Source organism: Apus apus, chromosome 1, assembly GCF_020740795.1.
Source record: "Apus apus isolate bApuApu2 chromosome 1, bApuApu2.pri.cur, whole genome shotgun sequence".
Taxonomy (NCBI): domain Eukaryota; kingdom Metazoa; phylum Chordata; class Aves; order Apodiformes; family Apodidae; genus Apus; species Apus apus.
This window is the reverse complement of record NC_067282.1, coordinates 80,450,575-80,511,522: the sequence shown is the minus strand read 5'-3', so window position 1 is coordinate 80,511,522 and position 60,948 is coordinate 80,450,575. Positions and strand designations below refer to the sequence as shown.

General features: G+C 41.7%; 3 protein-coding genes and 1 non-coding gene across 7 annotated transcripts in view; 3 read left to right on the top strand and 1 right to left on the bottom strand.

Moving 5' to 3' along the window:
• Positions 1-258: 258 nt before the first annotated feature.
• GABRR3 (gamma-aminobutyric acid type A receptor subunit rho3) lies at positions 259-33,991 on the top strand. The gene is made up of 9 exons (XM_051628597.1): positions 259-386; positions 8,041-8,153; positions 19,050-19,117; positions 20,549-20,772; positions 23,763-23,845; positions 24,658-24,798; positions 28,451-28,603; positions 32,547-32,743; positions 33,622-33,991. Exons 1-9 carry the CDS (start codon positions 259-261, stop codon positions 33,922-33,924), a joined length of 1,410 nt encoding a protein of 469 aa, XP_051484557.1. The 3' UTR covers positions 33,925-33,991.
• A 4,705-nt stretch (positions 33,992-38,696) lies between these two features.
• Positions 38,697-55,711, top strand: RIOX2 (ribosomal oxygenase 2). Of its 4 annotated transcripts, none has more exons than XM_051608931.1 (10): positions 38,697-38,817; positions 42,727-43,156; positions 44,555-44,674; positions 45,897-46,025; positions 47,936-48,039; positions 51,304-51,406; positions 52,049-52,214; positions 52,725-52,813; positions 54,069-54,176; positions 55,460-55,711. In XM_051608931.1, the coding sequence occupies exons 2-10, from the start codon at positions 42,731-42,733 to the stop codon at positions 55,619-55,621; spliced, it is 1,407 nt and encodes a 468-aa protein (XP_051464891.1). In that variant the 5' UTR covers positions 38,697-38,817; positions 42,727-42,730; the 3' UTR covers positions 55,622-55,711. The 4 variants fall into 4 exon arrangements, with proteins under 4 accessions (XP_051464891.1, XP_051464890.1, XP_051464888.1 ...); XM_051608930.1 differs by lacking the exon at positions 38,697-38,817 and adding an exon at positions 39,167-40,822; XM_051608928.1 differs by lacking the exon at positions 38,697-38,817 and adding an exon at positions 41,041-41,669.
• Positions 40,961-41,032, top strand: TRNAP-AGG (transfer RNA proline (anticodon AGG)). Its single transcript has one exon. It is a non-coding gene; the product is annotated as a tRNA-Pro (tRNA).
• A 716-nt stretch (positions 55,712-56,427) lies between the features above and the next one.
• CRYBG3 (crystallin beta-gamma domain containing 3) overlaps positions 56,428-60,948 on the bottom strand; it is a 99,402-nt gene continuing 94,881 nt past the window's right edge. Inside the window, exons 20-22 of the mRNA XM_051608926.1 lie at positions 60,521-60,679; positions 59,780-59,939; positions 56,428-58,404 (exon numbers count right to left, since the gene is read on the bottom strand). Of these exons, the coding sequence (XP_051464886.1) occupies positions 58,316-58,404; positions 59,780-59,939; positions 60,521-60,679 (408 nt within the window). The 3' untranslated portion in view covers positions 56,428-58,315. The remainder of the gene's footprint in view (positions 58,405-59,779; positions 59,940-60,520; positions 60,680-60,948) is intronic.

The following is a 60,948-nucleotide window of genomic DNA, read 5'->3' as shown; positions in this document are numbered from 1 at the left end:
TACTGCATTTCTAAAAGCAAAGTGCTTCTGGTTTGAGAGCAGATGCTGCAGGGATGTAGAGCTGAAGGACTTTTTATGATTTGCCAAAATATGAAGTGAACTTGACAAGGACATCAGAACTGGGATGCCCCTGTCTTCTCTCTTCAGTGATTCCTTGTTTTGTGTGCATCTTTTGTATATTATGCTGTTTCTAAACACTAAAAATAAAAAGTCAGCAAGGTGGATTGGCTGATCAGTTACATTTCTCTTTTGGAAGAGATGGTCCTGGTCATGAAGCTTCTGTTCCTCACCTGCCTGTGGCCAACAGCAGTGCTACACAGTTCTCAAAGTCAGCATCAGCATTTTCATCATCGACGACAATTCTCTTTCTTAAGAAACAGTAACAGGTAAGCAATATGCTCTCTGTGTTCAGTTGATAAACTTTATGCTGTCAGCAACCTTTCAATGCTCCCTTTTTGTTCACAATCCTGTTTTGCCGGTTTCTGAATTTATGGTATGCATAAGATATTCCAAAAATAGAAATGGTGAACTATTAACTAGTTTTTCATAACAAGATATTTCATATTGTGATTTCATGAATGCTTCATATCTTTGAAAGTATGTACACACACCCACACATAGCTCTTTTAACCTGTGGGATGCCAGACTACTATTGTGGTACTGGACAGCTATTGTCATGTAGCAAATATTCTTGTCCTCTCATTCCCATTACAAGTAGCAGAAATGCCTTCCACAGTTCTCTGCTAATGTTATAAAGTAACTTCCACTACCTAAACAGGACAGTAGTTGCCCTATCAAGATACAGAAGACAATTTATGGCACTAAATAAAGTGAATTGTAGTGATGACACAGTGTGTTCCCTTTCTGAAATATACTTATGCTTTCAGACACTGAAGATTGTATCCATTCCTAGTCCTTCCAATCAAGTAGCTGGTTTAAAATGAATAATGATACAAAGGTTTTTACATATAAGTTTATGTGCAAACTGCTGATTTTTCTTCCTCACACATGCAATTTCACATCTGCCATGTGAGGTCTCTGAATGTGTTTCCAGATGAATTTAATAATATTGAAACAGACCAATGACTGCCAGTGGTAATACAAGCAAAATCTCCTTTTTTTGGGGAGGTAGAAGAAACTGTAATAAGTAGCTAAATTGAAGGAAGGAGAAGGGACTAAACTTACTCTTTTTTTGGTGTAGTTGGCCCCCTATTGAAATGGGCAAGGGGGCTCATAGTTTACTCATATGATATCACATATTGAGGAAAAGTAACATATTGAGACTTCTCTTAAGCTGTTTTCAAAGTTAAATGCTTTGTAGCAGGTATAGAGCTGTTTATCTTCTATATTCCTCCTTATGTGATAATCCAGCAGTGACATATCTCTGAATCCCCACCTGTCTTGATAAAATAACATTTAAGCAATGCAATGCAAGGCAACGGAACATATTTCGGTGACACAATGGCGGTGCCCAGAGCTGCTGTATCACTCGGTACTTCTGGATTTTGATTCAAGATCATAGACTTAAGTTTGGTATAAGCCAAAAGCTCATTAAAAGAATGTCTATTCAACAGACTGTTTCAGAATAATAGACAGTTTTGGAGTGAGTGCTAGTGCACAATTATTTCTAATAATAAAATAAACAGAACTAGCCCTAATATCAAAATAAGGTCTAATCTGATGCTTTGCTAGTCTCAGGAAGGAGCGAAGACTGAAACTGAAAAAGAACAAAATATCTTCTTATTGTGGTAGTGGTAAGAAAGGCCTATATTGAAATTTAACTGATACACTTCTGTCAGTGGCAAAAAGGAAACATACACTACTGTTGTTTGCATTTATCCCAGTCCAAAAGAGCTGAGAGAAGTCTCTCCATCTCTGGTTTAAAAATTCACAAAGTAGAAGAGAAGCCTGGTGGCAGGAGACAGCATATTTTATGGCATCCTGCTGGACATCCTTTGCTGAACTCTTGCCACAGAACAGCAGAAACAATACTGGCACAGTGTCCTCTCCATCTTCACAGATCTTAACTAATACCAACAAATGGACCCATACGACAGTCCTGTGTGACAGTCAGGACCACATTCTTAGCTGACACTGACTGGTGTAGCAGTTTCTCTACACAAGTCAGTGCCTTCCATGTCTTCCTAGGCCCTAGTGATTTAGAAATAGAAAGAAGGCTGCAGAATCTGAGCCGCAGAAGATCCAAAAACTTCACAACTGCAAATCAGCTTTTCTATGGAAGGGATCCAAATACACTTAATTTCTCTTTGATTCTCTGGTTTTGTTTCTAAAGGCAGCATTATCGTCCAGGACATTGTAACAGGGCCTGACTTTCTACCAGCCTCTTTTTCTTTCTGGGACAAAACCTTTCAGCCAGCACTAGGGTTACTAGGGACACAGCTGACAGATGGCCTTGGTTAAATGGGTGGCCTTTTAAAAAGAATCCCATGTGAAAATGTTACTTAACCTACAAGTTCCACTATTTTAATGGAGTAACCCAATTCTCCCTCCAAAGCTATTTGTCTGCATTCTCTTGTAAAGCAGATTTTAAAGCATTAACCAAAAGTACATGAGAAAGAGATTATTCTCATGGTGCATTTCCTACAGCAAAGAACAAAACATTTGACTGTCAAAATATTAGGCCTTTTGACAATACATGTTGCTGATGCTACTGAACATTTGGAAATGCATTTTTATGAGTGAGAAAACTTCAAATTTAAAGCTTGCATTTATTTGAGTTTCAAAATGTGACATATATGTTAAAAGTTTCAGGGATCACGCAGCTGTATAACTCCACAGACTCTCCTGGGAATAAGATTTCTGTAACTTCTTCTTTTTGTGTACTTTTCATTTAGTAGTAGCTAGAGTATCTCAGTACATAGCACTGGAAAGTATTTTATGGCCATTAAAGCTAGGGTCCTCCAAAGTATTCTTTTAATGAATTCACCTAGTTTCATTTGGAATGTGATGAGATTTTTTTTCCTCACTACCCCCATACTGCAGCAATAAAGGAAGTTTGGTACCTTGGGTACTAAATTAGTGTAACAGAAAACAAAACCTTTCCTAACTATCCTTCCTGAGACATGAGTTCCAGGTTTTTCAAAATCTATTGTGATGTGCTGGAAATGTGTTTATATCTCCCTGAATACCCAGAGGTGCTCCTATCAAGGACTCACTTTGTTACTTAGGCAGGTCATTGAAACAGAAAACCAGCCATGTAGGATTTTACCCAAGGTTCATGTACTATAGTGACCTATTTCCAACAGAGACTGTAAGCAAATTTGTAAGTTTGGAAGTATAAGGACAGGGCAAACTTTCAGGATATTTCCTCCTAATACTCCCCCCTATATCCATCCAGTCACCAGATTTCCTTCAGAGACTTCCTGATTTGGATGTAATTTATGCAGATTTAGTGATCTTCATTGGATTTCGTTTCCATTAACTTGTCCAATTTCTCCTTGAGCCAGTGTAAACTTCTGATAACCTGCAAAGATAAAGACAACCAGATGGGATGCTAACCACATCAATCCCATGAATGCCGCTGGTTATGGAACTACACTGATAGCATTATGTGGTTAAATGCTTTAATGAAAAGTGATTCAACTACCCTTGAGCATTCCTTTGATATTTCTCTCAATATTAGGTATTGAAGGTTAGGTAGGAGCAGCCTAATTTGTCCTTAAAAGAGTGCAACATATTTGTCCATCATTAAAGAATTCTGAACTAGTTGCTTTGGTTTTGTAGTCTGTGACTCTGAGCTCTGTCGGATACCAAGACATTGAGCCACAAGTCCATGAAGCAGTATTGGGTAGTGAAGTGTCCAGAGTATGTCTCACTTTTTTCATCCAAAGAGCTAGTGCTTCCATTAACTTCCTGTAGAAGTACCAGTAGGGGTCTCTTCCCTATGTGATCTGAAATACTTCAAGGGCTTTTTATGACCTCTGTTGGAATTTAATTATAGATTACGATTCCATTTGCATAATGTAAAATGTTGCCTGGAACACAGCTGTGTAAAGCAGAGCTGTTCTAACTGGAAGTAGTAGTTTCTTGAGCATCTGCTTCACTGAGACTAACTCACATTTACCATTAACCCAGTTCTGCAGCAATACCAAGCCATGTGTTACATTTCCCTTTATTACTACTACCCCAGGAAGGCAAAGAGGTATTTCCTTTCCTTAGATGCGTGTGGGCTTTTCCCCTCAAAACCATAGCCTGACATGCCATACAATTAATATGCAGGATCAATTATTGTATTTAGACTCCTAGAATATGGTGCGCTTGCTAAAGCTACATGACAAAGAGACCAGGGTGCCAGGACACTGAAATACAAGCTCTGTCTTTGCTGTGAAATGAAAAGTATATCTTGACTGACCTCAGGAAGCTTTTTGGAAACCTAAGCTAGTTAGATTTGTCTCTTCAGCTCTTTTTATTGAATTGGTGCCACGTGAAGGAGCACTGAAGAAAACATCTGCTGATGATTTCTCAGTGCTGTGGTGCTGATCAATAGTTAGATATGGGTCTAGAATTTTTGGGGAGTAAACAAACATACATGTGATTCCCTTTGAGTCATCAGTTAAACTACTTTAATGTTGCAGTGAGGACAATTTATGCTGCAGCTCTGAGCCAAGGAGCAACATCTGGAGTCCAGATGCTGATGTTAAAGGAATGCCTACTGGAGAACACTAGTCTTGGGTGGGGGAAACAGTCAAGGAGTAGAAAAAAATGCAAAGTAGAAGTGTATTACTTCTTAATTATTTTAGAAAATTTTATGGAATTTTTCTAAGTTTTGGTACCTTTACACATGCAATGTTATCAGTCTCCATTGAATCAATTCCAAGTACCATGAGTATAAATGTATGTACCTCTCCATGTAAACCTATTTTTGTTTACAATAAAAAAAATATATTTTGCCAAAGGAAGGTACTGAAGAAAAGATGCAGCATGTTTGTAATGGAAGTGATATTCTGACCCCTGCGAGATCTCCACTTTTGATAGCAGCTAGAAATAATTATAGATACTCCACCATTTGTTTATATAACATGAACTTGAAGAGGCCGTTCAAGTCAGTGACCATAAAAGATACTTTTCATATAGGCAGCATTTCTGTTTGTTTTGTCCTCATCCAGTAAAAACAGAAGGAATATAAAAATCCCCTACCTTTTCTTAGTGGATCATTAAGAAAAATAAATCCTGCTTTGGTAGCTTGTGTTTTGCCTCTTGTGAATAAGGCAAGTATTTCTCAGTCACATACTCACTTCTAGTAAGAAGCTGTAATAGCCGTATCATGGTTTTATCCTTCTTCCTGTGAAATCATCAGAGCAACACACAGGTATTTTCCCTGGCACATCCAATGACAAATAACCTAATATTTCTAAACTGTATTAGCTGGGCCATGGCATTCTGAACATAATTAATCATTTTCTCTCATATTGGTTCCCAAGCAGCAGAATTTCCTCGTATACCTATTGCAGAGCATTGCACGTGTTCAGCTCTACTGCCTCTGATTCAGGCTTGCTCTGTAGTGATTTTAATTCTCTGAAGCATGGGATTTCATTTTAGCATCCCCATAATTTTCAAACTTAGAAAATTAGAATTTGTATTTGAAATGCCTAATGGGTGTTTTGATTGCCCTGATAGTTTGGTTAAGACAACACTGCCAGAGACATTAAAGAATATTCAGGTAAATTAATTTGTTCAAGCTCAGTGGCTCTGATTAGCCAAATGCCACCTCAGCATTTCTGTAACATTTTAAAAAGTAATTTATTTGGCTTCTTTATTAAAAAAAAAAAAAAGCAGGGATTGAATAAATAAATAAATAAATAAATACAGGTGCGTATCTTATCCTAAGGTGTTCCACACCTAGTCTTAAGTAGTGTTTGACTACAGGGTAAAACTTCTGATGAGTTTTATGTCATTCAATTTAAAGTAATCATTAGAGTTGCTGACTGTGAAGTCCTACAGAATCACAGAAGGCATGAAAGAAATTCTATTTAGGGAGACTCCCTTGCCTGTGGCAAAGCTCCTGTATTTAAGTAATTCCTACAGATATATGTTTAACCTATACTTAAACAGCCCAAGTTAAAGGAGTCTCAAAACCTGCCCAGGCAATCTGTTCCCATGTTTCACTATTCTCACCATGAGAAAGGGTTTCCTCATGTGTACCACAGATCTGCCTCGTTGCAGCTGCTTATCCTACTGAGGAGAGGACATGGAGCAAAGGATCCTATGAAGGGTCTGGGACAACTGCCTGCTACCAAATCCTCCTCTCAGGATGGAAGGCAGGTGGGGAGAATTACAGGGAGGTTTTGCTTGGGAAGCTGGGGAGCAGAGGGCTGCCCTGCTGCCCGGAGGACTAGCAGCATGGTACTGCACAGCAGGGAAGACTGGAGTGGTGCACGGGAGAATCAGCATGTCACTGGGCAGCAGGGAGAACCAGCATGGTGCCAGGCATCTGTGAGCACTGGTACAGTGATGTTTGCCTTCTGCCAATCTGCATAGGGTTGTCCCAAAAGAACATCAGCAGTGTAGGAGCATCTGGAGGGAAGTTGGTGGGGGTAAGAGTTCGCAGCTGAGAGTTGTTTGTGGCAGACAGTTGTTGGCTGACAGTTGTCCCCTTCTGGCCTGTAAAAGCTCATTATGTGTTATGAAGACTGTGATGTATTCCCTCTGTCTTCTTCCTCTAAATTAAACTTCACTGGTTCTTACAGCCTTCCCATGCCTTTCTTGAAATGGGGGCCCAAAGCCAGGCATAGTTCTTCAGCTAAGGTATAGCAAGTGCCTGGGGCCAGCCGCTTAAAGCAGGACATGCAACAAGGGTTGGAAACTGAAAGAGACACCATAGTATTATCCTTATAGCAGAACCAAATATTGTGATGGATTCTTTTGAAAGCCTGTGACCCCAAACTGCCATATATGCTGTAGGTCTTGTTTGTGTTTTAATCCAATGCCTTTGTGATATGGGCTTGTACCAAATCCCTCCGCTATCTGTGCCATGGTTTCTGTTTATGGGCATCTGCAGTTCATTTTAAATGCAGGCTCAGCACATGAGATTTCCATGTGGAGAGCTCAGTTCCAGTCCTAGCATGTGAATTTCCCAGTGTAGTTTGGTATGTTGTGCAGTGCATTCTGTGAAGAGACAAAAGTTAGCAACGGTCACCAGAGAAGTAGAGTTCATGGTGTCCTGCTTACGGCACTGGTTCATCTGTGCTGTCTTGGTGTTACTCAGAGGCTCAGATGTGTGTGTGTGAGCAAGGAACTGAAAGGGCCACCCATTGTCTCACTGGAGCTATCTGCTGCGAAGGGACTCTTGGTCCTAACAGATACAGTCTCAAGTGATGTGTGTGTGACTCCTTGAATGGTGTGTGAATGCTGGGATGGTGGCTTCTCCTTTACCAGGGGCATGGGGAAAAATGTAGAGATAGGGCTCTCAATGCAATAAAATTATGCATGTCTGAGGAGCAAGTAAGAGGGTGAGCTAATCAGTAAAGTGGCCAAATCTGACTTATGCTTAAGAGCATTTAAAAAAACAAGTCCCTGGATATAGGACCATCAGTTTCCCAGTCCTTCTGAAAAATTACTGACTCATTTGAGCTCCTAGGGAAAAAAAAATACAATAAAAAGTATAAATGTCTGTGTAACACGTATAATGTATGAAGCGGTTTAAGACCGTGGATATATGATGTTATTTCCAAGTCTGAGTTGTAAGTAGTTATGTGAATAATAACATTTTTTTCAAGCAGCTATAATCTCTTCTATAATGATAGATACAATCTCTGAGGAGAGAAGAAGAATAGATAGATGTTCTTCCAGGAACTTTTTATGTCTAATTTGTGTTCCTCATGGGCCTGGACACCCTCATACCTGATTTCCCTACCTTTTCCAATACATCTTTCTGCAGCTTTGTTAGCACAGTTTCCTTTATTGTACCAGATTCAGGGTTCTTGGGTCCCTGCTTCATTTAACTAGGACTGTGGATGTCAGGCAGCAAAAGAAAAAAAAAGGGAAAAAAAAAGTTTCTTACGTATTTCTTTTCATATATAGCAAACGAGAAATTAAAATGAGGAAACTTGACAGCACCAAAGTACGGCCACTTAAATCTGATCAGCTTCTTCACATAGAGGACCATGACTTTGCATTGAGACCTGGATTTGGAGGTAAGCAACATGTGCTTGTGCTGTGCTGGTTAATAGTTTATCCTCTCTCTGGAAGTTTACTTAAACTTTGTCCAGCAGCATCACTTAAAGTCAAATGACAGACTTAATTGCACCTTACCTTTAGCATTGTGCTCCAGAAAAAAAAAAGAAAGAAGAAATACAGAAATGCTTGAAGAAAAGGGACTTTTTTTTTTTTTTTAACATAGCAATAGGAGGAATTGTTCAAATGGTCTCCTTTTAAGAACTAATTTAAAAAATATTATTTGAATAGGATTATTTGATAACAGTGATTATGGTTTCCCTGTAAATTGCATAGTCTTTTGCAATTAGCAAATTACTTGCTGAATTTGTGTTGAGAGATTGAAATTAACCATCAATTCCTAAATCTGTTTGCTCTGTACAAAATTAAAAAAATACCCACAGACCTTCAGTTTATTGCCATGTCATTCCTATGTTGTTGAGCACTAGGATGATTATTTCTTCATTTAACTAAATTGCATGTGGATAAAGGGAATATTCAATGGGATGTTCACAGTTTGGATTCAATTTTGACTCTCCTTCATGAAAGGTAAAATGAGAATGCTGCCCCAGTAATAACCTTTGTCTGAGCTTTTGCGTCACCAGTTCCGTGTTCATGATTCATGAAAATAGACTGAACTGCTCTGGATTATGAAGCCAGAATAGAATATATGAGGACCAATAATCAGCTGTGTAAACAAACACAAATCTCAGAGGCCAGCTGAAGTCTGTGGAGCTATTCTTGTTGCCACCAGCTGCTGCGATCTGAGGCCTGGCAAGCATGCCAGGAGGGAGGCCTGGGGTAAGAGACGCCTCTCTGTATGCACTGGGAGAATGTGAATGGACCAAGAAAAGAAACAAGAAAATTTCTTGTTACCCAAGAAATTCTGCCTTGTCAGAGAGAAAAAAATCTCTCCTGATTTTGAACAATAGTTGAGATACATCTGTTTCTTGGCAGCAAAAGTTGTTATACCTCTTTCCTAATACCCGTCTAATTTAGTATTTGTTAGTCTGGATATTTTCTTGTTGCTACTTGCTTGAGAGTGTAATCTCAGAAAGGAAGCAGCACTTCCATGAAAGCAAACAACCCTTTTGGGATGTTCTCTATCACTGGATCATCCCAGAAAGCAATACTTATGATGTCCATAAAAGCAGCTTTCAGAATATACCCTGTGATCTGGCAGTTGTAATTCTCCATAGGCAGTGAGGATTTTTTACCCCCAGCAAATCTTGTCCTTTTTTTTTTTTTAGATGACTAGTTAGAGCCCATTCAATTCCTATTCAGGCCAGCTGTAGTTTTTCCACTGACTTCATTGCGTAGGCCTCTCGATAGTCACATTGCCATGAGTATGATTTCAGCTGTACTTATGTCTTCCAGAAATAGCTTTCAGCAGAAGAGTGCATCAGCTTTGCTTCTCTTCTATCATCCACATGCCTTAGCGGCGTGGGAGGCACTTTCTTCAGTCACAACCAATAGTTCACACACTTCCAAAGTCTCTCTCTTACTATGTGGAATACTTATGTGTGAATCTCTCTGAGACTAAAACATTGATCCATTAACATTTTTACAGCACACTGTGAAAAAAGTCTCAGTGAAGCAAATTGCAATCCTAAACTTACACTCCATGGTTTATATGACCATTGATTATAGTAATGTTACAGTAGTAAAGAGTGGTTTCTTTTACACAAAAAGTAGTTTGAGAAGGCAGCAGCAGAGAGTTAGTACACAAGCATGACCTCATCAGAGCACAAAACTCACCAACTGAAACATGAATCTGAATAACAGATCCAGAATGATTGCATGACAGCAGAGACAGAGTATGCGTTTCTCTGAAGAATGCTGATTAAGTGTCCAGCAGAAGAAAACTTAACTAGAAGAGAAGATTAAATTAGAGACACCATTCCTACAGTCCTTACCACAGCAGTCATAACACAGCCCTGAATTGCATAAAGATTTGCAACACTGGCTTTATGTATTTAAAGCAGGTGAAATTTTGGTTTTGTTTTTATAAAATCTAATGAAGCATTTTAGTACTGTGACTCATGAAGGGCTTGTATCTGTCACATGTCATAGCGTATGATTTATTCATCTCAGCACAATGCATCAATTCAGAATACTGATGTGAGTAAAAAGGAACCAGGTCAAATCATCTGGGTGAAAACCAAGTATTTTAAAATTGTTCTTTACCTTTAGAAGAGGGACAATGAGGAAAGGGAGTTGCAGTGATGGATTTTGTTAATCTAGCTCCATTCTGCAGCTTTCTTTGAGAACATCAATCATCCTTTGCACCAATTTTGGAGAAAAAGCTGCTGGATAATTCACACTGTTTTGAAACTGCTAGAAATCCCTAAATTCAGGGAACGCCTAAATCTGAATCTGGCTTGTTTGATTTCATTTAGCCCTTTACCTGCAAAGTAAATGAGGCAGACTACAGGATCCAGAGACTTTAGTATTTATAATGAAGTAACAAAGCAAAAGCAGAGACAGCACATGCTGGATTTGATCTGTAAACTGAGCAAACATGCACAGGAAAAAAAAAAATGGGGGAAATGAATGTGGAACTGTTGGCTACTGGTGCTACCAGCTGCAGTGCTACTGAAAGTAATCATGATTGCTCACATGGCTGGTTGCTTTTTCATTAAAGTATATAATCACTCTGTGGAGGTAGGAGATCTTTTTTTTTGACCAAATGGACACACTCTGCTGTCATTTATGTGAGTGTATTTTGGCAGTCTTCTGTTATTGCAATGCCATCCCAGCTGCACAATCAGTATTTGACTCTGACGTAATTTTAAAATGTAGTCCTGACATTGTCCATTTATTAACAGGTTAGAGATTGAAGCATACTGTGTTAAAATGAAGCAAAACCAGCAAGGTGCCAGCAAACCATTTCTACATTTTTTGCTGTAGAAAGACCACTTCATCTGCTGTTCGTTATACAGTGAGGTTGAATGAAGCAAACCAATAATTCAATCCACCTAAACATTCTTTTAAAAATGAAACTTACCTTGTTACACTTATTCTCTAAGCCAGGCTCTTGGGTTGTTGTTTGGGTAGGGTTTTTTTTCCTTTCCTGTATTTTTTGTTTGTTTGTTTGTTTGTTGTTGCCTTCTATGTAATGTCATGGTCCTATTTTGTTTGGAAGTCTCCAGCAGACGGACCTCTTCTGAAGCAAACAGAGGTGTTCCAGCATAGTGATTTGTGTAATTGCACTAGACATTGGACTAGGAGCATGGATGTTTCCTTTGCTCAGACAGCTTTGCCAGCTGCATCAATGAACATGATTGGGATTATGTTTAGTCCTTGCTGCTTCCAGAAGCATTAATAAAGGCTAGCAGATGGGTATGTTAGGGGTCCTGCAATGGTAAAATAATGCTTGCCAGTTCTGGTAAGGCTGTCTCTCTGCATAGGTCCTGCCAAAGGGAGCAAAAAACTGGTAGTAGACTCAGAGCCAGATCCTTTCCTGACTTACATATCTTTGTACTACTATGACCTAAAGTACTTAAACTAATTTTTCAATAGCTTGCTAAACTGGTCACCTGTGAGAAGGTAACTTAAGTTTGGACTAGAGAAAAAGCAAGAAGCTAAATTACATCACCAGCACTTCTTGGACTGATCATCCCCATGTTTTAAAATCAGTGAAAAAGGGTAAGCATGGGCCAATATCAGACAGTGAACACAGACTTTCAGTGACTCAGATCTGAGAGCCACAATGCAGGCTGCCTTAGTGTGCATTGAGAGAGGTGTTAGAGTGAATCCTTAGAAATCTTTAAAAGTTGCTTGCTTTTCTGTTATACATCTATTTATCTATAACCTATTATTTGCTGAACTATCTTATTTCAAAATACTGGCAGAAGTCATGGGTGTGAACTCTTGCTTCCTTAGTTCTATCTCCACATACTAAAAATTAACATTGCTGTTAAAAAAACCCACTTCAACTAGTGTACAGAGGAGGCTATTCTTTTATTCCTCTGTGCCTTGGTTTTCCTAACAGTAAAACCCTTCGATGCACTCTCTGAACTATTTTGCAGTCTAAAGATCACAGAGCCACATGTGCATGCAAGTCCTCACTGTGTATATATGTATAGAAGGATGACAACTTTTTTCTGTTAGATTGTGTCTTAAGGACCTGTCACTTCCTATGCTAACAGTGTGTTAGCTAAAGAAGTTTTAACTTGGTTATCTATCTCTGCTTTGTCAACCAATATAGAGGATAATGACATTAGCAAGTACTAGAAATTATGGAAAATAACTCAGTAGCATTTAGCTGGTCAAGAGGTAATAGTCTTTCTAGGCAGTTTGCATCCCAATCTGCAATTGAGCATAATCTTAAATTAGAATTAAATTTAATTAAAATTAAAATTAAATTAAACCCCAGATTTTCAAAGGATCAGAGATCCCATTAGTTCCCTTCCTCTTATGCTTCTTCCCTCCTTAAACTAAATTAGTAACATTTAAATTCATCTGAAAGTAAAAGGCAATGAAAAAGGAAAGAAAACAGGGCACAATAAATCTTCAAAAATGCTTCAATTTTAATAATTCTTTGCCAACAAGCTGTTTTCTGCATCACAACTCTCCCTGAAAGTTCAGAAATTTCCTCTTACTGTGGTGGAGAAAGCTCACTCTAATGAAAGTGGAATGGCTTTTTGTCATGTGCTACTGGAGGGAATAGCTGGGGTCCAGAACAGAAGGAAAATATTTTGGCAATTTGCAAGACCTCTAATAGGCACCTTCTCCTGGATTTTTTTGCTCCTGCATTGGTAAATCTTCCATTCTAACAGTTGGCTAGTGCTAATACCAATTCACCTTCATTTCTTACATAAGTAAAAACCAAACAAAACAGTAACAATAAAAAAAAACAACAAAACACAAACACAACATTGCCAGTAATTCTCCCATTTCACTCATGGCCAGAAGAAAGTAAATACATCAGCATAGCTTCACTTCCCTGGGGCTTGTTTACATTTCTGTCTGGTTCTCTTCCTCCACAGGCCCACAAGCTTTTTAGAATAAAAGACTCCTGTAGACCTTAATCCTCCTCTGGTTTCTGACTGGGAGCTTTTGGGAAACCTAGCTTTTTTCCAGAATACATTGTTACAAAGCTAACCGGGATACAGTGGCTGTTTTTTCTAAATTCAACATCTATCTTATGGAATTTCAGGTGCAATCTGCTATGTGTTCAAAGGTCTGACTGTTGCAAAAATACTTTGGAATTCACTAAACCAGTCATTATTACTGTAGAAACTAATCCTAAAATGTTATAAGGATGTCCTTTTTACATAATATCCCTTCTAAAAGGGGTATTGTGGAATTGGTCTGTCGTACTATCTATTAAAAAAAACCTGTGCTCATCATGGAATTATTTTGTTAAGTTTAAACTTTTAAAATTAAAGGCTGGAAATGGCTTGTGTGTAGGTAAACACATCTGAAAACAATTCTAATTTTTCTGCTCAGGAGTAATTATCTTGAAAATCTGTGGGGTTTTGACTGTGAAAATCACTGTAGCAACGCTCCAGAAACAATTGAAGCTGCTTAATTTAATAACAAAATCTTCTCTGCCATCCCCAGTTTTGTCATATTGAGAAATAAAAAACACAGCTTTGCTATGGTTAGGTTTTTTTCAAAGTGAATTTGATGTTTTTACCTGATGGTCAGCCAGAGATTGAAATTCTCAATATACTAGGGAAGCTGTGGTGCAGACATAGGGACAGACAAATCACTATTCTGGCTGGTTTAAGATCCTTTCCAATGCTCACTGGAATGCTATTTTTTACAAACATCCAATTGTGGTAAAACAAATCAAAGTGATGAAGAAATTACAGTTCTCAGCAACCTGTTCCAAATAGATAATTATTACTGCTCCTGGTGGAGTTGTTTTTTAATCATAGAAATAAATATTTCCAGAAAACTGCAAAGCCTAAAAGACTAGACCAGAGAAAGGCCAATAGGCATCTTATGAGGGTGGTGATGTTAGTGACAAAAATGTAAGAATGCATCAGATTAGAAAAGTGAACAGCAGATTGAGGTGACCAGGGTTGCATGCATGTGCAGCTTTTAGCGTGTTTTTCATCTACTCACATTTGTTGCCAAAGTAGAATCAGAAGAGGAAGAAAATATTATCTGCTGCCATGATCTGTCAATAATAGGTCAGGGCTGGGTTCAGGGGATGTAGTTTAATAATTGTCTGTGGTGAACGCTAGACTGAACAGTATTTTCTCATTAAGCAGCATGAGTATGATCTTTAGCCTTTCACCAGCTAGAGAACAGGAATCTCTTTTTAAGGAATCTGTTTCACAATTCTAGCATTTCTGTCTAAATCAGCAACAAGTTTTATTGTAACAGTTCCATTTTTATTTAATTCACTTTAGAATCAACCACTGAATTTCTCCTGGCCACAGCTCTTGATCTCTGTTATGCTATTCAGAGTCCCTGCTGACTTGGTTTTAGAACAGTTCCCAACTTCGTGCAAGCTGTCCTTTCAAAGAAACAAGTGCCTCTGTGTGATTTTATGTATGGCAGGTCCCTGGGGCCTGAAGGGAGTCTTGGGTTCAGTCTGAGGTGCACCATTGCTCTCTTTGCTTGGATGAAGGACAAAGCTTCTCTCTGCCTTTGCCAGCTCTTGCTTACCTGTTCCAAGAAAGAGCTCTCCCATTTTGTTGGAAGAGTCACAGGCAGCTCCTGAACTGGAGCCTTCTGGCAGGTGTCCATGAAGAAGTTCTTACCCTTCTCAGACATCTGCCCAGAAGATCACTGGAGGCAGACAAAGGCGGGAGGTGTGTGGGGTGTGTGGAAAGCAGCAGCTGTGGAGGCCGCATCACTGGAAGTGTTCAAGGGCAGGTTGGATGGGGCTTTGAGCAACCTGGTGTAGTGGGAGCTGTTCCTGTCCATGCACACGGGGTGGAACTAGATGATCCTGAGGGTCCCTTCCAACCCAAACTATTCTATGATTCTACAAAAAGGTGACATCACTGAACACCTAGCACAGCTTCACCAAGGATGAGTTGTGCAGGACCAACCAGAGCCTTGCTTTGAGGAGGGGACTGTGCTGGTGGGACAAGGGGAGAGCAGTGACTGCCATGTCATCTCGTGGTGTTTCTGCAGAGTTTGCATTTAAAAGATGTGTGAATGCCACTTGTGAATGTTCACATCATGTATAAATCCTACACTGACTTCTACTTAGACAAAAGCTGCATTTAGTTTACAAGATAGCTTAGATTTCAGTGGAATACCAACAGGATGACTCCACTTCAGTTACAAGCAGGCATTTTTATACCACCACTTCATACATGCAGGCATTTAGCATAAAGTAAACTACTTGTATGGTGTGGTTGAAACAAAGATAGGAAGAGGCCAAAGGTGGTTTAGGAGAGACATCAAAAATATTACTGGTTTGTGTGAAGAAGCCTGGCTAGATATATACATTAATATTCTTGTGCATCAGCCTCTAGGGCAGGTGTGTCCTGCTGCCTCTACTCTCCAAAAGAAGCAGCATTTTCCCGAGTGATGTCTAGTGTTTTATCACAGACTCAGAGAATCATAGAATGTGTAGGGTTGGAAGGCTCCTGTAAGATCCTCTAGCCCAGCCCCCCATGCAGGGCACAGGGACCTTTTTGACCAGATCAGGTTGCTCAAAGCCTGGTCAAGCCTGACCTTGAATGTTTGAAGGGATGGGGCTTCCACCATATCTCTGGGCAACCTGTTCTAGTGTTTCACCCCCCTCATTTTAAAGAACTTCTTCCTAATGTCTAATCTAAATCTACCGTGCTCTAGTTTAAGAACACTGCCCCTTGTCCTGTCACTACACACCCTTGTAAACAGTCCCTCACCAGCTACTCTGAAGGCCCCTTCATGTACTGGAAGGATTACTACTAAACTAATAATTTTAGTTTAGTTTAGTTTATTAGTTTATTTTCATTTATTTAATTATTATTTAGTTTATTTTAACTGAGTGTAGTTTAGTTCATGACTTTTACTAATAAGCTAATTGACTGACCTTTGTCTGAGATCCTGAATTCTGTTTTGAGCTCTGGCCAGCAAGACTGAGAAGTACATTCCTCTGAGAGGGAGACAGGATTTCTAAGCTGGACAGCACAGCTCATGTCAGTGCTGAAACATGCTCCTGTGTGCCCTGCTAACTCTGAACACATTTTACCTTGCTTTCCCATGCATAATACATCTTAATCTGTTCTGTGCAGGGTCAAATTCTCCATCAAAAAATACAAGTCAAATAAAGAGATTACAGAGCCAGATTTTAAAATACCTCAAAAATAGTTTAAGATCTTTACTGGTAAGATCTGGAGGCAGCTGTGTAATCCTTGAGTGCTGCTATTTTAAGGATAATTCCAAGAAGAAATACAATATTGTGTCTGGTTATCAGGAGAGTGATATTTCTGGACTATTTTGGCTTGACATTGCCTTTTGGATGAGAGGAAGGCTGTGGACATTGTCTACCTTGACTTTGGTAAGGCCTTTGACATCGTCTCCCACCACATTCTCCTGGAAAAGCTGGTGAATCATGACATAGACAAGTGTACTCCTCACTGGGTAAAAAACTGGCTGGATGGCTGTACCCAGAGAGTTGTGGTAAATGGGGTCAAATCCAGTTGGCAGCTGGTCACTAGTGGTGTCTCTCAGGGCTCAGTTTTGGGGCCAGTCTTGTTCAACATCTTTATCAATGATCTGGATGAGGGGATTGAGTGCAACCTTAGTAAGTTTGCAGATGACACCAAATTGGGTGGGAGTGTCGATCTGCTTGAGGATAGGAAGGCTCTGCAGAGGGATCTAGACAGGCTGGATTGATGGGCTGAGGCCAGTGGTATGAGGTTCAATAAGGCCAAGTGCCAGGTCCTACATTTTGGTCACAACAACCCCAGGCAACACTACAGGCTTGGGGAAGAGTGGCTGGAAAGATGACCAGCAGGAAAGGACCTGGGGGTGCTGCTCAACAGATAAATATGAGCCAGCAGTGTTCCCAAGTGGCCAAGAAGGCAATCAGCATCCTGGCCTGCATCAGGAACAGCGTGACCAGCAGGAGCAGGGAAGTGATCATGCCCTTGTACTTGGCAATGGTAGATCACACCTCAAGTACTGTGTTCAGTTCTGGGCCCCGCACTACAGGAAGTACACTGAGGTGCTGGAGCGTGTCCAGAGGAGAGCTACCAAGCTGGTGAAGGGTCTAGAGAACAAGTCATATGAGGAACAGCTGAGGGAACTAGGGATGTTTAGTTTGGAGAAGAGCGGGCTGAGGGGAGACCTCATTGTCCACTATAACTACCTGAAAGGAGGCTGTAGGGAGGTGGGAGCTGGCCTCTTCTCCCAAGTAAATAATGGCAGGACCAGAGGAAACGGCCTGAAGTTGCAGCAGGGGAGGTTTAGATTGGACATTAGGAAGAATTTCTATACCGGAAGAGTGATCAGGCACTGGAACAGGCTGCCCAGGGAGGTGATGGAGTCACCATTCTTGGATGTATTCAAGAAACATGTAGATGTGGCACTTCAGGGCATGCTCAAGTGGCCAAGATTGTAGGGGGTTTTTTTGTGGGTGTTATTTGGTAGTGTGTGTGTTGTGCTCATGTTTGTTTGGGGCTGTGTTGTGTGGGTTGTGGTTTTTTTGGGTGGTGTATTGTCTGCTGTGTGTGGTTTTTTGTTTGTTTTCTTGTGCTGGTTGAAGTAAGTGATCTCAGAGGTCCTTTCCAACCATGACTATACTGTTATTCTGAAAAGAAAAAGAGAAGAAAAAGAGAAAGACAAGTTAAAAAAGTTACTGCTGTGTCCCACTATTTAGAATTCCTGTACTCATGTTTTCTACCACATTATTTTGAATTTGTTCTTTAAAATTTTTTAACTGACTATTTTTAACAAATGTAATCGGAATCCCATGTATAGAAATTACTATAAATTTTCATGTCAAATGCAGAACATTCCTTGGTGGGGGGAGGTGGGTTGTAAACACATGTATGCACAAATCCTCTTTCTCTCCCTCCCCTGTAAGGAAGTGATTAGGCTGTTGCTTTGGTGGAATGACTTTTTTTCCTGAAAATTACACAGGCACATAACCCATCCAGAACTAGATACTTAATTCTAGATACTTTACACTGAAGAGACTGGAAATTATTTTATATTCTCCTGTAATTTTCAATTTATTTTTTATTCACTTTATTGTAAAAATGTAAATATAGTTTTAAAATTTGTTTATTCAGATCCCATTGTGTTATAAAATCCCAGCCTTTTTCAGTGGCATGAAATAGTGGGGTAGTATATAAAATAAAGTTACCTCGTGCAGTTTGGTCTATATTGGACTCGATAATAATGACATACTCAGTAAAACACAGCGCCGCATTACAGAACATATGTACAGCTTTTCCCTTGTGAGGCAGTGAGCAAACAGTCTTTTTTTTTGTCACAAATATCTATGCCAAGCTTCAAATAGTTGAGTAACTAAAGGTATTTAGGAGGCATAGCAGGTATTCGGCTTACAAATGTGGGAATAAGCACTGTAACTAGTAAGTAAGCTTTGCAATCTTTGATGTATTTATACATTCACTCAGCTTTTCCCTATGACAGTTCTAAATAGCACTCCAAGCAGGTCATTAGCTTTGGCACCACAAGGAGGCTGTCACTGCTGTCCAAGCTGCAATGCTTGTAGCAACTAGTCTGGCTGCAAAAAGATCACTGAAGATTTTGTACTTATTTTTTTGCAACTGTTTAGCATTGGGTTTTACTTTGCCACCATGGACTTTCTCATTCAGTGTGCTATGGTGGACAAACCATAGTAAATACTGGGATGGGGTGCTCTCTGTGTGTTGCTGATACACAGTCTTCCCTTTAAAAATACAGGTTTACACTCCTCATCACTCTTTCATTCTGTTACATTGAAGGGTCGCCAATACCTGTGGGCATTGATGTGCAGGTAGAAAGCATTGACAGCATATCTGAAGTTGACATGGTAAGTTGGTAAATGGAACTGGAATGTAGAATTTCAGCCAAAGTTCAGGGTCTCTGAAACATTCAGCTGGACGATACAGAGTAATACCCTTAAAGAGCATAACTTTGCCTTGAAGCACAGAAGTCATTCTCGTTTAAACCAGTAAGTGCTACATAAGAGCACATGTTGAATTTCTCCCTGGGCTAGAGGAACAGATCAGAGTGGATAGTGATCTGATCTGGAAACACCAACCACCCACTAAGCCCCAAGGGCTACCACATGAGCTCTTAGTGCCCTGCACATCAGATGATGATGCTTTGTGTCCTTTGCTTCCTTTGCTTATGCAGAGCTGAGTATTCCCATTGTTTCTGGCATGGGTGGACCTGTAGTCAAAACAAATGGAAATAGAAAAATCAGTTCCAGGAATGGTCCTAGGAAGGAGACGCCCTCACTGCAATCAAGGACCTGAAGTGCTGGAATGCAGGCTCTTCATTCCTCAGCTGAAACTGTCACTAATAATGCCACCCAGAAATTAGTGCCAAGTTGGTCTGTCCTGGAATAGCAACACGCCATAGCAGGGCATGTTAACTTTGCAAAGAGATCTCATTTACAATATCTGTTCAAGTAAGCATAGATCTAGTTGTAGGTGTTGAGTTTGCAACGGGATCTGCCAGTACAAACCCCTGCATTCCTTTGCAAGCCTACCCAAATAATAAAATCATATTACAAGGCCATAAAATCATATTACAGGAGAAGACCTAAGTATCTTTCCAGTAGTCTTATCAGAAGTTACTGCTCTACTGAGGTAAATGATGTCTGCATAATAATGCAGAAGTTATATAGGTGAGCACAGAGCAGACAAGCTGCCCTGAAGCTCAAACTGGATTTGCAGCATTCTCTCCATCTCTTTCCACATGTATATTTTCAGTCATGTTATTTCTCTAATTAGGATGATAAAATATTTGCAACAATTGTCGTTCATATTAAAAAAATAGATTGTAAAATATAATTGTTTACTCTCATGAAATTAATGGTATTGTTTCTTTATGATGCATTTCATTAATAAATGCAATAATCTAAAACCCCTGTGCAACACTTGTACAAAATGTACAGATTAATGGATTTTATAAGTTGATCTAATGCTAATGAAAAACTCAATCCCTTTGCAAAGGAACCACAGCCAATTCTTGGAAAAACTTGTGAAGATTTCCAAAGGAAACTCCTTTCCATTTACACAGCCAGTATCTCCAGAGATAGTTCCAGTTGGAACTGGAGATAGTTCCAATCTATATTTAAATTAAATGAGTGGTGTTTGATTCCTCTCATTGAGGATCCTCCAGATGATGTCCAGAGAAGAAATTGATCCTTTGCATGAGCTGATTACTTTGTACCATTTTCTACTGTATGTGAATAAAATGAGCATTATCTTCTTTTATTTTTAATTGAACAAAGGACTTCACAATGACTTTATATCTCAGACATTACTGGAAGGATGAGAGACTTTCCTTTCCTAGTAACAAAAACAAAAGTATGACTTTTGATGGAAGATTGATAAAAAAGATCTGGGTACCTGATGTATTTTTTGTACACTCCAAAAGATCTTTCATCCATGATACAACTGTGGAAAACATCATGCTTCGAGTATACCCTGATGGCAACGTACTCTTCAGTCTACGGTAAGATCAATAATACCCTTTTATAAGAAACTACACACTGCAATTGTTGGCTGTTGAGTGAGAAATTACTGGAAATGTTTGCAGCTAAGCCTGTGATACTGGACTGGCATTAATCCCCTGGCATCAGATACTGGGAACTGGTGACCTGTATAGTAGTGTGGAAATGAATTTACATTGATAAGGTATAGATAACATATTTTTCTATCATTCACATATTATTTCCCATTACATGATAATGACAGTTTTTTCATCTGTTGTAAATAACACTGAAGTTTATCAAGTGCTAATTCATTGCCAGTGGTTTTAGCAATATTGCAGTAGTTTTACTGTTGAGCACAGTAAAGCCCAAAATGATTAGCAAAGAACAAATCTGTTGGGTTTTGTTTGTTGGGGGTTTTTTTGTTTGTTTGGGTTTTGTTGTTGTTGTGTTTTTTCCCCTGAGTCTTTTTAAACTGTCTGTCTCAGCTGTTTTAACCATGGGATACCTGTAAACACACATTGATATTAATGGCGGCTCCAGACAGGCACAGAAAGCAGATTATTGGTGCTGATACGAGCCATGTTACAGGCACGTTGTATGACTACAAGGAATTGGAAAGTGAGACAGCAATTCCAGGACTGGAACGGCAAGGTCATTAAATGTGTCTGCCTTCTATCTACATGTTATTGCTTTTCTTTAGAAAGTAGATTTGGATGATGTGGCAGAAATGGTTTTAGTGGAGGAATTTTCCACCTAGGGTAAAGGCCCTGAGGCCTGTGCATTGCAGAAATGACAGTTCTCCAGTTTGTTACTAATTAGGCCTATGCACAGCAGTGATATTTCATCTAATCTGCATAGTTTGAAGATTTATGCAAGCCCTTGAGATTTTGGCTAGGTAATAATTTTTCCAACAAGTAATTAATTCATTCACCCTCTCATGAAGACATGCAGAAACCCTCACAAGAACACCTGTACACCACTTTAAAACAGTGTATGTTCCAGAATCACACTGACCAGTAAGAAACAAAGAGGTGAACTGTGCAGTTTATTGCTATATTCATTTCCATGATTCCTGAGGGAGAGAAGGATCAGAGGCACTACACTGCCACACTAAGGCTTACAGCAGTGGCTCTCTGTGTGAGAGTGCGACATACATTCAGCAGGGGGAAGGAAGAGTGGTGAAGAGACATGAGATGGGCAAACACATTCTGTCAGCTTGCCAGGGGTTAAGTGTCGTCAAGACAAACAGTAAGAAATTGTGCACAAAGAGCTACAAACCAAAGGGAGCACATGATGGGAAGGACAGAAATGGAGAGAAAAGAAAAAGCAAGATGGAAATGAAGGGAAAGGAGGAAGTAGAGCTGAGGGACTGACACAGCGTGAGTCAATTTACATCTGCTCTTTGCTCAGAATTCCCTCTGTGATTGATGGCAGCCCATGCCCTGTGCCTTGCCTCACATTTGCAAGCTGGTGCTCTACTTTTCTTCCTTGCACTCATCCTCTCTGCTTCCAGTTATCTTTCCCTAACTGTGCATTACCAGATGGTGTGTACTGGGTGAATCCTCCTTGTTCTGACAGGTGAGTTTGCAGCCAGCCTCACCTTCCTGTCTCAGTGAATAGCAAAGATCCCAAGTTCCTGCCAAACGTGGATTTCTTCTTGGACATCAGCACGAAGGGCAGGTGCCCTGTGCTCTTCCCCTCCTCCTATATCAGTTCTTATCAAACTGAGAGGTGGGGAACGGGGTGACCTAAAGGCTCCTGAACCAAGTTTTTAAAATTATTAAGGTAAAAGAAAGTGTTTCTAGCCTAAGTGATGCTAATATGTATGTTCCTAACGAATCAGATGCTCATTAAAACACCTTTTTGCATTGCCAATTTTACATGCAGGAGGTAGGTTATATTCCAAATACTTATGTGCAAGAAATGTGCATATTTCAGTTTTTCTTCAGTGCCCAGAATCTGGGATTTTATTAAAGACATGTGGAACAAAAATCCAGATTTGTGGCTAAAATAGTATTTTACATTTTTTTTCCCCAATCAACATTTTCTTGTTCTTCCCCTGATCCTTTAGTCAACAGCTAAAAGATGAAAGCAACATCCACAGCTGGAAGCCTTATGCATAATTTCAAAGGTGTACCACTCTTACAATCTCATTTCAAGCTAGTAAAATCATACACTTTAAAAAATTCAGCTGGTGTTATTATCAATCACAAGTTTTTGAAGATCACTTGTATATCCAGTATATCACTTATCACTTAAATTCCTGCAGGTTTCAGTTTGGAGAAAACTGAAAAATCAAACTAAAGCATCAAATGACATGCAAGCTAAGACAAGAAAGGGAAATCATGCAATATTTACCATATTAAAATTGCTGCCTCTAGCCTTCTTGTTGTTTATTGGTTAAAATGTCAAGGGACATTTATCTTCTAAACATCTGGGAAAAAGCAAGTGGAATAAAAAAATAATATCTTCACCTAGATTTCCTTAAGTTTTTTAGTGTATAAAGCATTTCTGTGGTGTTGAAGAGGAGGTAGGCTTCCAGAAACTGGAGCTTATCTTTTTGTGCAATTAAATATTATAACCATTCTAGTTGGGAAAATGGCACTTGGACTAATATTTGCTCTAATTCGTAATATTATCTACTTCAGTCTACAAGAAATCCAGACCAGAAATGTGAACTCCCCTTGTTGATCCTCATAAGTGTAACACTTCAAAGGAAAATGTGTGAAAGGCTAATGAAAGATCACACCAGTACAGGGTTTAAAAATTGAAGGTAGTGCACTGCACTTAACAAGAAGGACTATTTATGTTTAAAAAATAAGGTTGCCTCACTGACTTAGTTTTATCTCACTCTCTTGAAGTAATTTTAGAATCATCCAAAAAAAGTAGAAAAACTCAATCATTAGGATTCTAAATTGCCAATTGGTTGGGAATCATGAAGGTGTCTGCACAACCTTAAGAAAATATGAAATTTTTCATTTAAGTCCTGTTTTTCTTTTCCTTTCTGCAGAATAACAGTTTCTGCTATGTGTTTCATGGATTTCAGTAGGTTTCCTCTGGACACTCAGAACTGTTCTTTAGAACTGGAAAGCTGTGAGTTTAATTCATACCTACTCTTCACATGTGCATTCTTACCAGCACTACATCTTGTTCATAATACCTTTTAAACTTATTTTTATGTGTGGCCTGAACCCTTCAACCTGTACTTACTAAACTGTGGCCAGTTTGGGATCTTTCCAGAACTCAGTGAGCTTTGGGAAGATGGAAAAACCATGATGCACCTTGCTTTGTTTTGACTGGGTTGATATTCCAAGGCCTAAATATAAAAATGTTTCCTCTGACAAAAATAATGGGGTTTTTTTCTGAGAAAAAATGTTAAAAGTAAAATAAGATGCCATTATTTGACCTCATGGAAAAATGAAAATGAGACTGTGAAATGTTTGCATTCTCACCCCTGACTCAGTTGTCTGTAGTAAGTGGTAGAGCTGGACAACAAAATTTAATTCTGTTTTGATATCTCAAAATTTATTCTTATTTGGATTATGACTAAAACTAGGATGCTGCTTTGTTGTTTGGTCTTGGAAAAGAGATCAGATCCCCAACATTCAGGCAGTCTGCTCAGTGTGGCAGCTTCACAGCTTGGATCCTGTGTGTTTTGTGACCCTGAGCAAGGTCATGTCCCTCATCTGTCAGGTAAGCTGCTAGCAGGGCACAGGACTGGGCTCTACCTGGATCAGGCTGGAAGTTTTGCAAGTTTTTCCATGTCAGCTAACTGGCAAATTGATGTGAAAAAAATGTTTCTTTGGGGTTTTCCCAAATTGATTGAGTGGTGTCCTGTCCATAAAAAAAGAAAACAGAAGCATTATTCCAGCAGAAGAGGTGATTCAGTTTTGACTTTCTCATAGATGCATACAATGAAAATGATCTGATGTTATACTGGAAACATGGAAACAAGTCCCTGAGCACAGATGAGCACATCTCCCTCTCCCAGTTTTTCATTGAAGAATTCAGTGCTTCCAGCGGACTAGCTTTTTACAGCAGTACAGGTATAGTAACCCCTGTCATTAGAAGAGAGACACACAGGACGCAATCATGCAGAATGTCTTTCACATTTAAATTCATTGCTAATAAGTGACTGTCACTGCTATGAGTTCAATTAAAAGTAGGTCTGTCAATCACACTGGTTTATTGGCCTCGTTCCTTGCTTCTCTTTACATTACATTTGGCACCACTTCTTTTTAATATATTTATAAATGATCTTGATGAGGACATAGAATGCACCCTCAGTAAGTTTGCAGGTGACACCAAGTTGGGAGGGAGTGTTGATCTGCCTGAGGGTAGGGAGGCTCTGCAGAGAGACTTGGACAGACTAGATTGATGGGCCCAGGTCAATTGTGTGAAGTTCAACAAGAACAAGTGCACCTGAGCCACAACAACCCCATGCAATGATACAGGCTTGGGGAAGAGTGGCTGGAAAGCTGTCCAGCAGAACGGGACCTGAGGGTTCTGATTGATAGGCGGCTGAATATGAGCCAGCAGTGTGCCCAGAGGGCCAAGAAGGCCAATAAATGGCATCCTGGCCTATATCAGGAATAGTGTGGCAAGCAGGACCAGGGAGGTGATTGTCCCTCTGTACTCGGCATTGGTGAGGCCACACCTTGAATACTGTGTCCAGTTTTGGGCACCTCAAAAAAAGAAGTACATTGAGGTGCTGGAGCGTGTCCAAAGAAGGGCAACGAAGCTGGTGAAGGGAACTTGAGAACAAGTCTTATGAGGAGCAGCTGAGGGAAGTGCGTCTATTTAGTTTGGAGAAAAGGAGGCTGAGGGGAGACCTCATCGCCCTTTAAAAGTACCTGGAAGGATGTTGTAAAGAGGTAGGCACTGGTTTATTCTTACAAGTAACTGGTGATACAACAAGGGGAAATGGCCTCAAGCTGTGCCAGGGAAGGTTTAGACTAGACATCAGGAAGAACTTTTTCACTGAAAGGGTTGTCAGACATTGGAACATGATGCCCAGGGAGGTGGTTGAGTCACCATCCCTGGATGTGTTTAAAAGTCATCTAGATGTGGTGCTTGGAATATGGCTTAGTGCTGGACTGGGTAGTGTAGGGTTAATGGCTGGACTCAATGACCTTGAAGGTCTTTTCCAACCTAAATTATTCTGTGATTACCAGTATAACCTTTTCTTGATATCAGAAGAAGAGGCCATAATAAAACTTGCAACTTCACATCTGACAAAAAGAACCTGAAAAAAATAAACAACAAAATACGTGTTGTTGTGAGCTCTTGGTTTATAGGAATCTTGGTGTCCTGGTTATATAGAAAAGCTTGAAAATGCAAACCTTAAGGGGTTTGCAAACAAGGAACAACAGTGTGTTTTATTGTCTAAAATCTCCATATTTTTGGAGCTGTAAAATGCCTTTAAAAGTCTACTAACTATGAGATTTCTGCATAAGAGCATTTATAACCTATTGATTTCTACTTCATGGTTTGCTTAATGTTCCATGTTTATACATAAAGTTGCAGAAGAAAATCCCTTTATGTCAGTGCTACATAGTTTAAATACAGTTATCTGCCCCAGACAGGTTTTTATTTCTCCCTGTAGATCTTGAACTATATTTGTGCAGAAAACTGCACAAGGCTTTAGGAATTTACTATAGTCTTGATTTCATGCAAGGTGGGTTTTATTTTCTTTGTATTTGCACATGTGATTATAAATTTTGAAGTACTTCTCTATGTAAATAGTCTAGCCATATGTTTTTACCAGAAGAACAGTATGCTTTCTACTGTACTTTCCTGTCTGAATCAATGCATTTCCGTGTGGATATTGCCCTTTTTATTGAGACAGATTAATAGAATATAAATTATTCCATCTATTATGATGAAATGCATAACACTTTAGAACAAAGCCTTTAAGACATACAGGAAAGTGGCAAATAGATTTATTTACTGTATTTAATTTACAGGATAGCTTCTTTTATTTAAAAAAGAGCCATTCAAGTCTGCAGTAGCTGATTTTGAATGCAGAAATTCCAGTTTAAATTATCATGCAGCCTTAGCAGTGAGGAATTCATAGCTTGATCAGATTCTTCATCCTTATCTGTTGCTCGCATATGAGCTAAGTACAGAGGTCCAGCTTTCAAGAGCCACTGTCATGTGAGAAGAGAGTGAGTGATACCTTACTACCATAACTGTGCCTTGCTGAGAGCTACATCAAATTTGCTCTTGTTGCAAGAAGGAGCCTGGCATGTTTTCCACCAAACTGCTATCATGATGTGTTGAAACTGACTTCTGGGAACTCAGCTGGCATCTTTCTGCCTTGCTATTCTCATCAAAAAACACTGATGCAAGCAAATACAGCCTGGTGCACAATAGTGCAACCTCATACCACTCCTGTGCCCACGCCTTCACAGCACCTTTGACTTTGTAAAGTGCAACTGCTTCATGGTTATTTCCAGATGTTTTGATGACAGGTTTACCCAGCAGACTAAAGGTGTAAAGGAAAGACTCCTTAAGTTGCAGGAACCACCTGGAATATGCGTGTACCATATTGTCAACCAGACAACCAACTGCCCTTTGTTGACATAGACTTTTCTTTGGCTTTTAAGTTTTGTTTCAGTCAGGAGGTTCCACCTTCTCTTGTTCTTTTGTTTTGTTTCTTGTTGGAAGAAAATGATTGCACACAGACCCTGACACCCAAAGTCATAGCGGGGACCAATCAGCAAAACTCTAATGGGAGCCATCTCCCCTTGAAGAGTCTCGGGCTAAAAACTGACAAAAATCCTTCTCACAAAGCAGCCTGATGCATTTTAGGTTCTGCATATCCTTTCCTGTGAATCTCAGTGAGCCACACATGCACAGCATTTAGGCTTTTGGAGTTCCCTGGCCTCCAAAGGAGCAACAATTTCAATCCCTTTTTGAAAAAATACTTTTAAAAATCAAAAACCTTCTCCACACCTTTAAACCACATAGAGTGTGTTTAATGTTAGGTGAGGTCATTGCTTATATATTCTTTTTTATAAAGTGGTTCTTTGCGACGGCATGACTGCTCCAACACAGGCTCACTGATGGCTCTCCTTCTCCTCGGACAGGCGGACGCTGCGCAGCCAGCCCCTTCTGCCTTCTTCCCACCTCACTAGAAACTGGCGTCTCTTCCCTGGCAGGAGGTTTGAGGCACACGCTGTGCTGCACAGACAGAGCGTGCACCGAAATTCACTAGATGGCAGCCTTTCCTCTCAAGTCAAGGCTGGGCAGGCAAAGCGGTCTGGCCGTAGAAGAAGCGCGGGTTATTGCCGGGCTTTGGCAGCTTGAGAGAAGGCAGGGCACTTCTGGGGGGAGACAGGGTGTTGGCTTCACTCTTCTAGCTGGATTGAACAATTATGCCCTGTCTTTATTATTCCGGCCGATTTCACTCGGAGTTTATATACTTTTCTTCAATTCCCCAATCTCAATTACAATACACAGTGTTTTATTTATGCAGTGATGATGCTTCACTCCCAAGGCAGAAGTATTTTAATGAGGTATGATGGACAGTTTGTAAAGCACTATATAAAACCAAGGCAGGGGCAATATTTCTTACGCACTTACTATTCCTGATGTGGATACACAATTCCTACTGGAAGGAGGGGGCCAGTGAACTGACCTCACAAATAACATGGTTCTCTTCTCCCCCAACCTGTTCCTCTCTTTTTTCAATAGGTTGGTACAATCGGCTTTTTATAAACTTTGCACTCCGGAGACATATTTTCTTTTTTGTGCTACAATCCTATTTCCCAGCTATGCTGATGGTGATGCTGTCTTGGGTTTCATTTTGGATTGACAGAAGAGCTGTTCCTGCCAGGGTATCACTAGGTAAACCTGTAACATATATTCTTTTGGGAAGTACAGAATGACCAGGGGAGAGGTTTTGAAGCTACCTTGGCTTTCTAATTACACAGGATGCTAGCAAGTGTATCAGGTAATTGCATGAACATGATTACTGCCACTGTTGTGACTACCACAAACTGCTTCAGTCGACCTCTACATTTGGAAATGGGGTGTTTATTCAGACTGGCTTTGCTATATTAGAAAACAGCTCACATACCACAGAAGGAAAAAAGGGATGATTCTGCAGCTTTCCCTATGTAGAGTTTTACTTCATTCTTTGGAACCAGTTTGCTGATTTCTCCTATGTAGCAAAGTTTTTCTTTGTTCAGCACCTTGGAAATGTTTACTTTGGCACTTTAACTGCACAAGGCACACAGGCTTCTGTGGAAGCTGAAGAGTAAGTTGGAGCATCTTCTGCTTTCAGACTAAAGACAGTGGGGTTTTTATGATGTTACTATTTTTCTCAGTGATGAATCAGTTGCTACCACTTCAAGACTGCCTCCATTGGGGATTCAATACTGATGGTCTTGGAATTAGTACCTTTTTCAAAGATTAGCATCTCTGCGAAGGTGTGATGGCAATTTTTTTAAAGATATTTGCTGTAAACATAACACACATAAGCCCTGCAACTGTTGGTTTAAGAATTAGTAAAGAAGCTCCTGTTCTTTCTTCTCGCTGATGCTAGTCACAGAAACCAACAGTATGTTGCCAATATTTCTTAGACAAGTGAAAATTTTAGGATCTTTAAGAAACAAATTTGCATGTACTGAGGGAGCCCTCAATTTTTATCTGTAGCTATGTCAATCTAGAAAAAATAGGGGGGTAGTTACTGTGTATCCTTCTCTATTGGCACAGTCTAAAGCTATTACTTCATTAATCCACTTGTTAGTCTAAAAAGAAATTATGGTACCTCCTACCTAATTTTATTATTGCATCTGCCAGTTCCTTTTATTTGTAAGAAATTTAACTTGATCTTAAAAAAAAAATATATTTAATTCTCAGTAGGCTATTTGTAATGTTGTCAAGATGGTTTTGCTGATCATGTTCTTTAATTCATACCTGGATTTCTGGAGAAGGTTATGCATCAGAAATTCTATGAACAAAGTACATTTCATAAGCAAAAAGCATACACAATTTATAGGCAAGGTTAACAAAAAAGTTTAAAAAGCTTAGGTCCCTAGCTTAGAGTATACATATTTTAAAAAAAATCTATTTGCTCATATATGGGGTATTCCAAAGTCCATCCCTCAACCTAAGGAATTTGCAGAGAGGAAGAGGGAAAACTCTTGCATGTTCCAGTGGACTCGAACTAGCATAAAACTGGAGAAGGATATAACTAGACCAAGGTGAAAGGCCACACAGTCAGCCAGTGCTACACTCACAGATGCTATTGACGTGTCATCACTTCCAGCGTTACATTTATTTCTTTAAATGCAAGGCCTTGGTTGGGTGTTCTCTGTTGAGGCAGGGGGAGGTCTAGCATTTTTATGCTAGAGTGTTTTTAGAGAGCCAATGTGTTACGAGAGGGACATAGAATCTGACATAATATTTTCAAGAAGTATGATTTGAGAACAGGTTAGGAGGGAAACAGATGATTCTTCAGGACAAGAAAGTGTGTAGCAGAGGCCCTGGCTCTGGGAAGGGAGCTAGGAGACCAGCGTGGTTAAAAAAGGAACTGCTGGGCAAACTCAAATGGAAAAGGAAAATCTATAGATCATGGAAGGAGGGGCTGGTTACTTGGGAGGAATATAGGACTGTTGTCAGAGAATGTAGGGAGGCAACTAGGAAAGCTAAGGCCTCCTTGGAACTTAACCTTGCAAGTCAGGTTAAGGACAATAGAAAGGGCTTTTTCAAATACATAGCCAACAAAACTAATACCAGAGGCAATATAGGCCCACTGTTGAATGAGGTGGGAGCCCTGGTGACAGAGGATTTAAAGAAGGCAGAGGTGCTGAATGCCTTCTTTGCCTCTGTCTTTACTCCTGAAGGCTTTCCCCATGAGCCCCAGATTCATGTAGCCCCAGAAGAAGTCAAGATAAAGGAGGAGTTTGCTAAGGTAGATGAGGATTGGGTTAGGGATCAGTTGCGTAATCTGGACAAGGATAAATCGATGGGTCCGGATGAAATGCATCCAAGGGTGCTGAGGGAGCTGGTGGAGGTCATTGCTAGTCCACTCTCCATCATCTTCAGTAAGTCATGGGTAACAGGAGAGGTGTCTGAGGACTGGAGGATGGCAAATGTCACTCCAGTCTACAAGAAGGGCAAGAAGGAGGACCCAGGTAACTATAGACCGGTCAGCCTCACCTCCATCCCTGGAAAGGTGATAGAACAACTTGTCTTTGGCACTATCTCTAGACATATCAAGGAGATGGGGGTCATCAAGAGCAGTCAACATGGTTTTACCAAGGGTAAGTCATGTTTGACCAACCTCATAGCCTTCTATGAGGAAATTACTAGGTGGATAGATGATGGTAGAGCGGTAGATGTGGTCTATCTTGATTTCAGTAAAGCATTTGACACCGTCTCCTACAGCATCCTTGTAGATAAGTTGATCAAGTATGGGTTTGATGATCAGGCAGTGAGGTGGATCAAGAACTGGTTGAAAGGAAGAAGTCAGAGAGTTGTAGTCAATGGGGCAGAATCTGGTTGGAGGTGTGTGACTAGTGGAGTCCCTCAGGGGTCAGTACTGGGACCGGTGTTGTTCAACATCTTCTTCAACGACCTGGATGAGGGTACAGAATGTACCCTCAGCAAGTTTGCTGATGACACCAAGCTGGGAGGAGTGGCTGACACACCAGAAGGCTGTGCTGCCATTCAGAGAGACCTAGACAGGCTGGAGACTTGGGCGGGGAAAAACCTGATGAAGTTTAACAAGGGCAAGTGTAGAGTTTTGCATTTGGGGAAGAAAAATGTCATGCACCAGTACAGGTTGGGGGCTGACCTGCTGGAGAGCAGTGTAGGTGAAAGGGACCTGGGGGTCATGGTAGACAGGAGGATGACCATGAGCCAGCAGTGTGCCCTTGTGGCTAAGAAGGCCAATGGCATCCTGGGGTGCATTAGAAAGGGTGTGGTTAGTAGGTCAAGAGAGGTTCTCCTCCCCCTCTATTCTGCATTGGTGAGGCCGCATCGGGAGTATTGTGTCCAGTTCTGGGCTCCTCAGTTCAAGAAGGACAGGGAACTGCTTGAAAGAGTCCAGCGCAGAGCCACAAAGATGATGAAGGGAGTGGAACATCTCCCTTATGAGGAAAGGCTGAGGGAGCTGGGTCTCTTTAGTTTGGAGAAAAGGAGACTGAGGGGTGACCTCATCAATGTTTACAAATACATAAAGGGTGAGTGTCAAGAAGATGGAGTTAAGCTTTTTTCAGTGATGACCAGTGATAGGACAAGGAGTAATGGATACAAATTGGAGCACAGGAGGTTTAAGGTGAATATCAGAAAATTTTTTTTTACTGTGAGAGTGACAGAGCACTGGAACAGGCTGCCCAGAGAGGTTGTGGAGTCTCCTTCTCTGGAGACATTCAAAACCCACCTGGACACATTCCTATGTCATGTGCTCTAGGCGACCCTGCTCTGGCAGGGGGGTTGGACTAGATGATCTTTCGAGGTCCCTTCCAAGCCCTATGATTCTATGATTCTAAGGCCACAAATCTGCTTTCACTTCTCTACAGCAGTGATTAAAGCTGTCACAAAAATGTGTTCCTTGTGCTGCTGAACCGCCAGTGGAGTGTCCCCACTGTTTAAACCTGGTGTGCTGCATCTCTAAGGGCACACACTGAGCAGAGAGATGACTTACTGGTTTCAGCATTGTATGTGATAGATCCTTCATGGTTCACTCCACTTTTCAGAGCCTGTGCAAGGAAGTTATAGGTAATGTCAATCACATGCAGCTGTGCATGTATTATGATAACCTCCCCTTTTTCTTTGGCAGGTATAACTACAGTGCTGACAATGTCAACCATCATGACAGGAGTAAGTGCCTCAATGCCTCAAGTGTCTTACATAAAGGCTGTGGATGTGTATTTATGGATCAGCTTTCTTTTTGTCTTCCTGTCTGTCATCGAATATGCAGCAGTGAACTATCTCACCACAATTGAGGAGAGAAAGCAACTCAAAAAAAGGGGCAAGGTACAATCTTCTGTGTTTTGTTGCCTTCAGAAAGCACCACAGAAGCTACAGAGTAATCCTAATATCCCATTGTGATAAGAGTAGAGTAACCATCTCTGTGACTCCACACTGTATCTCACTTTTCTCCATTTGGCTGAAAGGAGGAAACATATCATCCTGAGATCCTGAAAACCTCTGTGCTTTCTCTCCCTTTCTTTTCATGGCAGAGGTTAGGGAGTACTCTCCTGATTATTTTATTTTTCCTTTTTCACCCCCAGAGGAAGGTAACTTTCATTCTGGTCTCAAATACCTATCGACCAAGGAATTTTTCCTCTCTCTGAAATTCCCCAGAATGAACTCAGGCTATATTGCCTCCTGCTTCCTGTGAAGCAGAGTCTGTTTCCCCTTCTCCTGCTTCACCATTTGCAATTAGAAAGGCAGGTTTAATGATGCCTTTTTGTTCCAAGACCAGATGAATGACAAGGTCATTTCTAGAAAAGTGTGCCTGAAGCAGAAGTGTTCACAAGTTAAACATTTGCTTTCTATGAAAAACTCACTTAAAAACTTTTCTTCAAGAATATCCCTCTGTGTAAACTCATTTGTTGAAATATAACAAGGGGAAAACCACAAAAAGGGTGCATATGTTGCTCACGTGATTTGATAATCCTACTGAAAATCTATTCATGGAAAAGTCTGAAGTTATTTCCCACAGTGCCAGCAACGCAACCCTACAGCTAACCCCACAGACAGCAATACTGTGAGGTAGCCCTGTTCTCCATATGCTCTCCACGTGGGGAATGGCACTGAGGAGAAGGCTTTCTTTATTTTCTGTCTTATTTCTTTATAATTTACTAAAACGGCTCCTGCTAGACACAGAATTAACTGTTCTTTGTTGCCAGGCTTCAGGAATGTATAGTATTGATGCAGTGCAAGCAATGGCTTTCGACGGCTGCTTTCATGACACGGATGTGGACATGAGCCCGACAGCTTTCTCAGACCCCTGCCAGGAGAATGAGGCTCGGGCACGCGCAGCCAGCGTCTGCAATCTGGACACAATTCGCCCAAAGAGGAAGAGATCTCTGAAGGGAAACGTGGGCAGAATTATTTTACAGAACAATCATGTTATTGACACATATTCTAGGATTATATTTCCCAGTGTGTATATTGTGTTCAACTTTTTTTACTGGGGTTTGTACTTATGAACAAAAATCATTGCAAGCTAGACATTATTTTGCACATGAGGTTAGCAGTGCTGCAGCAGTAGTAGAGGAAGGGGTTAAAGGTTTTTGAAACTGACTTCTGCATCATACCAAGGCTGGTTTGCTTAGCAGCAAAACTGTTAATGAAAAACTCTCAGGAGTCTGGTTTCTTTTCCAATTGGACTGTGCATTGGGGCAATCTGATGGACACTCTACTACTGCAGTAGCACAGAGGCAGTGCTCACTAAGGGAGACAGCATCTCCCACCTGAAGTATTAACCAGTCTCTATCTACACTCTAACCATTCCTCTTTATTCAGCCTTTCTGTTTGTTCTCCACTTGTGGTCCATTTTAGTAGGCAATTAGCACCAATTGTCCTCAAATAGCTCCTATCCTTATTTCACTGCTGCATTTTGATTTCGCTAGGCAACCTGTATGCACCTCAGCAGCCTGTGTCCTCTGATGGTAACTAGGGGGAAAGTGACCGTGGCTTAGCAGTGGAGCAGGGACCAGCAGAAAGCAGGAAGCAAAGCTGGTGGGGCTTTGTACATCCTGCTTCATCAACACCTCAAGAAAAACCCTCACCCTATCAGCTGTCCCTGACTTTCCACAGGACCATTGGGAAGGGACTGTATTTTGGAGAAATCTTGATCACTAGTCCCCAAGACAGCATAGGAACAATGTCCCAGACCCAATGCACTTACAGCCACCTCCCAGGTGGATGACTAGCATCACCTGCATGAGCTGTGTCCCTCAAGTGACACCCACACACTGGTGCCTCATGTAGAGCTGCCAAAATCACCTGCTTTCTGAATAACTCTTTGTTTCAGAAACGTGGGTGTTGAGGCAGAGATTTTAGAGAACTGTAAAGAAAACAAACAAACCATGTCATTGAACGTGGCTCTTCTGCTTTATGTTGCATACGTGAGATTGGGGTTTTGACCCCCTCCCTCTCCTTCTGGCTTTTGAGACTGAATGTTACAGTGAGGGAATTCTACATGTGCCTGCTTGCAGCACGGATCCCCAGCACAGTGTGACACCACACCAAGACACACAGGAAATAAAAGGCAGCAGCTGTACGTAAACAAAGCCATATAGAAGAATCCTGACAGTCCCAGCTGAATCCAGCATGGAAATATCCTTAAGTTCCAGCTAGGGAGGTCGAATTAAGGATATTTAGAGTCACACACAAAAAGAGTTCACAGCTCCAGAAAAGAATTACTATTATTTTTGTGACTTTCCCAAGTAAGGAGCAATTTCTACTTAAATTCCTTGGGTTCGTCTGTCTTTTAATGGAGTGAGTTTATATTTAAAAAGTTAATTTGAAATTATAATTTTGAATAATTTTGTGGCAAGATATGTCACAAGGTAAAAGCTTGGTCACTGCTTGGGGAAGATTAGGAAATGGGAATAAATTTGGAAGCCTGAACCACTCTCTTGTTTATTTTGTTTTCCTGCTCCAATGTTGTTTGCTCATAGCACGGTGATGTCTCTTACTCTTTAAAAAGCTGCATTTGTCAAGCTCCCAGTTACAGAGCTGGAGAAGCTGGTCACACACTGCAAGCTGGGCGATTGAAATCCGATAGAGTGAGTGGGTACTTTGGCAGCCAGTTCCCTGCCAAATGATCAGAGCTAAGATGGCTTTGATACTCTTCCAGGAAATCCTGTCATGGAAAGCAGAACCATACCAGGAATGACAATGCTGGGAACGAAAAGCCAAAGGACATGCAGGCCTTGGCAACAGCAACAGCACGTTAGACCTCAAGCTGTGCAAATGTGTAATACAGATACTCTAAAAAAATACCAATGGCATCCTCATTACTGCACTGCCATTATGGAGGCATCCTGCACAAATGTTCCAGATTGCCTGAGATGATCCTGTCTACGTGATCCAGACGTGTGTGTCCCAAGCTTTTCACGTGAACTAACACAACACTGTTGTTTTCACATTTATTCATTTTTTATCTGCCTTATGAGAAAAGGTATTTCTTCTGTAGCCAACAGTGAATCCTCAGCCTCTAGCAGAAAAAATACCAACGCGCTTCTTGACCCAAACCAGTTCCGTCTTCTAAATGTCTTGCAGGATCTGCAGCAGCAAAACCCCACAGCGCAGTGTGCAGAAAGCCCCGTGCAGGCTGCCTGGCACACATGGAAGTGTGGAGGGAAAGAGATTCCTACCTGCGTTTACCTTCCGGGCACATCCTATGCAGCTGCCAGAAAGCTGCACAGCTTGCCTCGATGGAGGCAACTGTTAGTTACTAAGCAACTGTGACTGTAACCCTTGGCAAAGTGTTCTCAGCATGGAGAGTACTACTTAGCAAATTGCATTATGATAAAGAAGATTGCAAGTTATGATGATGAAACTTAACTGCATACTTTTACAGCGAAGCTTCTAATTTTTATCTTCTTAATGCAGTGGCAGGGATGATGATACCAGGATCAATTATACTTCACAAAGCCATTGCTTGTATAAAGAGTAAGAAATAACAAACCATATTTAAATACATTCCTCCTGTTTAGAAGGCTTTTGAGGGCTGATTAAAACTCACATGACCCTCTTCTGAAGCTTGTGTTATCTTCCAGAAGGGGATGGTAATAAATACTTTCAGTCAATTTGTCTAGACAGGCCAGCATGGAAGTATTTTAAAAAGTATTCACAAGTATTTCCCATTCCTCTTATTTGTGGCTGGTTTTGCAGCCAGTCAAATGTAAGGGTTTTACTTCCCACAGCGTGTACTAAAAGATAAAATATTACAGCTATTATGTAAATACATATTGGTTTGAGTCTTCATCCTAGTGGTTTTCAAGCAGTTACACTGGGAATACTTTGGGGATTTCTGTAACAGAAATAACAGCTTGTAAAGGCTTCTGTGACCAGCTGAGGTGCAGGATGTGGCCTCCCTATTTTTAGCTTCTGCTGCTACACCCATATCTATTAAGAAAACATCCTGTAAGTGTTAACGTAGGTGATGCAGACTTTTAAGTCTGGAGAACTACTTCACTCTTCAAGGCTTCACGGTTCTCATGAAAGCAGTAAGCAGAACTTTGTGCCAGTTACATGTTTTTTCTGAGAGCTACAAAAATGTATGCCTTTGAGTATCCCCACTGTTGGCGAGTGTTTACACTAAAATATTCACAATTTAATACATTTTGCAAAGTGTCCTAAATGATGAGTGACATCGTAATGAACTAAAAAGGAGTCAGAATTAGAAAGCAGAGAATGTCTTTTTTTTTTTGAAGGTCACAGCCCAATGAAAGAAAAACGCTTTGCAGAGAAACTTGTATGTTACTAATATGCACACACTTGTACAATTAAGACAACCTGAGGATACACCCCTGGCAAAATCTCTCTTCTGGTAACCCATGCACATGCTGATTAACCTGTATTTAATGATCAAGTGGCCACAATGTCTTGTTCAGCTGGTGATCAAAGTGGTCCAGATGGTAAAGACACAGGGACTCTGAACAGAGGGAGCGATGTTTGCCTTTTTCTGTCCTCCATCCCCTTTTTCCGCATATGTTGCCAGTTTCCCTGTTCAGCCCGCAGGAGCTTGCTGGATGCATTCATGAACACAGAACCCACTGGAATCACCGGACGTTTCTTCCAAAAGATCCAGCAGTGCCAGGGAAGCAGGATTTATAACAACCACACCGCCACCAGGCACTGGACTGCAAAACCACTTTCTATAAAGAGAGGGATTTGAACTGGTACTTCAGATGTGAAAGGCTCTATTATTTCCCTCCTCAATTTGTCGATAGAACACAGTCCTCTCCCTTACCCGTCACTGAAAGGTCTTCCTAGTCACTGATTTATGCCCAATATACTTTTTATTTACATTAGCTGTCCACTTCAGGGCTGCTGAGGTTTCCAAAATTCACCTTTTTTCTGGCAGTTCTGCTTTGCATGCTCCAAGCTACCAGTACACCAGAACTAAACTCTAGCAAAACCTAGCTGACAAGTATTCTGATGTCTTTCGGCCCATGTAAATCAAACCCTTAACAGGCACCTTTAATAAAGGTAACGAAAAATCTGGCTAGAAGTTTTCACGTGCTCAGCGAAAGGGAGCCTCGGAGAGGCTCTGGAACCAGGTTTTGATCTGGGGAAAAAAACGATCAGCTTAAGTCCAGGTGTTTGAGTGTGTAGGAAGTAAATATTTATACAGATACCCACAAGGGTTTTTATTGTAATCTCCTAATTTCATTGATCTAGCAACTCCAGTGGGTATAGCGTTGTGGAATTTCCTGTTGGTTTCAAAACCAGGAGCCTCTTCCTCTCTTGCGCACACACGCCGAGTAACTCGGGCGGATTAAGAAGAGGGATCTCTTCGCGCGGATTCTGTTTTTCAAGCGGTGGCTGCTTTGTGCGGCTGGGGCGGGACAAGGAAGGGGACACTCGCTTCTCCAAGCTGCAGGGCGCGAAACACGGGGCACCGCTGCTGGCGGAGACCAGCGGAGGCTGCTCCTGCCCGACACCTCCGGGGATGCCTCCGGAGATGCCTCCCTCCCCCCCTCCCGCCCCGGACGCCGTGCCGCAGCGCTGCGCACCCACCCGCACCGGCGCAACCCGCTCCCGCACCCCAGGCCCGCACGGCCCGGGAGAAGGACGGCGCTGCGGCCGCGGGCACCACGCGTCCTCCTTCCCCCGGGGACTCCTCCTGGCGCCCCCGCGCTGCTCCCGCTCCCCGGCGCCTCGGGCCCGCCCCGCCCCGCCTCCCTCCCCCCCCCCGGCAGCAGCCCCGGAGCCCCCGCCGCCCGGCCAGGTGCTCGGGGCGGCGCCCGGAAGCGCCGCTTCCCGTGGCGCCCCGCGCCGCCGCCGCAGCCTCCCGCTTCCACCCCGCGCCCCGCCCCGCCCGGCCCCGCCGCCATTTCCCCTTGGCCGCCCCGCCCCCCGCCCCGGTGAGTGCGCGCGGAGCCCGGCGACCCCCGGGAAGGAGGGCGGGGGGGGGAGGGGGCGATGGCGGCGGCGGCAGGAGCGGGCCCGGCGCCCCCCATGGCGCCCCCCATGGCGCCCCCCACGGCGCCCCACGGCCGGGTCTCTGGCAGCCCATCCCCGGGAGCCCGAGGGCGCGGGGCGCGTCGCGGCTGGCCCCCGCTGCCGGCGGCTCCTCAGGCACCGCTCCCCGGCCGGCCCCGCCTGTGGGGCGGGCTGCGGGGGCAGGAGCACCGCTCTCCCGCGTCTCTCCCTGCCGGGGGAAGCTGCCGAGCCGCCCGGCGTGGCGGGGCCGTGCCCGTCCTGCCTCCGCGCTGCTTGCGGCGGGGCGAGCCCAGCATCCCGAGGCGGGGCAGCTGTGCCTGCGCGGAGCCGGGACAGCTCCTTCCTTCCTGCGGCAGTGGTGGTTTTTGTGTTTTTGTTTTTTTTTTTCTCTAGCCCTGCTAGAGGGCTCGGTAGGATCGGTGAATGGAAAGCTGGACGTGAGGCAGCAATACGTACTTGCAGCCCAGAAAACCAGCCGTGCCCCGGGCTGCATCCAAAGCAGTGGGGCCAGCAGGTCGAGGGAGGTGGTGCTGCCCCTCTGCTCTCGTGAGACCCCCCTGGAATGCTGTGTCCGGTTTTGGAGTCCCCAGCACAAGGACACGGAGCTGTTGGAGCAAGTCCGGAGAAGGGCCGCCAAGATGATCAGAGGGCTGGAGCAGCTCTGCTATGAGGACAGGCTGAGAGAGTTGGGGCTGTTCAGCCTGGAGAAGAGAAAGCTCCAGGGAGACCTTATAGCGGCCTTCCAGCACTTAAAGGGGGTTTATAAGAAAGACAGAGAAGGACTTTTTACCAGGTCCTGTAGTGACAGGACAAGGGACAATGGTTTTAAACTGAAAGAGGGTAGGTTTAGATTAGATATAAGGAAGAATTTTTTTCTGATGACAGTGATGAGACACTGGAAGGTGTTGCCCTGGATGGGCAGCAGTTGTTGATGTCCCATCAGTGGAAGTGTTCAGGGACAGGTTGATTTGGTCTTTGAGCAACCTGGTCTAGTGGGAGGAATCCCTGCCCATGGCAGGTGCTTTGTAGTAGGTGATCTTTGAAGGGGCAATCCAAACAATTGTGTGGTTCTGCATTTGTAATAAGTAATTAAACACTGCAGAACAGCATGTTGTGTAAATGAAGATGCATTCTGTGAATAGTACATATGTGAATTTAACTTTGTTAAATGCAGTGTGAGTGGGCTGAGAGGTTGATACAATGGATTTAGGTCTGCGGTTCAAAACTTGCAGTTCAGGCTTGGTTGCGTTTGTGTGGCTGGCATTTGGTAATGTTAGTTGTAGATCTCAATGCCTGCAGCATTTCAGATGTTGCTACCAACTGGGGACTAATCTGCAGTCTTTTTTAATCATTCCTTTGCCTAATGTTGCCTAGTGGAGAGGTGTAGCTTCCTGCAGCCAGGAATATCCATCCTCTCAGGAAGGTGGTGATAAGGATATAAGGATTCCCTCCTGCATGCCTAAGGTAACTGTAGGTTACTGCTGCAGTACAGGCTGTTACAGGAACTCCTGATGAAATGCTCTGCCCAGGAGTTGGTGGAGCAGTGAGGATGTCCTGCATCCTGCTGCAGAGCTTAGTACTGCCTGCAAATACCAGAACGGTAGTTTAATGATAAGTGATCTGTGTAGGTAAAAGCATCTTAATAAATGAAAGCATTTACTTTTTGTAGTACAGCTGTCATTTTTAGTTAAAAACGGAAGCATCACTATGCTCAAACTCCTCATGTGTTGGCTTCACGAACTTGCTTGGACATGCATGGAGTCGGTTTGAGTTGGCAAGCTGAGACCTAGCAGGCAGGCTGCAGTGCTAGAGGGCTTGATGCTGGCTCTTTGTCAGGATACTTGACTCAGCTTCTCAGGCAGGCTTTTACTGCTGCCTGCTGCTCTGTGCTATTCTGGGGGATGGAATGCTGGCGCAAACTTAAAGGCAAGTATGTCTGCACATACTGTTGTGTTACACCTACTGTTACGTGATTTTTTCCTTAACTTTCAGAAGGATTTGGCAGCTAAACCGTTTGTAAATTAGCTTTTTATTTTTACACCATGAAATGCAAGTTACCACAGCGGCTCGTTGGTCTAGGGGTATGATTCTCGCTTAGGGTGCGAGAGGTCCCGGGTTCAAATCCCGGACGAGCCCAGATTTTTTTGCACCCTGATTTAAGTTTGCAGATGATACCAAGTTGAGTGGGGAAGTAGACACTCCAGAAGGGAGAGCCACCCTGCTGGAAGACCTGGACAGGCTGGAAGAGTGGGCTGACAAGAACCTTATGAAGTTCATTGTGGACAGGTGTAAGGTCTTGCCCCTGGGAAAACATAAGCCAGGAGTGCAGGCAGCACAGACCACACCAGGAATATTATGTTCAGTTTTGGTTCCTGCTCTGCAAAAAGGATGCAGACAGGCTGGAGGGGGGTCCAGAGAAGGGCCACAGGGATGATCGGAGGACTGGAGGACCTGGCATTTGAGGAAAGGCTGAGAAAACTGGGTTTGTTCAGCCTGGAGAAACCAACTTTAAATGTCTGTGCTTGGATGAAGGAATTCTTTTTATTTCACGTAAACCACAAAGTTTGACAGCTTTGCAGAAATGAAAGCAGACTCTTACAATTTTAATTCTTGGTGTAATTGCATGACGTCAACAAAAAGGCCTAACAATTTTCCCTCTTTTCTGTAAACTTAGTTTTGCTAAACCTGGCCATTCAGGATACAGTATGGAGCACCTGACGGAGGCTGAGATGTGGGCCATTGCCACTGTGTGGCAAGCAGCACTGGATGCCTGGTACTGCCTCATAATTTAGCATAAAATTGTTCCTAAGGCCTGGAACCTCAAGCAGGTGCCCTCACTTCATGTTCCTAAAACCTCCTCTGCCTGCGGGGAGGAGTCTGCTCTGGGTTTTTCTGTTTCTTTGGAAGCTGCTGTCACCCTCATTGCTAATTGAGTCATCCTTGTCCGCTGAACCTGGTTACATATTCCTTCTTTCCTCACAGCGATCTACAGTTTTGCTTGACCTCACTCTTTCTTAAACCGTTTCCCTCTGTTTTCTGTTCACTGTATTCTGGTGTAGCCCTTGCTTTGTGCTGTTGAACTGATGTCAGCATCCCTTCACTGCAGCAGCTGCCTCCTCTGTAGGCCCTGCTAAAGCTTTAGTCTGGTAACTGTACAGCTGTGTAGACACTGGGTGTATGATGTATAAGCCAGCTTGAAAGGAAAGCTTTCCTTAACACACCCCACTTCCTGCATTTAACTGGTTGGATTCTGCACTTGAAATGCTGTACATCCTCCTCCCATCATGCTCTGGCTGGAAGGTCACTGGGAAGTCTTAATTGTGGTATTTTTTCCAAATGTTTCAAGGAACTGTTAAAGGATACAAATTTCTGATCCTGACCGTTCTCTCTGTCCCCTTTGCATGTTGCCATGAAGTCTCTTAAGGTTGATTTAATTTTTTTAATAATTTGCAGGTCGTGCTACAGAGGACAAGTCTGCCACAGGTTCTCTGTGTGGGTGGATTCCTGCATTTGTGACGATCTGTTGTCTGACCACTGGTTTTAAACACATTTTTTAGTATCAACTCGGCTGAGGGATTTGAGCTTATGTGAGCAATGGCTCCCAGTAGAGCTCTTTGGAGTTTGCTGAGGTTTGAGAGAGTATTAGAAGCCTGCTGTGGGCTTTCCTTTTTCTTCTGCTTGGAGCAAATAGTAAGCATCTGAAAGCAGAGCTGTTCCCAGCATACTCTGATATCCCACCAGATAAGTCAAAAGAAGCTGCTCTGGGCCTGTGAGCTTTTGAGATTGTGTTACTGGCTGACTGTTTTGGTTTTCTCTCTTCTTGAACACAGGAACATGCCTAAGAAAGGAGGGAAGCATGCTGAAACAGGAAAAGAGGTGCAGTGTAAACGAGCAAAGGTGGAAGCAGCTTGTTCTCCGTCAGTCATGAGTTTTGAGAGCCCAGACAGCCTCTTTGGAAGTTTAATCTCTCCCATCGATCAAGATAAGTTTTTCAGGGAGTACTGGGAGCAAAAGCCACTGCTTGTTCGGAGAAATGATCCCCTCCTGGCTTCTTACTACCAGTCCCTCTTCCAGTTGTCAGATTTGAAGGAACTGTGCAGCCAGGGTCTATACTATGGTCGAGATATAAATATCTGCAGATGTGTGAATGGCAAAAAGAAAGTTTTAAATAAAGAAGGCAAAGTGAATTACATGCAGCTGAAGAAGGATTTTGACCAGAAAAAGGCAACAATACAGTTTCATCAGCCTCAGAGATTTAAGGTTGGATTATTTTATTGAATGTAATTAATGCATGTTTTATAATGTGGCGTACTTTTCTTGAGTCATACTAGACATAGCTTCATCTCTGTCCCTAGTAAATCCAGAGGTAGCAGCTGACATCAATGACCTGCTGAAATTTACACATGAATGGTATTAAGTAAAACATGGTTTATACTTTTGCACTTCCCATCATGTTTCAGTGTTCTGCAGTCAGAAGAAAATCTAATTCATGCTATAATATTAGGCATTCCTTTTAAAAATTTGCTTTGTCGCATAAAAGTTTAGGAAAACCTAAATGTGCAAAATTGAAGGTTATGTATCTGTGTCTGCTTAATGATCCCTTCTGCCCCACTGTTTCCTTGTGGGGCTTTTGTACTGCTTCCTTTAGTGGAGGGTGAAGTGAGAAATCATGTAAAATATTTCCAGGACACTCTAGCTTTCTTGTCAATGGATTGGCTTGAATTTCACCCCAGAAGTGGTGTACTATATTTTAGCTGAGTGTCCTTCTCTTTTTGTTCGCTTTGATTTTGCAATCATCATGTATTGAGAATAAGGTAATAGTGTCCACGCTGTTGTGTAGAGGACTCAGATGCTTAAAGGCAATTGGGTTTAGGGTAGTCCTTTTTTTTGTTCCATGGTGTCACCACAATTATGAAATGGTCCATAAGAAGCCAAATACACAGTTGAGTCACAGGTATAGTGTTGCTGGCTGGTCTCAGTTGGAGTGTAGCTGTAGTGACCAGTGGGCTGGGGCATCTGCAGGCTGAGTTGAAATGTTGTGTGGCTGAGGGTGAAATCTAGAGCTTGAGCTGGATCTACATAAATTCTGGTTGAAGTTGCACTTGTGGGGCTCTGGTAATTGGCATCTGATATAACAGCCATCCCTAGAGTGCATAATGTGTCACATGTTAGATGTGGATGAATATGTTTGTTCTTGAATATGCCCAAACAATTAGGAGTCGCTGGAAAAAGATCTCTAACTTTGTATGCTCTCTTTGATGCTAGCCTGTATAATGCAAGTCCTGCATATGTTTATTGTCTTAAGATGTTTTGCTGTTAGTGGGATGATGGGTGGTTTATTTTCCTCTGCTTAGTCCTGTTTGTCTGTTTTGGCAACCTAAAAATGGCACAGAGAAGAGATCAAATGTCAGTGCTATGTCGGGGCACCAGGCTTCTTGGCTTACTGGTGACCTTCACAGCAGATCTCCTTTGCATCTGCAGTGCTTGCTTTCAGCAGGAACACTCACAGAGAGCATCTGCCTTCCCAGCCTCTGTCTCCCTGTGAGAGATGCAATGCTTCACTAGCAGAATATCCCAAGCAATGGGGAGGGTGTGGGCTGGGTGGCAGCCTGGCTTTTCTGAGCTCTTCAGTAGTAACAACATAATTTCTTTTTAAAGGAGGAGCTATGGAAGATTCAGGAGAAGCTGGAGTGCTACTTTGGGTCTCTGGTTGGGTCGAATGTTTACATTACTCCCCAGGGGTCACAAGGCCTTCCCCCTCACTACGATGATGTTGAGGTAGGACAGCACAACTTTATCTGTGAATCTGTGCGTGAGACTTTGCTAGTGGCAGTGGATGCCTGTATGTGCACTTTCCTCTCCCACCTCTCTCATAAAATAACTTAGAGAACAATGTTTCTACTACTGAAAACTTACAGTAATCCATTGCAAGTGTTCTTTGTAGTGATTTTTCCCATATCATTTTACTGAAAAGGTACTAATAGTTATTTCTAATGGTAATATAATGTAAACTGTGCTTTCGAAATCTGGTATTTTCATTAGATGAAAAGAGAATTTGTTTTTCCAGCTGCAGAAGCTTTCTAGCACCATTTTTTTTTTTTAAATTTTCGCTTCATTCTGAACCCCAAGAACCTGGAAGTCCTTTTTCCTTTACTCTAAGTACTCGCTCCTCCAGCTGGACAGCCAAAGCAGACCAGTTGTGCTGGTTCCTGTTTGCTAGTCCTACTGTTTTAAGGAGTTGCTGGTATGATGAAGGTCCTGTGGTCCAAATGCATTTTACATTAGCTTCTAAAAGAAACATTCAAATAGACACTGCATTACAAAAAAAATTTGGTATATTCCACTTAAACCAAACAAAAAAAACCCCTTACATATGTTGTTTCCTTTTAATTTTTTTATTTCCATTAAATATACCTGGAGTTTCATTTTCTTTATGCTTGTTGTTCAGCAGCCCCACAACCTGCATGTTCTGGTGTAAGTCATCATGTCCCAGCTCACAGCATTGCCTAGATGTTTCTGATGCTCTCCTTATCTGAATAGGGATAAGGCTTCCCTCACCTGATATTTTGACTATCTGTGTGGCAGAGATTACTTTCAAGTTAGTTGTCTAGCACCTGTTTGAGTGGCTGAGAGAAACGGGTTTCCAAATGCCTGCCTTAGGAGAAAACAGGTCACACTTATTAACTCTTCTCTCTGTCGTCTCTAAGGAGAGTCTAAAAAAACAGTTGAAATGTAAATGTTGGCATTGTAGACATCTAAAAAATAATGTGAGAGGAATGCTGTTTGCCATGCTGGGGAGTACTTGAGAGCAGGAAAGGTGAAACCTGTTTCTTGTTGGCAGAAAAGCAACCTACCTTGCTTCTGTTAGCTTTCTATCCTTGATTTCTGGCATGGTTCCACAGACTTTCCAAGCAAGAAGATGATTTAAAATTTCTGATCAGTTGGATGTGTGAGGGGCAGCAAGACCTCCTTATGCCTTTGGATTTATGGTCTTTTTCAGGTGTTTATCCTTCAACTAGAAGGTGAGAAACACTGGCGACTCTATAAACCAACAGTGCATTTAGCTCGGGAATATAATGTTGAATCCGAAGATAAGATTGGAAATCCCACACATGAATTCATATTAAAGGTATTATAATTGAACTGTTTTACCTTATCTGGGCTATGGCTGCCAGAAAAGTAGTCATGTTTAAAATGGTCCTCTTCTTGAAGACAGTGTTCTTCTTTCTGAATGATCATGGTTGTGAAATTGAGGGGAGGGTTGGCACTGTATTATTTTTTTTCTTCTTCTTCCAAACATGAAAATCAAATCTTTGGGTGGTTTTGGTTATTTGGAATAAAAAAAGGCATTTCATGAAGATTAACAAATGCTGTCCCTTTGACAGCAGGGCATGTGGTACTTGTCCTGTCCTGTTTTACAAGCTTGTGTTTTCAAAGTGTGTTATTTATCCAGCAGGCAGGGCTGCTCTGTGTTGGAAGCATCTTTAGTTCTTCTGACTTGCGGCCTGTCCTAGGGCCTTTTTCTGCAAGGTCTCTGCTCTTCCCAGTGCTCTTCTACCTACCTTTGAGTATAGGTAGTGTACAGATAGTATCAGACATTGGATATGGTACCAACATCACTAGCTGTGTAATTTGACAGATGGTAATATTCAGTTGTCTAGTCAATTACTGTTCCCCGTTTAATTTCTGGAATATTTTGGACATGAGTGGAGTGAAAATACTGGCCTCTGAAAAGGGCTTAAATGTGATCTAAGTGTTTAATATATTTTTTTTTTCCTTCTGTTTGATGTTTGTCATTTCCCATGACCCATTTCTTCTGGGTGGACTGTCAGATTTTGGTATCTGTTTGGAGCTGTCTCTGACAGGGATGCTGTCAGTTGACTCTTACTTCCTCCCTAGACATGTTTCTAGGATATTTCCTGTCTCCTTTTTTTGCATTTCTGTTTGCCATCCTTTAGATGTTTAGGCAGTTTGGAATAAATAAACCAGCTAAAAACTATATTGGCAGTTTGTGAAACACAGCAAATTAAGAGAATTCAAAATACTCTTAGTTGGTTAGTATAGTCCCTGCACTGGTAAGGCAGTTTATTCATGTCAGAGAGAGGCTTGCTTCAGAACAAGTAATTTGTACGGTGCTGCTCTAGGATGCTTTGCAGCTTGTTATAAATGAATGAAGAGACTTGATCTTGTCAAGCCTCATAATTTGAGGAAACCTTTTGATTTAGTGAAAAATCAAGTACTATTCACTTGAAATATATCTGTGCTAGACAGTGAATAGGCTTTTAGAAATAGGTCATGTGACCAAATTTAAGGAATTAAAATTAAAATGGTATCAAATTTCATCATTGTTGCTTTATGAATTTTCTCTTTGACTGTGCTATCCAACTATATAGATGTTTATAGGAGAAGCCGTAAGTAAACTGATCTTTCCTTCTTGGAGGGAATTTTGTGTGCTTTTCACTTCTCTCTTATCTTTCCTAATGTAAATTCTTACCAATGTAGAGATTTAATTTAGATAGGTGTGAAAAAAGATAGGTAGGAGGAAGGTTGTACTTGTTTTTAAAGTGTTTTAATTGAAAATTTCAAACAGTATTGTAACAGTTTACCATCTCTGTAGAATATTTGGCTTTTCTTGTGGAATACTGGCCATTTCTTTTGACATGATCTGACCAAATTCACATTGCACTGTGCTCCCCTGCTAGCCCAGTCTATTGTCAGCAGGTTCATCTTAGCTGCTGCTTTGTTCCCTTTATGCGTCTGAGTTGGAGTGTACATGTTCTGTAATAAGCTGCCTCATCTTTTCAGACAGATGTATAGTAAATACTGACAGTAAGTTGGAAAGTTTAGGGTATCTGACTTCTGGCTTAGGGTGCTTTATTTTATGTTATTAAAGTGTACAGTGGAGAATCTCTGTTTTGTGAATTTAAAAGATAATATATTGTCAGTCTGTCCGCTCAGAGAGTATTTCCTCTATTTTTGACTACAGTGAGGTTGGACCAGGTGCCCTAAATATATCAATTTTCTTTCATGTTCTTGCAGCCGGGTGACTTACTGTACTTCCCAAGAGGAACTATTCACCAAGCTGACACTCCTCTTGGGATCTCCTATTCTACACACGTGACCATCAGTACCTACCAAAACAAGTAATTACTCTTATTTTTTAAATATGGCTTCTCTGAAAATAGCTTTCATCTGCCAGATGATGTATGTGACTAGTACAGGCCTGAACCTGGTATTTCAAAGAAGTGATGTCTTGTTTCTTAAATAAACACCTTGTAATGAGCTCTTCTTAACCTATTTTCTGTGCTCCTTCTATTTAGCCCTTGTGTGGTTTGTTTTTCTGTGAGTAACAGAGGAATAGGGCATGTCATCTTTTCCCCAGAGATGTGGTGACGTGGAACGTAGGTAGGTACCCCACTATTATGTATGTGCCCTGCTGGTTAGCAGAATCTAAGCTAGCGTTCAGGTAGCAGTAATTGAAGTTTTGAGGTTTGGAGGAAGGAAGGCAGCAAGACCGTTGTTGTTTGAAGCAGCCTGTTTACCAGGTTTTCATGCAGCAAGCTTGATTGCTTTTTAATTGGTTATTTTATTATTTGCCAGCTGTAGACTTCAATGTGGAAGGTAATGTTAAAACTGCAGACTCACTGTTGTGTTTAAAAGATCTCTCACCAGTGCCTGAAGTTGCTGTTCATTTCATAACCCCGATAAAGAGTCACATATTACTCCTTTCATTGTGTTTTCTCCTTCATTTGATAGTCGCCCACACCTGTTCTGACAGATTTGTGGCAAATTCTTCCTTCACAAATATTTCCTACTTATCTGTCTCTTTCATCTCCTACCCTGTGCAAGGAAGTCAGATTTCCTTCAACTCACATCTGATCCTTGTGCCCACTGAAGCATTGTCATCACACAGGGAAATGCTGCAGCCACCTGATCAGCCTCTCAGATGCGGGGTTTGGAGTCACTGGCCTGAATTAGGAATTGGGAAGGATTTGTGTTAGCCATAAAATGGGGCAGAACAAGTTTGAGCATATTCTAGATGTTTATAAGATGGATCTCTACCTACCACCTGTACCATTCTCGAAGCCCAAGATGCCAACACTGTTGGTAATGCTTTATGTGGCCAGTCCTCCCAAGTTGGAGAGAGGATGAAGATGAAGCTGCTCAAAAGTGTGAGTCTTCATAAAAGTTGGGTTCAGCTTATTTTAGTTTACACGTGTTCCATCATTTTATTCAAAAGGAAAAAAAAAAAAAAAAAAAAAAGAAGGCCATTTTCTGGAAGCAGAGACTGCTGTTGCAAAGAGCGTTTAGCTTCATATGCAGGAGGCAATATTAGTGCTGAGCAGCTTTGGCAACTTAGATGGCACATTCAGAATGATCAGCAGTGAGTGGCCTCCACAGAAACATTCTGCTCCTTCTCCCTTTCCCTGCCTTTTTGTCCCACCACTTCCTGGGGTTGTCCTGGCACTTCTCTTGCCCCTTGTTAAGTGAACTGAACAGACAGAAGAAGGACACTACCAATAAGTGGGTGCTTGGCTTGTTGATAGAAGCAAGTCTCTGGAGTGAAGGTTTACAGACCAGTGTGCAGGAATTCTGAATGCACAGAACAGGGTCTGTCCAGCTTGATCCATACAGAGTTATTTGTCAAGTCCTACTGAGGAAACAAGAATTTGGTTCCTTGCAACAAGGTTGCTGGAGACTGACAGGCTTGTGTGGAATCAATGCAGTTTCTCCCGAACAGCCTAAGCCAAATGCCAGTCCAGTGAGTTACTTGAGAAATGGTGTTGCTTGGGAGTGTGTTCCCTGGGTTCTTGTGACAGAATTAGGAGAGAAAAAAGGAAAAGCTTGAAGACTGCTGTTCTTCTAATGGTAGAAAGTGGAATAATCATCCATTAAGGTTATTGGAAAGGAAGTGTAAGAGCCTGCCTCCACACCTGCTTTCAGCAAACATAGGTACGATCAGGAACAAACCCGATGCAGGCTGGTAATGTAATTTGGCTTGTAGACTAAAGTGTGGTGCGGAAAATTGAAAGGTCTAGGAAGTGGCACATGCAGAAGGAACTGGGAGGGGAGGAAGTGCTGGTGGAAGGGACACTTTCAGGGATTTTTAGGCACCAAGACAAAAGGGACTCCACTGTGTGCTGGATGGTTCCTCTGAGCTAGATTCCAATAGGCAGAGAAGTGTGTGTGTGAGTTCATTTTGAGCATGACAGTTTGGGAAAGCAATGAGTAGCTGAAGATAGTTGCTGGCAGATGGAGATTTGGGGCAAGAAAAGGGAAGCACTAAGAAGTTTAAGATGTCTAATTCTATTACGGGCCAAAGTCCTTCCTTCCCAGTGTAGCAGATAGTGGAGCACTTGAGTGGAGATGATAAAAAGGAATGTAAATGAATGTAAATGAGACTGTAACAAGTCATGCTTTTTTTTTCTTTTTTTTTTTTTTTAATAAATACTATAGCAGTATCTAGAGATCAATGCTGAAAACAGGGGGTGCTGAGGGAGAGCAAGAGCAGAGGATGAAGTGTACATTGGAGGACAGGTCCCTACTCTGCTGCCTGCCCTAGCTGGATGAGAGTCTTCTGGCAGCCTTGGATGCTGGGCATTTGCCCTGCTTGTTTGCCCATTAAATCAGCCTCTGAGGATGGGGCCACACGTGGACAGAACGGCATTTTGTGTGAGAGGCATGCCTGTTCCCAATGAGATTGACTCTAAACTAGGCAAGAAGGTGCAGAGAGTAGTCCTTCCTCCCCTTCTCTACGTTATTCTTACAGTTGGGAAACAGAAGCAGAGAGAACAAAAGCCTTTTTTTCTTCAGTATGTAGGCTAAGTAAGAATGGGGATGTCACACAATCAAGACATCTACAAGGTGCTTGTTTGGTATCGTTAAAATCCCTGTAGAGATATATAGGGGTCTTGTTCCTGAGGTCGTAGTAAGTTTGTAGCAAAGCTAAAAACTGATGGCCATGTTGGATTTGAGAACCCTGGGTACATTTTCTCCTTCAATATAAGTGTTTCAAAAGCATGTTAACTGACACAACTCCACACACTTCATTGTGTGTGATGAAGCTGTATGTGTGTGTGGTTGGATAATAGCAGCCCTGTTAGGAATTTCTTCCTTCACTGAGGTCAGCTTTAAGCTGAATCCACTACTGAAGCACTACTGAATCAGAACAGACTGGACCCTTCTCAAACCAGTTCCTTCTCTCTGTACAAGTACCACTGACTGAAACTAGTGAGGACTCACATACTGCTGAGTGAGCTGTTGCATGAGACTACACAGGGGTGATGGAAGAAAGCAAATTTGGAATTGGAGCACTACATTTCCAGCCCTTGACATCAGTTAAGAAGTCTGTTTTATTTCAGTGCAACTATTTTAGTAATTTATTTTTTTTATTTCCTGTCCTTCAGCTCCTGGGGAGATTTCTTACTGGATGCAATTCCCGGCCTAGTGTTTGATACAGCAAAAGAAGATGTGGCGCTGCGGACTAGCGTACCAAGGCAACTGCTGATGGTAAGTAGGTTCAACTAAGGGAATAGTGCATCCAGCTGAAACTTTCAGCACTGTGGCAAGCATGTTCATCTGCTCTGAAAGCTCAGTGCAATGGCTCTATCTTGTCTCGCAGCACAACTGTTTTGAAGACTTCAGGATGACTCTTCCGAGGTTTGCTCCATCTGAAACATTGCACGGTTCATTGCACTGCCCTTCTTTCATAAGCCATACAAGGACACTGTGGTGTTTCCCTTCTAGAAGCAATGGTATTTGCTTTGGAGCTGTCAGACAGAAGTTTGTGTCAGGCCAAGCTTTTGAATCTTTTAAAGTTAGCAACACTGTAAATTGTTTTGTGAACTCTTTATGGTAGTCCAGTTGTGTTGCTGATCAGCTCATCAGTGTGCAGAAGATACAAGTCTCTCAACTACACTTGCAAGTCCTTTAGCATTGTAGGTAGCACCAGAGGGAGCATCAGCTGTGGTGCTTGAAAAGCTCCTGGGGAATGTGTAAAAGAATCAAAGCTTGTTGTTTTGGAAGTAAACATTGTTACCCTTGGCAAAGAAAAGAGGTGTGTCCAGATTTTCACTGCATTACTGCACCTCTTTCCATTAGGCTAGTCCATTTAGTTTGAATCCATGTGTGAGCAACTCTGTCAATATTTAGCAGGTGGATATAGCTGAATCAACAAAAAAACTGAGTAGCCTTTTGAGGAGGCTTGCAGACCGTCTGGAAAACACCAGAGAACTAAGATCATCTGACATGAAGAAGGATTTCATTATGAATCGGTTGCCACCTTTCTTGGGATGTGACTCTGATCCTTTGACTCCAGGTAAATTTTGAAGTTACCACCCATTCCCTTGGCTGATGTGATGGTAGAGCTGTTACTAACTCTGGCTTTTATGGTTTTGGTATTTTATGGTAGGCAAAGATTATAGTCCACTACCAGCTTCATCTTGTGCTAGGCTCTACATGTGCATCTGCACACCTCGGTTAATTCCTTGTGTCTAGTGGAAGAGATGACATATCTCTCTCAGAGTGAAATAAAGGTTATCCTAGACTGAAATTGGCAGCTTTAATAACCTACTATGTGCTGAGAATGCTTAACTGGCATAATTTGTCCTTCTGCTCTAGCTTGCTATTACAGCTACTTGTAGACATAAAGATGAAAGAATAATAAAGTCTCCGTCTACTTCCTCTCCCCAGGTTTGAGAACATGTGGGTGTTGAAACAGAGGTTAACAAAAAATTGAGCCATAATAGAGTGGGTAGTGCACAGAGGGCTCTGTTTCCACTGTTTGTCTCGTTTCCTTCCTTTCTAATGGAGAATTTCTTTTTCTTAGGTGGGAAATTGCCAAAAATAGATAGCAAAATCAGACTGCAGTTTAGAGATTATGCTGTCGTCACAGTGGAACCAGATCAAGAGAATTCTGTAAGTATAATGAAGCCACTCTCCATGTGCTTGGGATGGGAGTGCAAGGGTATGCCAGTTGTTGCTCTGTTGTACTGGCCTAAAAGGGTCATGCAGTTTTACTTTGTTGGATCCTCTGTTCCGTTAGGGTTTGATAGGAGATCATGGCATTGTTGTCAAGCAGTAATATGGCACGCTCTTGCCTTCCAGTGAAGAGCTACAGAACTGTATTTATTCTGTGATTCTGCATGGTAGGTGCATGGCTCTTACCTGAGGTTAGATGGGATAGATGATGATTACAGATGCTAAATGGCCTCTATAGCTCTCGATACTGGATTTTTACTTATTCCTGGTATTTAAGTGCATGAATAAGTTACAAAAATAGGTTCCCTCAAGAAAACCTTCCCTTGGTTGCAGCTGCTGCTCAGTGTGGTTGCATTTAGCCTTCACCTTATCTTTGTACCTAATTGGGTGCCAGTGGCACTACTCAGCTGGTCCACAAAATAGGTGCTGGCATCTTGGATTACACTGTCTTCAGACTACTTATTACCTATGAAGGTTTATTAGTGTGAAATTGTAGAAGTGCTTTGTTGCCTTAATTAAAAAAGGGGAGGAGGAGGATCAGACTACCTTGTGCAGTTTTTATTTTGCATGAGTAAAATGTTTCCCTGCAAGAAAAATGTACCATAATTTTTTTTACTTTTCTCCTGCTTTGTTTGTGTCCATTGCTGTGAGGTTTTGGAAACTTTTTTGCAATTTTTTTGCTATCTTGCCTTCTGATGTCATACAGATAAACCCTGATTGACAGCAGACATGCAGGAAAGACCCACATCCACAAATCTGGTGTGAGATCTAACCACAGAGCTCTGAATTGGTTTGCACAACTTTCATCAAGGAGTGATAACAGGCCCATGATTTTTTTTTAAGAGCCAGATCAATCGGTATCAGGGTAGAATTTATTGATGCACACTCTTTCATTAAGGCCTTGTGGGAGGTGCATCTTAAATGGCACATTTTCTGTGCAGCATCAGTCTCCTGAGTCTAGTAGAGGCAGTGTTAAGGCAGAAGATTATAGGTTGAATAAACTTTCAAAGACGTTTTGGAGACTCCCTTATTTCTGTAGTAGAGGGTGGTTGGATCATTCAGTTAGGAAGGTGACTTGATTTCGTGGATGTGACAGTAGACTCCAGAATTAGGGAGCTAACATAGCTACTTTGCTGAGATGAATTTGAGGGTGTGGATCACATGTAACAACTGTTTTCTTGTTGTCTTTTAGGATGAAATTCGCAGAGAGATGGTTTATGTGTATCATTCTTTAAAGAACAGGAGAGAATCTCACATGATGGGGACAGATGATACTGGTAGTGAGGAAGGCACATCACAGGTTTGCTCCCATTTACACACAAACACACAACAAAAAGCTACATTGCCATGTTGGGTTTTGCTGCGTTAAGTTTGAGATGGTAGCAGGGTTGTGGTGTTGCTTCTCAGCACCATTTCTGCCTTGCCCTAAGCATGCAGATGAGCTGAGGCTGCAACACAGAGGCAGTTAGTAGTAGAACTAAGTAATGTAACCTCATGCTTAATTAATTGTTTGAGATGTTAACAAGGTTTCTTGCACATCTGATGTCCTAGCAAAGTACTGGAGTGGCTAGATGTGTCTTTTAGCACATCCCACCCTAAGGCTGCTGGATATGCTGGCACACGGCCAGCACTGCACCTCATAGCCACATTTATGCCTCTTTGAACCTGTTAGATTCTGTATCCACTGGAACCTACTACAAGATCAAGGCATTCATTTAGGGTGGGGTGGGTCAGCATTGGGAATAAAGAGCTCTTTTACTTAAGTGTAAGGAGGGAACTTTTTATAGTGTTAATGAGGCTGCAGATGGTTCTTCTCCATTCTTACTCAGGGTACATACAACCTGCTTTTGCTCAAGTCATAAATACTCTTGAAGAGTGGCTCTGAGCATTCACAGTAACTTTGTGCTCATAAGATGCTCTCTCAGGTCTGTCGCATACAGCAGTTGAATACAGGCCTGCACAGCTACATTGTAGAGGCAAAGCAGAACACAGCCTGCTTCTGTCTCAGTAATTACAGCAAGGCTTTTTGCCTGGCAGTTACGTACCTTCTAAGGTAAATCTCATTGGTGCACTACAGCAGAATATGGGTAGCTGAGGCTGTATGCTGATACCTGTACAATATGTGCAAATCCCAGAACACACCTTCCTGTAAAGTCTCCAGCCATAGTAGTGGAGATCCTTGGTGGTTCTTGTCAAACTCTGCCCAAAGACTGCATGTGCCAGGTAAAAATAAATTTGTATGACCTTCTAAAAAAAAACCCATAATGGGCAGGGTTAGGCAGGAGTGTAAATCTAAAGTTACTTCATTTTTCAGTGTGGACATCACATGAGGCAGCCACACACCTTAAGCCTTCCCTATGTCATAGGATGTGCTAGACCACTTAAGAGAGGTCAGCTATTTTTCTGTTAAGAAAAGCAGCAGGATGATACTGTATCTTTTGGAGACCACTCTCAGAAAAACCAGAGTGGTGTGGGAAAGGAGGACATACCTGCTGATCAGTACACACCCTATTGTGTCATAAGGGACACTGCACTTTGCCAAAGGATTTTTAGTGTTTTGTTTGTTTTTTTTCCCCCCCCCAGCAGACACATGGACTGCGGTTTCCTTTGTCATACTTGGATGCACTGAAGCAGATTTGGAGTAGCAGCACTATTAATGTTAAAGAGCTTAACCTTCCCTCAGATGAAGAGAAAGAAAACCTTGCCTTGTCACTGTGGAGTGAATGTCTAATTGAAGTTATTTGATGCTTTTGTGAATGAGCTGCTCCTGGAAGTAGTATTTCTGGCCATCAAGAAGCTCTAAGCCTTTCTCTTATTAAATTTTTTATCTATCCAGCCTTTGGTTTGTATTGCTATCTAACAAAGCATTGCAATATATGTACTTTGCTACTTTCTGGTACCAAAACTTACTCATCATTTTGGGAGAACGGGGATTGGGAAAAACAGGTAAGCTGTATATTGTCCCGTGAGCCAAATCTCCCTCTCTCTGGGTGGATGACATCCCTCCTGGGCACACCAGTGCTGTGGTATTCCACTGTACATATGTCCTGGTGTGGAGGACATCTAAAGGTACACATGGAGCAGGTTCCAGGACCTTGGGCAAAAAACTAACCCATTTTTTTTCATTTGTAAGATTCACCAGCAAGAAAAAAATCCTTTTCTCCTGCTTGTTTGCCCCAAGAGAGCTGTGTATGTGGTAAGACTTTGCCCAGGAAAAACCTCTTTCCTCTCAGATGCTGCCACCTCTGGAGTAAACACACAGTAGTGCTTAACTGCTGCCTCCCCCAGCACCAATTTAATGTGGAAGTAACCCCAACCTTTAACTGGAAGCTGGGTCTTCAATGCTCACCTGTTTTGATGGGAGTAGTGCAGTTATTTTAATACTTGAAACATCAGTGTTTAATACACAAACTAATGTAGCAACAGTCATGTATTTGATATATACTTAACCCTTCTTTGTCCATTTGAGAGGAAATACGTTAAAGGAATGTGCCTGACATGTGACGAACTGCTGTCCCATTCAGTTCAAAAAGAGACCATCAAGCACAGTGTTTCTCCTAAAAAAACGTTTTATACAATTAAAATATACATGCTTAGCATTTTACATTAAAGATCATTTAAATACAAAAGCCTGCTTTACTTTATGTAACAATGGCACTCCCAATATGATTTAGTCGTTCTTGGTTTTAAAGACTAGAACTTTTTATACAGGCTTTTCAGCTTTCATATGGGAAGCAGGTCATATGTAGAATACCTGATACACTGATGTACATTAAAAAAGCTAAACAAGTGCTTTAGCTGCAAAAATATATACATATATTTGAAGATGTTACTCAAAGAGCAGATTTAGGATAATTTTAGAATGTAAAATAGTAAGTGCAAGTAGATAGCTTTTTAAAAATTAAATAGTACTGTATAGAACTCCATTTCATACAAAAATAGACATCCATATATTTTATTTCTGTGGCAAATTTAAGGTTCTGTGATTTTATTTGATGGGGATAGATCCTGTCTGAATGCACAACCAGAATAGTTACAGCTTTTGGAAACAAATATCCATCTTTAGCTAACAAACTTTTTAAATAGTTCTAGAAATACATACCCTGAATATACAAATAAGGGAAAAAATTACATATTCAATGAAGTTGATTAATTTAGTGACACTGAAATAAAATAAAGTTACCAGTGATCTAAGGGACTTTGCTTCCACCTCAGGTGTTCACAGCCTTCCAGCCTGTCTGCATTTCCTGCTGTATTTGTCAGTGTTGAGTGAGGAATGTGCTTTTCAAACCTGCAACAACTGCAGTCCTTCAAGGTATGTGGCTCTGTCTCTCAACTGGTATGTAGCAGGCTGGTTGCTTAGTGCTGAACTTGAGGAAAGCACCAGCATGCCAAGGTCTGGACCATTAGTCCAAGTCCTCACCCTTTGGGATAAGATGTACATGCTGTTGATGAGCCACAGTAACTGTAACATGCACTGATGCTGTTCTTGTAAGATTAAGGAAGCATTGAAATGCAGGCTGCTAGCACCTTTGAAAATACACACTGGGTCAATTATTTTCTGAAGGAAGACATGGTTTCAAGACCAAATTACATTGTATTAAATTAATCTATATACATAAAGAGAAAATATCAGAGTTAAAATTGTTACTGCTCTAAATGCAGCTAGCCCTTGTAGAAATCTAGCCTGACCCAGGACCGTTTATTCTGTTGTGATACATGCACATATGGGTCTGTGTTAAAGGTGACCTTCACTGAGAACTCACAATTTCACGGGCTGGAAACAGGACATGGTCAGCAAAACCAGTTCCTGAATCTGGAAATTTGGTACTGTTACAAGAATTGCAAAGGCCTACCAGTAGCATTAGGGGAGTAAAAGTCAGGCTTTCTCTACTGCTCCATTTCACATGCTGAGCTGGTAATTCCAGTTCAAAGTTGTCTTTATGAACAAAATAAATTGCATTTTAGCAAGAGATATGATCTGAACTTCAGGATCACTTGCAGCCTACACAGTTTCACTTGGGACATGAAAGTCCAGCTCCACCTCCTTCAAGCTCATTAGTGCATTCATTCTTCAGTGAGCTTCCATCAGTTTTTGAGAGGAAAATAAAGACAACATTTCTAAAGACCTTTTCAAATATTATCTCTTGCAGTTCATATCCTGCAAAACAAATATAGTCTTTTGCATTTACTTTTAATACATCAGATGACTCTCACAGAAGTGACCTCTACAGAATCAGCTTCCCTGCAGAAAGATAGTCCATCAACCTCTCACCTTCCAGATTTGTGCAAAATTCAGTTGCTTCAGGAGTTGGTGCTTGGTATGAAGGAAAGTAGAGAGGAGGTGCTGCTTAAGGTTCCAGTGGTGTGTGACTTCAGTAGTTTTTTTTTTCCCCTCAAGGTGTTAGTAAGTCACATAAGGTTCATATGTGGTGGGTTTTACAATATTTCAATATCCCATTTTTGTGAATGTTTATCATCCACTGGCTGATTCATAATGATGTGATTCTTGTCATAGTAATTCCCTCCTTAAAAACAAAATCACAAAGAAAACATTTTTAGAAGAACTGCTCAGAAAAGTCTGCATAACCTTGGAAAAGTGTGACTAAGTAGGAAAACTTGCTGAAAAACAGAATTTCACTGGGTTGGGGACTGGTATCTCTTTCAAAGAGTCGCTTGTCAACGTGGGTCTCGAGAAGTTCTGTTAGTTAGGAAGCAGAGTATTCTGGAGTCTCAAATGTACCTTTATGCACAGAAACTGCACCTGTAGAGATTTTGCAGATCCTGAGCTGCTATGTGCCTGGCCTTTCATACTGCTACAGTAGAAATACCAAGATTCACAGGTACCTGTGAGGTTATGTGGTGTAGCATATCCATTTCAACCACAAACTTAGGAAGTCCTTAAAATCAATTTTCTCTCCTTCGAATACAGGTAGCATAGAAACAACAGTCCATTTTTTATCATACCATAAAAAAAAAATCCACTAAAAGAAGTGTTTTAAAGACCTATCAAGTGGTATATTGCCACCTCAGCCTTCACCATTGTATCTCACAGTAACCTAGGCAGCACAGCTTTCTGATACTTAAGAACTACCATTCCTATCACCAGTTGCATTTACCTGTTACGCTTTGTAGTTAACTATTTATGAATTAGTAATGGTGGCTACACTCCTTAGTTCTGGAACCCAGGAATGCTCTAGTAGTTTCAACATCACAGGGCTGAGAGAGAACTCATTATCAGTAAGTTTGAGCTGCAGAGGTCAGATGCATAATGGCCAGTAGGACAGTCATTGAACAGGTTGATGGCTTGATCTGTGGGATGTGCCCTTACCCTGGTCTGTAAACCCTGCAGGGCTATTAGACTATCAATTCATTTACTTAGAACCTTCATCTGAGAAGAGTGCACCATAGAGAGCCCCCCAGCCTCATAACCAGGCACTGCAGTCACTGCCCCACGATGAAGTATGTGTGGGACAGGCATGTTCCAGTGTGGTAGTTATACCAAGATGGATAATTAGAAGGACTAGGTCTTGAGCGATGACAGTTTTAACCACCCTGAAAACATGAGGAATGAGCACTTCTCTCTTTTTGAGCCACACCTACTCCATGGTTGCTCTTCCTTCACTGTTTTGTCCTCTGTAGCTTGCATTTCTGGCCATCAGCACTAGTGAACTCCCCCAAGTAGAACAGTTGATCTGATTAAAATAAACCTCCAGGATCAAAAGACTAAGGTCCCCACCCACCCCACTGTTTCTTGTCCCAGTGGCAAGTAACTGGACATAAACCTAACAGGAAACACAGGATTCAGTAATTAACCTTAAATACAAAAAGAGCTGGAATAAGGCAATTAACCTCAATTGAAAAATGCATGTGAGGGCTACTTGATTTTTTTTCTTTAATTACCTTTAATATCAAGCACCAGTTGGTCACTGAGGTATGAACTGATGGTTCCATCCTCATTGAGCCTCCACTTTTGTCTGTCCTTCCCATGTTCGGTCCAGAGTGCTACTTTGGCCCCTGGCACATCTCTGCCACCAATGACATCCAGACAGGCATTGTTAGCCTAAGGAACAAGAAGAGAAGTGAGATCCAGCCACAAAGACTCGGTTTTGTGACTGACTTGTTTCTGTTTCAAGCACTGAGCGTATCACAGTGACCATACTAGAGTTGGTAGCAAGCCTGGCAAGCAAGTCGGGAATGCACTAGCCAGCAACTGACCAGCTATTTGATCAAAGGTAGTGGTCTTTGTTATTTCAGGTGTCTCTTATGTTAACTGTCAGCTTTTTATATTAACAACAGACTGTCAAGGGCAGCATTAATACAAAAAACATACAGCCTTTCTTCACATGTTACTTTTCAAAGAAATTATTAACTCTTTGGAGATAATGAACTTGCAACTGTAGAAAAGACCAGGTTCCTACTTCCAGGAACATCAGTCCCTTTAGACAGATGTGAAAAGTAGTCCAGCTTGCCAAAGCAGACATATCGAATTTGTCTATGAATAGTAAGAGTTTTGGTTTGAGATGCACAGGAGAGGCCAACAGCTATCCTGGTGTTAATGCTGGCTAAGAGTAAAAGCAAGAATTGAAGGTGAAAGGATAGCAGGTGATGCAACCCACCCACTTCCAGCATCTGTAAACACACCTTGGATTTGAAGAGTCCATGAGAGTAGTGCCAGATCTGGCTACTCTTGCCACTGTATGGGGACACACACACTGATGCTGCCCTTATATCTGCGAGGCTTCCAGCCACCGTCAGGTATTTACCTTGGGCTCGGTTCTTCACTCTGAGGTACACTGCTGGCTGAAAGAGTGGGAAGGAAGGTGAAGAACATCGATGTGAGAAAGCCTACTCTCTATCTTACATCAGCTTTCTGAAGTGTATGTTACATTTCCAGTTCCAGATGAGGATGTTAAATTATTTTTTGTTGGAAATAAATGCATAGGAAAGGCAACCATAAGTGTTTTCCACAAGCAGATGGACAGCTGTAAGCAGCAATGGCAGAGATTTTTTTTTCTTTTAAATGTATGTTTATAGAACTGATTCCTTTGATATGCCAATATCTCTAGTTC

Coding starts and splice junctions, on each gene's coding strand:
- GABRR3 (XM_051628597.1), top strand. CDS start 259: ATGGTCCTGGTCATGAAGCTTCTGTTCCTCACCTGCCTGTGGCCAACA. Junction 20,773..23,762: donor AACGTACTCTTCAGTCTACG/GTAAGATCAATA, acceptor TCCTTTCTGCAG/AATAACAGTTTCTGCTATGT. Junction 23,846..24,657: donor TTCTTTAGAACTGGAAAGCT/GTGAGTTTAATT, acceptor ACTTTCTCATAG/ATGCATACAATGAAAATGAT.
- RIOX2 (XM_051608928.1), top strand. CDS start 41,602: ATGGAGCACCTGACGGAGGCTGAGATGTGGGCCATTGCCACTGTGTGG. Junction 51,407..52,048: donor TACCAAGGCAACTGCTGATG/GTAAGTAGGTTC, acceptor GTCAATATTTAG/CAGGTGGATATAGCTGAATC. Junction 52,215..52,724: donor CTCTGATCCTTTGACTCCAG/GTAAATTTTGAA, acceptor TCTTTTTCTTAG/GTGGGAAATTGCCAAAAATA.